Here is a 72,089-nt window from a genome sequence, read left to right as displayed (position 1 = left end):
TGGGTGAAGTTTGGAAAAGTACAGTTTAAAGCTTTTTACAGGACAATTTTTGAAATCTGGCTGTGAATACATTCATATATTGGGACTGTCTTTAACCTTTTGAGCAGTGAGCTCTAAAATGCACTGCTGATCCCACGGGAGTGAGTTTTTTTTTCTGTCTTCTTCATGCGCTTGATTATTACGAGTACAGCGTACAAACAAACTATATGAGAGAGAGAGAGAAAGAGAGATATATACAGAGACATGAATAAATCATATCCTGGTATACAGTTTCTACAGATCTGTTCTTTAAATCGCCTTTTTCTGATTAAATAATTAAGCCACGACAAGCTGCATATTTTTATTTTTTTTGTTGTATCACCCTCTAGTAAGCTAATGTCCTCAGGTTTTAATGTTGGAAAGTGACTACTACTTTGCTCCATAGATGGTTCGGATTTGATGAGTTGCTTTTCTATTTTGGCAATTTGTCATATTTTTTTTTTTTTTTCGGAAAAGCTACTGTCCAGTTTATCCAAATTAAAACAAAGGTTGAAGTTAATAACAGGATTTTCCATTTTACTATGTTTTTATTTGGAGCATTATATTTTTTAAATACCGACAATTCTATGCACAGGTTAACATTTTTACACAACATAAGACGTATAGGAATGTTTGGAAATGCTGCTGTGTGAGTGGTTGATTTCTCATATGTGATTTATAATTTGTTAAACAAGGTGTGACCCAAAGTGCGTTCAACATAGGTGAACTTTCGCAACTGTTAGCTTTGAACAAGGCTAGTTGAATGGTTTATTGAACATTCCACAAACATTTCAAATATGCAATACATCCTAAAATCCGAAAGCAAAATGGCAGGATTAGCTATTTTAACCCTTTGCGGTTTCTAGTCATTTTTTTCTCTGGAAAAAGCCGAGAAAACCTTTCAATGCCCGAGTGAGACGAATGGAGCCAAGAGAAGCCGAAAAAAAAGAGGTCGGATCTGAGCAGTGCACATAGTCCCTTCACCACAGACATAACACAGACATAAACAAACAATATAGCTGCTAACCTGTCCAGCGCTCAAAGAATTGCCAAGCTTTTTGAGATGTTATAGTAATAAAATAATGACTTGGATAGCAATATTGAGGAGTTTGGTGATAAAACAAGTGATCAGGAGATGATTTATCAGTATGCACTACCATGAAGAGATATGTGATAAATACAACGAACAAGGAGTGGGGCAGGGCTGGAGATGCAGTGCTGAGTGTCCTGTTGATATACAGTGCCTGTTTTACTATGAATAAAATTACTTTTAAACAGCATGTGTAAAATAAACAGCGCATGTGAAAATAAATTGGACCTGATGAGCCTAATAGGAAATGGACCACAAACAGTTAAAATATGACCTTTATCATGGTATGCCTGACTTATGTTGAAATGTACTGAAGGATGATATTGAAAGTATTAAAAAAGACCTAGATGGATTGCCTTGCACATATTCCAGTGTCAACCTCATAAAGAGCATTTAAGAAGTAAATGTTTTGTGTATCTGCTGTTATCGATATTTAAATGGTTTAGGCTGTTGGATTGTCCTGATTCACAAGATACTGTGCCGTACAATGTTGTTTGTTGTTTTTGACAGTGTACTTTTTGTTCTTGTCTGTGAAGGATTAGGGTTAACTATATGACATGAGATAGTGAGGATATCAGGACAGTAATAGGAAACTAATGTTGGAACATTTACATCCCTTACAATCAATGGTATGCCCTTGTTACGGGTCTCAGATAGAGATTCTATAGAACAGAAGTTAAGACAGTTAAAGCAGTACAAATGAAACACAGGACAGAGTTAGCTGTGACTTGCAGTCTTCCATTTTACTTCAGAAAGCAGAACAGTCTATTACTTCATTCTAAAAGTAGAGAGGATGATAATAATAATAAGAAGAAGAAGAAGAAGAAGAAGAAGAAGAAGAAGAAGAAGAAGAAGAAGAAGAAGAAAATAACAAATGTCAAGCCTTCAATAACTTGACATTCAATAACTAGCTTGACTTTTATACAATAAAATATAAATCAATAAAATTATAAATCAAAGATGTATTAAAAAATAAACATAAACTTGTCACCTTATAGCTATGCATTCTTTATATACATATTATATACCTAACATTACTATTAACACACTTTTAGACTATTTTTCATGGCAATGTTACCATATTATTAATCAACTCAACTGCAAATATTATTCAGCCTAAACATTCATGTTAAAACTTCATGCTGATTTGAACTCTGCTCTCGCCAAGGTAAGCACCAGCTAAGATGTAGCGTTACAGTAAACTAATGTGATCCATCTGCATCTCCATCTATTTATGTTTCTTTCCATCTGATGATGTAGATATCCTTCTGATTCTGATATTGATGGCTGAAGTGTAATGCTGGCTCCAGGGATCAGCTTATTTTGTCTCCCCAGCACATCAGCACACACAATGGCTGCAATGCTGGCTCCGGGGATCAACCACAGTGTTGTGCGGTCTCGCTAGTGCATTAGCATGACAACTGTTTGGATGGAGCTAAGTAGTTTACATTTCTGGGGTCTTCAAGTGGGCACCTTCCATCCTCGGGATCCCCAGCCAGAATCTTTCTGTCTTAACCACAGCTAGTTGCTGCTCAGATAAGTTCTTCACTGTGTGACGCAACTCTTGGCCACTGAACCCGACATCTCTGAGAAACCGAGTTGTAGAGTGTGCCACAAATCCTCGACAACCAACCTCCACTGGGTAAACCCGGACTCTCCATCCTCACTGTTCCACTTCAGCAGCTAGTTGAGCATACTGAAGTTTCTTCCTCTCATACGCCTCATCCACAACATCCTCCCATGGCACTATGAACTCTACCATATGAACAAGGCATGCTGATCCAGACCACAAGACAATGTCTGGTCGAAGGTTAGTGGTGGCAATCTCAGGTGGAAAAATAAGCCGTTTACCAACACCTGCCAGCATTCTCTAGTCTCTAGCAGCTTCCAGTTGTCCTGGGCAAGGCTTGGTTTTAACACCTTTTCTTGGTGGTTGCTCTCCTGGATGGAGGGATGTTGTCTTTTGTGTGTAATGCTTTGATCGAACTGGCGGCAGCTTATTGGTCAGGTTACAATTGTCTTCTAATGCTACGGCCAAACATTGCAACACCTGGTCATGGTGCCAAGTAAACATCCTGTCAATGTGCCTTAATGTTGCAGGTGATGAACACAAAGGACATGAGGGATCCTCACCCACCCAGAGGTTTAGGTTCTGAGGAGGAATGTCCATAGGTCTTGCCAGCCAATCTTGCGTTGTTCCACACTCTCCCATCTCATCCATTCTTCCTGCTTGGCCTGGGAAACAGCCTTTACACACCTGATCCTCTTTTCATGCTTTTGCATCTCACTGATTACCAGCTTCCTCCATTGAGCCGGGGTTACTTTGTGCCATGTAGGGGGAGCTGAACTGAGACCAAAAATCTCCTTTTTCATGCTGAATTTGCCCCATAATATCTCTGATTCGAAGAGCAGCCTTAGCATCTTCCACAGCTTTCTTTGCCATCCATTTTCTTCCAGTTTTCAAAACAGGTGCTGCCTGCCTTACGCATTTGTCATGTAACTCTACTAATGTAATTTCCAGTTGGACTTTGGCGCACTTAAACTCCTGGGTTAGAGAAGAGATTGGTAGCTGCAGTATTCCTTTACCATAAAGTCCCACTCTGCTGAGGCAGCATGGAACTCCCAACCATTTCCTGATGTATGAACTGATTAAAGCTTCCAGCTTCTCAACTGTTGTCAAGGAAACCTTGTACACAGTCAGTGGCCACAGCAGTCTTGGCAGTAGACCAAACTGAAAGCACCAGAGTTTCAGTTTGCCTGGTAAAGCACTGCTGTCTATGCTCTTCAACCCTTCAACTGCTTGCTTCCACTGCTTCTCCCACACAAAATGTGTCCTTTAGATCACCATTGTACCATCTCCCTAGACTTTTCACTGGCTTCTCAGACACTGTTGGTATTGCCTCACCCTTAATGTAGAACCTTTTATCTACTTCTTTACCTTTAATTATAGATATTCTCCTTGATTTAATGGGCTTCAATTGCATTTGTGCCCATTCAGTGTTATTGGTTAATTTGCCCAATAACCGATTAGTGCAAGTTACTGTTGCAGTCATTGTTGTCATGTCATCCATGTATGCTTGAATTGGTGGTAGTCGCATTCCAGAAGTCAAATGCTCTCCTCCCACTACCCATTTTGATGCCCTAATAATTACTTCCATAGCCATGGTAAAAGCCAGAGGAGAAATTGTACATCCTGTCATTATGGTACATCCTGTCATTATTCCAACTTCTAGTGTTGAATTCTGAAGTTGAAAAACTAAAATACAAATCTCCAAAGTAGGCTTTCACTAAATTTGTTATTTTCATCGGTACGCTGAAAAAATCAAATGCTGCCCAAAGAAGTTCATGTGGCACTGAACCATATGCATTAGCCAAATCCAGGAATGTCAAATGGAGCTCCTTCCTCTCCTTTTTAGCTGATTGAATTTGTTGCCAGATTACGCTGATGTGTTCTAAAAAACCTGGGAAACCTGGAATGTCCGCTTTTTATACTGAAGTGTCAATGAAGGTAGGTTGACAATCTCTGAGCAATAATGCTAAAGAAAATCTTGCCTTCTACGTTTAATATGGCAATAGGGTGAAACTGATTGATGCTTGTAGAATCTTTTTCTTTTGATATAAACTCCACCTGCTCGGCGCCATGCTCTTGGTAGAACCTGTTTTTCCCATGCCACTTTCATCAATTTCCACAGGATTTGTAGAACTCCAGAAGCACTCTTGTACACTCTGCATGGAACTCCATTAGGCCTTGGAGATGATGACGCCCTTGCTTTTTCACAGTTTGCTCTACTTTTTTCCACTTAGGTGCACAGTCCTCCATTTGGTATTCTGGTGGATTGATAGGTTGGATGTCTGAAGGAATTGACATGCTTTTAGTGTGCCATTTTTCTCACTGATGAATATCTTCTTTAGAAATTTGAATGGATCTTTATAAAAGTTAGTTCTCGCATGCTCCTTCTTTTTGTAGCGTTTCCGTAGGCGCTCAGCTCTGCACAATGTTGTTAGCTTATCTTTTATGAACCTTTGTAACAGATTGAGTCCTCCTTGTGACTTTGTTCTGCTTTTCTCCATTGCTTCCTCAGCTGTCTCCTTTCTCTAACTAAGCGTTCAATCTCCTGCTGCTGTCTAGACTTTCCAGGAATAGTTTGTACTTTTTCCTTCCTTTTTCTTAACTCCAAACCTCTCGCTTACATATGCGTAGATGATATCCCCAAATTTATCTAGATTCTTTTCAACTGTTCCACTTAACCATACCAATGTAAAACAGAGATCTGTATTTACTGTTTCCCATGCAGCTTTCTCACAAGCTCTTGACCAAAACTCGGGGCTTGTGCCCGTTGAAGTTCTTTTCTCTCTTATGCTGGTTTGTTTGCCTGGGTTATATGAAAGGAAAAATTTGGTAATTCTGATGTAAAACAGCTGTCTCCCAAAATCATAAAATTATAAAATTCCTGTAGCTCAGAGTGTCATAAGGGCCTCAGCAGAGAAGGGGTTAAATAACAATTCTAAGGAAGTAGAAGACTCATCAAGCTGTAATTTATTTTTTCTAATTTAACTTAATTCCTTAATGCTACAAGATTGAATAATACTGATGGGTGATAATATTCTCATTTATACCTACCAACTGGGATGATGTTGGCTGTAAACATTAAGTATAACATAGTTTGTTGGAGTTTTCCCTAGTTGCAGAGTCTGAAGTGATAATTCTGTAGGTGCATAGGGTGGCTTGACCATTCTGTCCACAGAGGCCTGTGTGAGTCAACTAAACATGTATTATTGTATTTGAGTGGTCTGTGCTAAATGTAATTCCTACATTTCTTTTTTTGGTTATTGTTTTGCTTTGGGTTTTTGTTAGCGGTAATAAAACGGCTTGATGGAGGAACATGGTGCAAATGCACCCTACAAACATAAATAGTTTAATATAAACCACTAAACAATTATTTATTATATAAACTTTGTTTTGATGTGCTAAACAGCAAAAATGCTATCAACAGTAAAGTAGGGGCACCACGTCCTGTAATCTGGCTCTGCTTCCAGTAGACTTTTGCAATATCATTTTGTAGTTTCTTTGATTACATGATGTTAAATAAAATATCAAAATTATATTCATAAAGTTTTTAAAAAATATATATCTTAATCCTAACATTGTATAATTAATATCACTCCTGTTAATTCCACACCCCACTTATCATCAAATTGAAATGCACTGACCACAATATAATGGGAGTCAATAGAAACAAACTTCTGATAAGATCACGTTGGTTAAGTCTTATTCCTCTTAAGGAAATGTAACAGTCATGCAATTGATTTCCACCCCACTTAATATCACTTCAAAATGCCTGCATCAACTGTACTGTATTTTGACACATTCTGTATACACCGTAATTGACAGCCTTGTAGTCACATGATCGCCTGGCTTGACTCATGGAGATCAGAAAATAAATTTGTGTTCAGTGTCTTTATGACCATTGCTTATTTAAATGAAAAAGTCTCAGAAACTAAAATATTTAAACTTAGCCATGAAGGCTGAAATAATTGCTCTATCCGAGAAAGGAGATAAAAAAAACCCTCTTGCTTACAAATTTTCTTCGCACCCATCAACAATCCCAAAGAACATTAGAAATAAGAATGGAATTTTGAGAGCCTATCACATCTCTCAAGTGGCTTCTACTGCAAAAAGAAGGTGTACGACGACTTAGAAGAGAACTGGGTTTAAACGTGCACGTGGCTGTAAAGTTTCTTAGGTTATTGGTGAACTCCTGATAATGTCACTCTGCTTATTGTCACATTTGATGCTCAGTTCCTTTGAAGGGATATTAAGCAAGTTTGACTTTGCTTTATGTAAGAATGTAAAACTGTTATTTCACCAGATGGCTTAACAGAGTTTCCTTATTGAAAAGTTATTTTTAATTCAGTGTTGATGACTGAGTTGGGCTTTGGGGTTCACTGGCAAAGACCAACAAGTGGTGGATTTTTGTTTTTTATGTAGTGTGTAGGATTGGGATTCGGAAGTAGATGGGTTGAGGCCAGTGTTAAATAACCTACAGCTGTTCAGAGTTGTGCCAACTCAGCCTCAGCTGCTTTCCTACAGAAAACGATACAAAAAATAGTTAAAAATGACATTCCCTTTAAAAGTATAACTGCCACAATGGTTTAGTGGGATTTTGTTAAATAAAGTGGTTTGAAAACAAATAAGTATAGTTCTATAATTTTGCATTACTTTGACAATTTAACAAATTTTGCCAATTTAAAGGAATATGCAGAACACTGACATTGGACAGAAGTAAAGTTTTTTTATCTGCTTAATTTTGATTGAATGTATTGTATTTTAAAATACAGGGTAATAAACCTTGCAAATTGGATGAGGCTAGCAGGGTGATGATCATGGATTGTTATTTTATTATGTATTTATCTGTTTTTATTATTATTTACCAGAGAAGAATGAGTTTGTCTTGCAAGATCTCATTTCAAAGCGAGTCCTGGGATCTCCAAACATATACTTTGGTGGAAAAGGTCTCCCCAGTAGAGAAGAAATACCAATAAATCCAGGATAGTCAATGCAATTTGCATATCTCTATATGTAAAGCATATTATTGATGCGATACATACAATACTATATGTGAATTAATATTGCAATGCTGGCTTAAAAGCTGGTTTCATGCAAGCACGATCAGTCAGAGATGATGCATATTAATATGTTCATGTTAGTTTAGTAAAATATTTAATTTCTAAAACATACAAGGTTTCAAGAATTATTTATGTGATAATCCCATTATATTTCCATGGTAAGGCAATACATGTCTTGTGTAGCATAATAAACACAAGGCCATCAACAAAGGAGTGATTTTTCCCCATGAACTCTCCTATTGATTTTACTTCCTATTATAACTCAAAATATGATATGTTTTTTAATTAATCGAAAATATCAGATACTGTATTTTTTTTTATTTTTATTTTTTAACAGTTTTACATTTACTATTTTTTTAAACCAAGATGCAAACATGGAAATACATTTCTTCATTTCAGGCCCAGGGTATCACTTATGAGAAGATAATTGCAAAATTACTGTGAAGCAGAAAACAGCTTGGAAACTTTTTTAATTTAAATATATGTACCCATACATTTGAAAAGCTGTTTGAATTTGTGCCAGCTTTTCTTGATTGCTTCTTCAATCCAGAGTAACTTTACCTGATGACAAGTAATATGAAGAAGTAAAAAGGAATGAAAGAACTAAATCGCGTCACACTCGATTACCTTGATAATGGTGGTGGTCGGCTGGTGAGGCATCACATGAACTTGAGCTCTATCTTCCTACTATTGATTTTCATGCCAGAGAGGAGCTGATGTTTAGAAAGCTAAGTAGCAGACTTATCCTATCTGAAATATTTATTAAAGGGGAGTAGCAGAATTAAATTACATTGTAACCTATTTACTGTGCGTTGTTGAAAGAAAATAACATGTTGCTTTTCCATTGTGAATATGCTTACTATCTATATAGCAAATGACCAATGACCAAGTCAAAGCAGGTAAATGACTCTTCTGAGTAGTTCTGCGCTATTTTTATATGATTACTTCCAGGGTGTGACTGTTTAAAAAAATAAATCCATCCACCTCTCTAAATCCCCATTCCTGATATTTCTTTCTATGTAGAATACTCCTGCTGTACTCCATTGGTTTCAGGAGTTGAGGCAATTAGCCATGTATTGAAACTGTATGCATGATGTAGGGAAGTTAATGCATAACAGGAATGGAGATATTGAATAAAAAACTGATTTAAACAACATGACCAAATTGTACCTTATCCCAGCTGTGTTACATTAGTTGGTCAGTTTTCTTGCACCAGGGTAAAATGGGTAATGTTATTAAAGATTTTATGAACTAAATAAACAAATTAAATTAAACAATGACTTGGTTTCCTTTTTTTTCTGCTGAAAATTAATACAATGATGACATCTACAGGTTAAGACAGGTTAAGGCATGACTGTCAAATGCCTTTGAAACTGATTACAATTTGAGATGGACAAATACATTTTTTTAAATATCTAAAAAAAAACAATAACACAATTTACTGTTGTAACTAATCTGCATAGAATATTTTATTTCAAAACTATACTACAATGTATATGTTTTTTAAATGTTGTAGCAATTGTTTGTGATTTGAACATATTTTAAATGAGTACTTACTGCTGGATTTAAATATATTAAACATTAAAAGTATATTGCTTCAAAATCCATTATGAATTTCCCAGCATTGACTCCCACAGGCTTTTCTTATTTTACGGCATCACTGATGAATATATACTATATTTTACCACACTTAACAATGAAATACAGTAAATTGTTGGTGCCATTTTATAATTATCACAGTATGAAATGCCATAACTTAATTGTTTGTTAATGATCCACATTCATCACAAAGGGAATCTTCATCAGACCTGATTATACTCATTTTGCTACGTTGGCTTATCCTGTTAGTTTATTATCATTTTATGCATAGGTGGCATCTGGTGCAGCAGCCAATTTGTACCGTAAGGTCTAGAAAGGTGGATTTCCCATAACAGCTTTTATTTTGAAAGATTAAACATACTTTTACAGCATATATTCACTATGGACGATCCCCTTTATTTAGATCTGGGCAGATTTAACAGCACAATTAGCTGACACCACGAGTGGCCCCTTTAGCAGGAACGACTGTATAAATAAGAACCATTTAAACACGATCTGTTTTTTTGTTGTTGTTATAATGAATAGAATATAAAGTAGATAAGATATGTCAAATATAACAATAAAAAAAACATTACTGTAGTGACAGACCATACACTGTAGTTTTTTTATGGTTTCGCATTTACTATTTTTTTATTTTATTTTATTTTATTTATTTTTTTTACAATACCAAGATGCAAACTTGTTACAGTACATAGAAATATGGTTGTTACATTTCAGGCCCAGAGTATTACTCATGAGATGATATTTGTGAAAACAGCTTGGAAACATTTCCATAAATGTACCCATACATTTGAAAAGTGTATTTCAATGTGTGCCTGATTTTTTTTTTATTACTTCTTTAATCCAGAGTGATTTTCCCTGGCGACAAGTAATATGAAGACATAGATGCAGGCTCTTTGTATTTTTAAAGAGTAAGTGAATTTGGTGAGTCTGCTTACATTTTACATTTGTGCAAAAAATCTTCTTCTCTGTGCCACTGGTGCCAATAGGGGCTGGGATGGTTTGTAATCTGAAAGACAAAGTACATTATTGACCCTGTACAAACATGCAGATTTTGACCTAACATGATTAGATAGGGTTTGTGGCAGACAATTTTGTATAGCTAAGGGAAGTTGTAATTTGCTTGCAAGGTAAAAAAAGAAAAGACAATTGTGATGCCTTTTTTAGGATTGTGTGACTACTGGTCTCTAATAAGCTAAACTAATTTTGGACAGAGTTTTGGCCAAAGGGAACAGAGAAAGTACCCACTACTGAGCTACAAACACGACTACATACCCATGTTTCAAGAACTGACCAGGTCCCTTTTTTATTAGAAGACTAACCAGATCATAACCAACAAACATAATGAGGAAATAACATCTTCGACACATCTCAAGTCTGTCTCAGATGCAGAGATACTTTGTCATGCGTTTGTCTCCTCTCGACTCGACTACTGCAACTCTCTATATGGTGGTCTCCCGGCACGCACCACAAGCCGACTGCAGCTAGTCCAGAATGCCACTTCCAGGATCCTTACCAGATGTAAAAAACGTGCTCACATCACCCCCCATCTTGCCCAGCTGCACTGGCTACCTGTAAAATTCAGGATTATTTTCAAAACTCTCCTGCTCACCTACAATGCCCTTTATCACATAGGTCCTGAGTACCTCCTCAACCTGTTGACCCGTTATGTCCCTGCCCGCAAGCTGAGGTCCTCCGACTATGGCCTGCTTGTTATCCCCAAGCAAAAGTGCAACACACTTAGAGAACATTCATTTAGCTTCATGGCTCTGACTCTTTGGATCTCTCTGCCAGCTTTGGTGCGTGATGATCCCATCGTCGCTTGCTTTAAATCAGCTTTCAAGACCCGCCTGTTCTCTTTTGCTTTCCATGCTCTTTAAGCCTGATATCAGCTATTAGTTGCTGCTACTATTTCACGTATTACATTACTATCATGTATTATGCACTTTCCATTGTATTTAATGTATTATTTCATGTATTTTGCTACTATCATGTATTATGCACTTTCCATTGTATTTAATGTATTATGCATTGTTTTTTTGTTTTGTTTTTTTTAACTGTATATCATGTATTATGCATTTCTCTGTATTTAAAGTATTATGGACTTTCTTGTTACTGCATCTTGTAAAGCGCTTTGTGATGGTGGTCCACAATGAAAGGCACTATATAAAATAAAGATTGATTGGTTGATTGATTGATACATTGGATAATGTATTCTCAACAATAACAGCAAGCATGTTCAAATACCAGAAACCGGTATATAAAATGGCAAATGTGTAGCAAATGTAATATTTATTAATGTTCTGCATTGTTGATAACCTTCAAAACCCAAAGCTACAAACAAGCTTAGCAAGGATACTGCTGCGGCCCTTTCATTTGATCTCAATACTGTAGCATTTTCTTCCAGAACCTCACTCAATTAATTTACCAAAGAAAGGCAAACAATGGTTGTGTCCTTGGGGGCTACATAACAATTAGCACTTGATTTAAGCTGTTTCCTCTTCAACCTCTGGAATCCAGTAGCTGTTAGTTGAGATAAAAAGGCTATAGTTGTGTAAAAATGTTTGTCTGAATGACAAAGAGATTTACATTTATCACGCACTAATCCATCTGAATGTGACTAATTGTCAGAATAAGCAACAAAAAGGTATTTATTTAGTGGTAAAATAAGCATTAAAACAAAAGCATTTATTAGAACAAATACAGTATGCCTTTATTCCTGCAGCACTAAAACATAATATTTTACATTCATTTAGAAATAGTGCACACATACAGAGGTTCATGTTATTATCATATGCTAATCTGTTGATACATTGCCACGACAAGAGGGTGTTGACACTTGTGTAAACATTTACCACATCAAAAATGGAGCCTGATGGTTTTTTTGTTTGTTTTTTGTTTGTTATTTGACGTCAGGTTGAATTTAATTTAAATTTGAATGAACACTTGTATGTTGGCAGATGCCCCTTTCTGTTGTTTTTCTTATTTGCCTTTGATATACATACTGTTTTTCTTCTTTTTCTTTTGTTTATCTTCCTTTTTTCTTTATCTCCGGATATCCTTGGTAACAGTTGGTGTCATTCTTAAGGTCAAGGTCCATGATGAGTGCATTCTGGGATGCCAGTGCTTCGAGGACTTCCTCCACCTGTCCTGTGCTTGACCTTTCTTTATCCAAAACAATGCTGTTGTTGCTATTCAACAATGACAGACATTTGCTGTCCTTCATTGTTATTGTACTATCAAAATTGGAAAAGGCAAGATATTCACTCAATGAATCTGTTTCTTAATGAAGTTTTGAAACTGACGTTTGAGAAGAGGGACAACCCCAACAAACGTCACTTCCCTAATTAGCCGGATATTATAAATCTGTGAACTGCATCCCTCAACCACCCCGATCTCTGCCCTTGCAGTTATTCCTTGTCTAACCTAATTGTGGGTTCCGACAGCCTAGTCCACATGGCCAGGCAAAAATTGTTATTTGTTGTTCAAAGCAAAATCTTCTAACAATGTATATCGCAATCTATTGAAATGTGGGGTGTTGTCTTAATCTCCTGAGCTATATTAAACAAGGTAAATCAGGCACAAAGACACCAGATAAGACGTATCAGTACTCATTAAGATATACAGCATATAGAATACAATGTCATGACAAAGATACATGTTATGTATGGTCATCTGTGTATGACAGAATATCATCTTGAAAAGAAATGAACCCTCTGTTTAAGTGCTATGAGTGTAGATATTGATGCTAACTATTACATAATGTTTTATTATTAATACTCAAGTTATAAAATACAGCTATATTTGTTTTCTAATCATTACCAACAATAAAAAGAGGGAACAGGTTGATGAAGAGAATACTATTGAGTGGCTGAGGTCTGTGGTCGATTGTGATATCACATATTGAATTGACTTTGCAGTTGAATAAAATTCAGAGCAGTGCCTCAGGTATGATTTTGTAAAGCAGATGATGTCAACTGATTGGCAGAATGATCCTGTCTATAATTAAGGTTAATACTGCAGATCAGTCTATCATGTGTAATAGCATCTCCAAACAAAATACCAATTGATATTTATGTAACCATGGTATTAGAATGGTGTGTCATAAGCAGTATTCCAAAGTAAAAAAAAATAAATAATAATAATTGTATAGGCTGAGCAATTAGACCAATTAGGTTTGCTTTACAGTTCCTTTGCCACAAATTGTACATGATAACATATCTTATAGAATAATAATTTTAAAAAAAAACTACTAACATACAGCTTATTAACTTGATTTAGATCAAGCTTGAAAAGGAAGCACATAAAGGATAAACAGTGTAAAGTACATATTTTCTAAACAATGAAAAACATATCCAAAGTTTATATTTTAGGATAAGAATAATTCCACTCATAGAAAACTGATTCATTGGCATCATTGTTATGGTTTCTGTGGAAAAATAAAAATAGGTCTCACCTTTTTCTCGTGCTACTTTGTAGCACCTTGTGGGTAATTTAGGTTTCCATTTACTTTTCTTTTAGACAGAGAAATTATCTTTCCAAATGCAAATTACTATTACAAAAGGGAGGATATATTTAAATAGCTTTGGCAACCAAATATATATATATATAATAAAAAAGCAAGGGAAACAAAACATAAACCCAGACATTCCTTATAAGAAAATGCTGTGTACTATCCATTTATTACTTGCTAAACATTTTTGTCTGCATATCTAATTATTATAAACCTATTATACACATACACGTTTTGCTACAGAACCATAGCTTCAGCAAGTCTGATCCTTATGGACCAGTCTTGGAACTGAGCTAAAATGCAGCACTTCAGGTTAAAGTTATAAAAATGATTCAGTCAAAATGTTTAGTACAGTACATTTTCAAAATACTGGTAGTAAATATACAATAGGCTGCCCACATTTCCCACTACATAAAATATGAACAACAACAACAACAACAACAACAACCACCTCCTGGCAGTTTTACGGCTTCCAAGCTCAGTATTAGTTGGATATTTTGGCAAGCTGTAGCATTGCAGCACAAGTGCCAGCAACAGATCAGTTTTGTGGAGCAGTTCCAATTCAAAATACTGCATTAGTTCATTATCTCACAATCCTTTATAACTTTAAGCACCATAGTGACCAAGACCCTATATACACACTGTAAAGAGTTATAAGCTAATTTTACATGTAACTTTTTTTAGTAATTTTACATGTTATTTTTTAATATAGCATATATGGGTTCCTAAATGTGTTGAATAGTAACCATAACCCTATGTGCACTGTAAGGAGTTATATGCTAGTTTTACATTTTGCCTTCACTACAGACCTCCCAACACAATATACAGAAAGTTCCAAACTCACCTACACACCAAAAGTCAAAAGGTCACAGGCAAGGTGATTTTTGACTAGAGCATATATGGGTTCCTATCTTTGTTCTACAGTAATCAATAACCTATATACACTCTGTAAGGAGTTAAAAGCTAGTTTTACATTTTAACATAAAGAGAGGCCAAATCCCACCTATTTTGGGCCTTGTACCTGTTTATTTATTTATTTTGTTTTGTGTATTAAAAGTGCGCAACAGCACTTAAACTTCAGCTATGGCTGACTCTGAGTCTCATTCCTGATGGAATTCTGCTGCAGATATATACATTTTGATCAGTATATAAAGCAACCGGCATGTGGAAAAATAGTTTTTTGTATCACAGTGAACTTTACAACAAAATTTGCAGATGACATTCAAAATCAGCGGTTAGTTTGAATGACATTTTTATATCTGCAGCTTAATTTATTGAAATGTACCCAAACTGGAATGGCAATATTGTTTTACAGTGCCGATAGGAAGTATTCAGGTGGTGAATACTTATCTAACCAAGACATTTCAATTTTTTTTTTACTTTTCATTAACTGTTGTTTCACAATAAAAATTCTCTTGCCTCTTCAAGTGGAGGCTCGCCCCTCAGTGGCACATTCGGGGCTGGTCTCGGGGGTCTCCTGTGCTTATGGGAGGGCTTCAGTCTTAGTGGGCAGGTTATCTGCGCCTTCCTCTTCCTAGAGACGTTCACCTGCCATGTCAAGGTGGTGAGGATTCCGTCCCTAGTAGCGCAGTACTCCTGCCCCTTGGGGTGATTAGTTTTGCGGGCCGCTTTGCCGGCCTGCTCAGAGGGGGTTCCGGTGAGGGAGTCTCCTTCTCAGGGACTCCCCCTGACCCACCGCCAGACGGTGTGGCGGTGGGCTTTATCACCCCTGCTTGGTCTCCCCGGTGGGCTTGGCCGTCTTCTTTTTCCTTTTCCGAGGGGTGGTCCACTCAACGGCCTTCTCCCCCCGCACGCTTTCGGGTGGCACAGGGGGTTTGGCAACCTCTGGGAGCTCCTCTTCCTTCCCCCCTTGGATGTTATTGGGAGGGGGGGTGGGTGTTATTTTACCCTCCTCTGTGGTCCTCTTTGAGGGGCCCAGAGGTGAGGTGGGCACAGAGGGGCTCAATATTTGTGCAAATGTTGTGGTACCCTATTTGAGCTTGGGGCACCATTTTTTCTGCCCCAGCTCCTTGCAGTGGTAGCACTGCATCTCCTCCAAAGAGAATAATATGACGTAATTAGTCCCCTCAAAGGGGACCACAAAGCTGCCCTCCACCGATTCCTGACCCTTCAGGTGGATGGTCACCTGGCGGCGGAAGGACAGCACCTGAGGCGGAGGCACCTGACCCTGTGCCTCCTGGTAATATTTTTAAAGGGGGCTGCAGCTCTGCACTTTTTGGGGATCTGTGGAGCCTGTCCACTCATGAATGTATTTATTTTTTGTTTTATTTCATTATCATTATTTATAGGTATGTATTGTTGTTTTGATGTTTATTTATGTTGTTTGTTTATTGTTGATGTTTGTCTATTCATTAATTTATTCATTTATTTATTTAATAAATAAATAAAACAAAAACAGACACATCAAAAACAATTTGATTTATTTTTATTAAACAAACAAAATACACACGCACACCCCTGAACTTTTTTTTTTTTTTTTTTTTTAATAAATTTAAAACCTTGAAATAAAAATAGAAAAACCAGGGCAGACAATGACAGTGTGACAAAGCAAACAAAGGCAAAATGGTCGCCCTCCTACACTTCCAAACAAATGCAAGTGTAGGGAGAATGAAGGAAAAAGAAACAAAAAAGGTGCAATACTACTTTAGAAAAAAGAAAATGTAAAAAGAAAAAAGATACATGTAGAAATTAAAAATAAAAAGTTTAAAAAACTGTTTCTGTTTTTAATTTTAACTGCAGGAGCTCTAAAAGTGTTACCTGACGGTAGTATTATTTTTTTTTTAAACCAGTAAATTGTTTTTAATGCGTTTACAAGTTTGAAACATCAATTATTTCTTCCTGTAAAGAAAAAAAAAAAGTATAAATCAATTAAAGTATATCTGAATACAAAACTATTTACATTTAAGTACAAGGAAAAACAAAAACGTAATATATACAGTGCCTTGCAAAATAATTCAGACCCCTGACCAATTCTCTCATATTAATGAATTACAAATGGTACATTGAAATTTCGTTCTGTTTGATATTTTATTTTTAAACACTGAAACTCAAAATCAATTATTGTAAGGTGACGTTGGTTTTATGTTGGGAAATATTTTTAAGAAAAATAAAAAAACTGAAATATCTTGCTTGCATAAGTATTCAACCCCTGTGCTGTGGAAGCTCCCAGTTTGCACCGATGAAAGAAATTGCCCTAACGAGAAAACAATTACCTTACCATTGGCCTCCACCTGTGAATCATTAAAGTTGCTGTCACATTTTCTGGATAAAAACCCCACTGTTGAAGGATCATTGGTAAGGCTGTGAATCTGAAGGAAAATGAAGACCAAAGAGCATTCTACAGTTAGAGATAAAGTAATACAAATGCATAGATTAGGGAAAGGGTACAAAATAATATCCAAGTGTTTGGATATCCCAGTGAGCACAGTTGGATCAATAATCAGGAAGTGGAAGCTGCATCACACCACCCAGGCACTGCCAAGAAAAGGTCGTCCCTCAAAACTCAGCGCTCAAACAAGAAGGACGGAAGCCACAGAGAGGCCAACAATCACTTTGAAGGAGCTACAGAGTTCAATGGCTGGGAGTGGAGTAATGGTGCACCAGTCAACCATATCAAGAGCTCTGCATAACACTGGCCTGTATGGGAGGGTGGCAAGAAAGAAGCCGTTACTCAAAAAGTACCATCTGAAAGCACATCTGGAGTTTGCCAGAAAGCATGAGAGTGACCCAGCTGCGATGTGGGAAAAGGTTTTGTGGTCAGATGAGACCAAGATAGAACTTTTTGGCCAAAACTCAAAGCGCTATGTGTGGCGCAAATCTAACACTGCCCATGCCTCAAGACACACCATCCCTACAGTGAAGTATGGTGGTGGCAGCATCATGCTGTGGGGATGCTTCTCATCAGCAGGGACTGGGCATCTTGTTACAATTGAAGGAAGAATGGATGGAGCAAAATACAGGAAAATACTGCAAGAGAATCTGCTTCAGTCCGCTAAAAAACTGAAGCTTGGGAGGAAATTTACCTTTCAGCAGGACAATGATCCCAAGCACAAGGCCAAAGCAACATTGGAGAGGCTCAAGAACAAAAAGGTGAATGTCCTACAGTGGCCCAGTCAAAGTCCTGATCTCAATCCCATTGAGAATCTGTGGCACTATTTGAAAATTGCGGTCCACAAGCGTCGTCCAACCAACCTGAACAACCTGCAGCAAATCTGCCAAGAAGAATGGGCCAAAATCACTCCGACACTGTGTGCAAAGCTGGTACATACTTACCCCAAAAGACTTAAAGCTTTTATTGCAGCGAAAGGTGGCTCTACCAAATAAAATGTGTGGGGGTTGAATACTTATGCAAGCAAGATATTTCAGTTTTTTTTTTATTTTTCTTAAAAATATTTCCCAACATAAAACTTATGTCACCTTACAATAATTGATTTTGAGTTTAACTGTTTTAAAATAAAATATCGAACAGAACGAAATTTCAATGTACCATTTGTAATTCAGTAATATGAGAGAATTGGTCAGGGGTCTGAATACTTTTGCAATGCACTGTATATATATATATATATATATATGTGTGTGTGTGTGTGTGTGTGTACACAGACTCACACACACAGATATACATATTTGTTTCTATTACTTAACCTTCAGCTATTAGCTGAAGTAAATGAAAACCTCCATGTCTATCAGCTCTCTACAGATGGGACATAATTTGTTGTGCTTCTTGAGCTTCTCGGCACACGTTAAGCATGCAATGAGGTGGCCCGTCCTGCCGTGGACAATGCAGCCGTTCCTGGGCCGGTTCTGGCAGATGACGCAGGGCTCCACACTCCCTTCCCACTCCAGCTCAGGGGTCTCACCCTGGGTGTTATTGGTACAGCTGCCCAAGGTGGACGGCTGTGAGGATGAGCTCTATGCTTCCATTATTTCTGGGTCCTCATCGGAAGAGTCAGCATCGTCTTCAGCCCCTGGGCTGGCTCCAGCTCCTCATCGTTCTGACTGGAAGTGTCTGAGTAAACGGATCCCACCTCAAACTCCATGCTGAAGCAGTCCGAGTCGGGATCTCGGCTCAATCAAGCTTCATCCGACTTGTCGTTGATGGAAATAACCTCATCGTCAGGATTAGCGCGTCGGAGGAGTCAGATTCGCTCCTCTTCCTCCGCCGTGCACTCGCCACTTCATCATCATAAGTATTATCTGAAAATGTGTCTCATGAGTTGCTCCTCTGACGTCTGTTTTTTTTTTGCCGATCATCGCATACAATGCCCAATAGTCTTTGACAGAAAATCTGTGCACTCCAAACATGTCACCCAGCGGGTCACTAGAACAATGGATTGTATACTGCTGCTTTTAGTCATAGAGCTGTTTATCCTGGATGTACCGGCACAGGTACAGTACCACCTCTTTCATGGTGAAAATGTCTTCCTCTGCACCTGTACAGTGGAGCAATGTCAGCATTTGGGTTGAACAGTTTCTCATCATCTTATGTACTTGCATTGTTCAAGCAGCTTCCTGCAGACGCTGCCATTGTGCAATACCTGCTGTTACACACTCTTAAGTCTGGTGTTTCGAGTCTGTAGTAGTACTGTGCAGTCGTAGTCGTAGTGTATAGTTGTAGTTATAGTAGCTGCAGTGGCAGTAGTTATCAATTTGAAGTGTTTTCTCAAGTGTTTGTTTTTCATGTGACACCAATGCCCCCTAGTGTTACCTTAATATATTGGGACAGCAAAAGTATGATAAATATATAGAATACAGGAGAGAGTGTGCACTGTATTCCCTTGAATCATAGCTTTTACTTTTATTTCTGGAATAACATTATGGATGCACACATTTTAGATAAGGTCACCACATGGACTGGGTAAATGGCTTTTACAAAAGGACACAGGTCTAAAACAATATTTTATTTTGTTCATGGAAAAACAGCGCACATGATAAATCTTCAAATGTTTTTAATGAATATGTAATCAGGGCTAGATTAAGTTTGATGGGGGCCCAGGGCTGAAATAGTTTTGGGGACCCTTCTTTGCAGATTCAATTCCTTCCTTTTTTTTAGATTCAATTCCTTCCTGTTTTACCGCCACCCATGCCCGAAGTCAAACACCTTGTTGTTAATTTACCTTGGTTATTTCAGTTCCGGTTTTTAAATGTCATATACCAATTGTAAAGCTGAATCAAAGTTAAAATGATCAAAAGGTCAATTCCTATGATGAGGCTGTCTGAATACAACTTGGTAAAAGAGCCATGTTGTTCCAATCCATAGTCACACACTAACTATATATTCTAAATTATATTTATTTTTGGGTGCCCCTCAAAATCTGAGGTCCCGGGCTGCAACCCTAAGCCCCTGCATAAACCAATCCCTGGGCATGGTGGAAAAATACTTGAGTAATAACAAAATAATAAATACAAAGAAAAACTCTACACTCTCAGGATAGCTCTAAGTACCTCATTATTACCAGTTAACCTAGTTTGACTGAAATACTTCAAACGCTTCCCTTAGGATAACTGAGATCTGTTTAAAGTATGTTTGCCTGAGAATGTTCAATGTAGGACCTGATTGAAACAAAGTTGTGGACTGAATATAGATATTGAGGGCCATTATTGTGGCTCACTGCTGTAGACACTTATTATATTAGTGTATAATTACAAAAAATGAAGTTTTCCGACTCAACCAAATACATGGGTCAAGTGGTGAAAGAAAAATAATAAAAGTGCACAAAAGATATAAACAAATAATTTGAACACAGATAGTGCATTCTTTTCAATAGGCCCTTATGAACCCACAAACTTACAACTGAGGGCAGTGATGGCTGTCCGTCCATTAGCTATGCAACAAGGTAATCATGTATATATGCCAGCCACTGTAGGTTGTGTGGGTAATAATTAATGATATTATTGTATGTACTTGTGATGGTAAACTTAACGCTATACTAATTTGCATTTGCTTGCTATTGTTAGGCCTCTTAAAGGCTTTGAGCAGGTCGTGCAGCAGAACCGTACTCACTGGTGTATTACTTCTGATCTCACTCACCTTTCAAACAACATAGAAAATGTTCCACCAATATCTCATACTGCATAGGTCCTAAAACCATATATGCTTTACTACGCTTATATGTGGACTCTGACCGATCATTCAGCCCTCCTCCAAATGATACAGAAGATGAAAACTGCTTTGGACAATGCTCAACACAAAGCAATAATGGCTGAGGTACACACTGATCACATGCCTCTTCCTCAGGATGGGATTTTGGACCAGGGACAAAGATCCAGTTGCCTTCTTGGGGTCCCTTGTTACCCTTGTTCCGGTGTTCTTTCTCTACTGTCGAATGCGTCGACCCTCTGTCAATATCAACGCACTCAGTGGACGATCAGGGCTGTGAAAAATGCACTGCTCTAAACTGAGTGTGTGGAAAGACGCTCACTGTCATATCCTGGTAACCTCTGACAGGTGCCGTAGAAGACAGTCTCATGTTGGCCTCGTGGGCTGTATTCGCCATGGGCCAAAAGTGGGGGGGTGACGGGTTAAAATAAATATTAGTTAAACAAGTAGTATGAAAATGCTTGAGTATAAGTGTAAGCTGTGTTGAAATATGGCTAGGTAGGTCTGCACTTTACAAGGACATCACACTTTGGCTGTGTGTTGAGAACATCTTGTATGTACAGAGAACATATTGTGATACTTTGTTTCCTTTTAAGATGAATATATTTTCTGCTGCAAGGACACACTATTTTGTCTTGTTTGTGCATTACTATAAAAGATGTACCTTGTAACTACATGTCAGAGAACCATTACAGACTGCCTGCAACTTGTTGTCTCTCCAGATATCTGCTTGAATAAAACTACCTTCTTTGACTCTTGGGAGATTTAATTCATTTTTTGTCCCTACATATGCATTTTATATAAAGGTAATGTTTTGAGGTTTGGTGGTGATGTACGATTCGCTGTGATCCTTGATGGCATATTGCAGAGAAGATATCACAAACTTGTAGGAAAATCCAGGCTGGTCAAGATACATTCAGATTGGCTAATTTTATCTCTCTATCCTATGAGTTGATTTTGAACAAAAGTTAGAGCTGTCTAGATGCACTGCTGAATATCAGTTTAATTATACAGTACTTTCTGGCATTTAATACTGGCCCTACTTTTTTATGGGAGGAGATTGTTTGTCTCATGTACTGTAGTTACAATGATAAAAGACTGAGTCCCATCTCAACAGATAAAGTTGTCATGAGGGGGTGCTATAGCCTAACCTAACCTGATGTTTATTACTAGCTCCAATTTAACAGGCAGTAAATTGAATGAAGAGTAGTTTATGTCATTGAAATCATAATTTGATGAAAAATTACATTTTTCCATGTTTCCCCATCCTTGAGGCAGCTGAAGTTTCTCAGCAAGAGAGAGAATGTAGGGGCTGGCACAGTTGAAGGACTTTTCATATGATTTGAGTGAAACGAGAAAGGCTGTTCAGTGCAGTTACATAGGATTTCCATAATTTAATGTTGGAGTAACAGAAACCAGGACTATTCTGAATGATTGCAAACATCATAACATATATACAAATATATTACATCAGTCCTTATCTGCCATCTCCGATAATGCGACAAACTGTTAAAATGGAGTCCGATTGTAGACGTGTACAAATATGGCTGATGTCCTCCATGATCGGATGAGCAGTAAGGTTCTAATAAGACAAGAAAGTATAGACTAGTACAAACTTTTAGCTGCTTGTATGCTCCGGTACAAAGGTTGATAACTAGTCTGTGTGCACACGTGTTCTTCAAATAGTTTTACAATGCTAACCTTATCAATAAAAGTTTTTTTTTTTTCTCTTTACTATCACTATGACAAAATTAACATATAATGCATGAAGCTTTTCTAACATAAACAGAAAGCATATATAGCAACCACATTTACATTCTGATTTTCATGTAATACAATTATACAAAAATTCAACTTTCATATTTATATACGCCATATGAATTAACATTTTTAGAATACTTTGTACACAATGTTGTTAAATATAATTTCTTACCTAATAACGAAAGAAAGAACACGTACACATTTTGCATACTCCAGTGCAAAGGTTGAGGACTGTGTGCACGTGTTCTTAAAGGGCAGACACATAATTAAAGGCGCACTAAAAGCATATGTAATAAATGCCTGGCAAATAATATTCAGTCCCCACTTATAATGAAGTAGAATAGGTTCTACCTTTTGTAACACAGAATCCATCTTTAAAATATTCGCTTGATGTAGTAATATTTTAATAAGGGGTTACATGTGGTTACTGTTAGTTCTCTTTCAACAATTTGAACATGGTCTGTTCCACACTGGTTCAGATAAGTTAGAATATATTGTATAATTTAAACAGCAATATCTGTAAAATAAATATGGCTCTATTTTCAAATTTCTGTGAAAATGAAACACATAAACAGTTGACTATGCAAGGGTTGAAAAAGAAAAAGTAGGTACTATTAAGAGATAAAAGCATACAGTACATGATCACTGAGAAGAAGAGGGGGAAACATACCCACAATTACTTCAAAAAGTTTTAAATTTCAATAATATATATATATATATATAATATATATATGAATATTATATATATATATATATATATATATATATATATATATATATATATATATATATATATGAATCGACCAACTTATAAATATTCAAGAAGTCAGCCAATTCTCTGTGCATCTCAATAATTTAGATTAGGCAGTAGAGAAACCGATAGTATTAGGTTACAATTTTGCTGTCACCAGGGTATATGATCTTGATTGTACTTGATGAAGATGGCAATATTGTACTGTTGCAGACCTTACTAACACACTTCATACCAAAACTTTTTCTTTACTGAAACTTTGCTTTACATATAATTAATTGGTTGCCTAACTATTTGAATTGCAAGTGTCAGAGACATGGTCCTGCAAAGTCCCATTTAAAGTTTTTTTTTTTTTTTTTTTTGTATGCAAAGGACAGTACTGTGAAAATACTTATTTTAATGAACACTACTGGTAACAATAGTGATAGTCTCAGAAAATGTTTATTATACTTCCTTTAAAAAAAATTCTTGATGATATGCAGGAAAGGATTATGCAGACAATTTTGGATTATCATCAGATTTTGGAATGAGCTAAACATTATGATAAACTTTCATGTGGCAGAACTACAAAAGGTGCTGAACCCTCCTCTATGCTGAAATTAACTTGAATGATAAGGGTACTTGCTGCTGTTTTCTGCCATGACAGCAGAGTACTTATTTTATTATGTGATCTTTAACATGGAACATGATTTTGTGATGAAATATCGTTAAGAACATGCTATGGAATGTTCCCTGAAATAGAAATGCAACCATTGCCGAATGGGATGTAATCTCTTATAGCCCAAATTATCTGAGCACTTATATCAAAGCTGCTTTTTTAAGAGCCTTGCTTGTGTCAGACGTCACCAGGAGATAAATACAAGTGACGCATAAGGCTCAGTGACATTTTCTTTCAGGCCTGCTGCGTTAGAGTAATGGTTACATTTCTATTTCAGGGAACCAGGGTTATTATAATAACTTAACGTTCCCTTTCAAGTACGAAATGTGACCATTACCGAATGGGATACAATACCCAAGCCATTACAAGTGAAGGACTTGCAGCACTGGAAGATGTGCTAAAAGGAAGATAAACTGCCTTTAGCATTCTGACTAAATAAGGGTCTATGGCATATAGTCCACAATACAGTAATGGAAAGCCCCCATGCAGTGTATATGTTGCAAGGTTACACTGAGTAACCTCAGCATTTAGCAGCAAGAGTCCAAAGAGGTGTGTGGCTAACTACCCTAGGACTTAAAGTGGAACACAATAAAAATGTGTTAAGAAGCAGAATGAGTGGCTGACGTTAACACTCTTGTCCCGAAACCATGAGTGCGTTCAATGAGCAGAGTCCCAGGGCGTTACGTGGATCGAGGCACACACCACGAGCTGCCTCGCTGGAGGTTCCAAATGGCTATCTTACTTTCTCAATGCAGTGGCTACAAATTGATTTTTTCAAATATGGATTTGTATGACCAAAACATGTGTGATAAGTAATATTTTTTTGTCTAAAACTGATTATGATTTTTTTTTAAAGTGACGATCGTATGAGAAAAGGAAACATGGTCTTTTATAACTTGTAAAAATGACACTTATAAAAATGGAAACACCAATGTAACGTGCGGCCAGTACAGCCTGTATGCACTGTAGGATAGAGTCTATCAGCCTCTAGAATTCTGCAGGAGGGATGCGGCACCATTCTTCCACGAGAAAGTTAATCAACTCACGCCTGGTTGATGGAGGTGGAAAACGTTGTCTCAAGCATCGTTCTAGAATATATCCCATGAATCCTCGATTGGGTTCAGATCTGGTGACTGAAAAGGCCATGACATATGGATAACATCAGTGTCATAAACATCTAACTACTGAGCAACCACATGTGCTGTGTGGATGGGGGCATTGTCATCCTGGAAGATCCCCCCCTCCCCGCATGAGAGAAATGCTGCAACATGGGTAAAGATGATCACTCAGTACCATTAAGTAGCAATTAGCATTGACCTTGGCTTCTAAGGGAATGAGTGCATCCAAACCATACCAGGAAAATGCACCCCACAACATTACGGAACCACCAGAACCCTTCACTGTTGGAACCAAGCATTGAACTGGTACTGTAATTTGCTGGTACTGTAATTTCACCTCTTAAACAGTTGCAGTTCAAGTTACTTATCAAATGTTATAGCTACCTTGAAATATGCAAATGTTCTATAGCTGAAAACAAGTAAAACGATTTAATTAAGCAAATTATTAGTTCAATTAAGGGTCTAGTTAAGTAATTGAGAGTTGAGTTGGAATGAAAACCAGCAGCCACAGGGAGTCCCCAGGACCGATTTTGAGAAGCCCTGCTATAGATAAACATTTTTCTATAAACTGAACTTGTAAAACATATTAGTTGGCAAAAATTAGGTTTTACATTTTATTTCAGATATTTACATTGATTACAGTGTACAATGCACAGATTAAAAGTTTACTGTAAAACTTTCAAGTCGCATTTCAATATTTTTTATTTCAAGAAAAAATTAAACAAAGATTAGTTTGGCAACACTCACCTAGAAATAAAATGTTGAAAACCAAAAATAATATCAGCCATCTCTGCTAACTTCAGATCTACTATAAAGGATTTTATCCTAATCTCACAGATACACACGCTAACAGCATGGCAGCACCCATTTTGATTCTCCTCATTTACTGGAGAGCACACTGTCTTAAGGGATCTTAAAGGTACGTTGCCTATTAAAAGTCTGCCGACATAAAATCAATAACATATTATTTTGATTGATTAAACTTCTAACCGTAATAAACCAACTGTCTAATAAGTATTTATTATTTTTTTAACCCATTATTGGTAATGTAACACCATGAAATAAGTTATTATTTTATAGAGGATTACACATAAGAGCCCTAAGGAGAGGATCTGGGATGGTGCTGCCATCAGGCCCAGAAGTCTCTGGAAGGTCAGTACCCTCACTGCTGCATTGGGCTGAAACTGCTCCAAGCAGACAGTTAGCCTCTGGATTCTGTTGTCCGACAGATTGGCAATCATATTACCAGAATTGAGGCTTACACTGAGATAGATAACCCTTTGAAACGGTGTGAGCTGTCTTTTCGACTGGTTCACCGTGAGGCCTAGCCCTTGGAGATGGCTGGTGACCAGTCCCAAGTGCAACACTGCCTGTGCTGGTGACACAGCACCAATCAGTCAGTCATCCAAGTAATTGAACACTCTAATGCCTTTCCGTCTTAGGGGGGGCCAATTGTAGCATCTATGCACTTCGCTAGAGGTACAGAGAGGCCGAACTGGTGAAGACATGAAAAACCCACTGGCAACTGCAAGCAAGCATACCGACGGGGGCTACAGTCACCTGCTAGTTAGAATAAATCTAGTATATTCTCCGGCCCATGTGTCCATAGCGCAAAAAACTGATTGGAATAACCAAATAGCTAGCACAGGATACTGTCTGTGTACAGAGGCGAGCCTAGTAAAAACAGACAATCTAGGTGCACTGGGTTTCTGAAAGAAAAACAGAAAATAATAAAAAATTGTATCTATATAATATACAATATAAATAGAAGTCTTCTCCAGTGAGAAATCCCGTAGAAAGAGAAATGTAGACAGCATCTCCAGTTTCAACTAAGTCCAAAGCCCCAAGGTGGTCTCAATAAAAGCAATAGTCTTTATTTAAATATATTTAAAACCACAGTAAACATAATAATGAGAAAGACCTATGGGTCAAAACGGATAAGCCATTATGATGTTTACTGTTTATTGTTGTGTTTATTATTATATAATAACAGTGTGATTGCCGGTGCTACAAAAGTGTTCAAAAAAACTTTTCAACCACTTGGGACAACTGCATACAAAAATCTCCTCCAGTGGACAATCACAGCGAAGAGGAAACAAAGACCGCAACTCCTGTTAAAATCAGATCCATATCCACAGAGTTCTCCATAAAAGCAGTGAGCAGTGCCTCAGAGTTTAATGCATTTAAATGAGGATTTTTTTTCCACTTATCTGCACACCATTCTTCACACTGTTAAGAGGGGAAAAAAATTAATGAGAAAAAAATTATATATTAAAAATACAAAACTGAAAGATCATAATTGGATAAGTCTCCACCCCCCCTGAGTTAATACTTGGTGGAAGCACCTTTGGCAGTAATTAGTCTGTTGGGATAGGTCTCTACCAACTTTGCACATCTAGATTTGGCAATATTTGACCACTCTTCTTTACAAAACTGTTCAAGCTCTGTCAAGTTCTTTGGGGAGTGTTGCTGGACAGCAATCTTCAAGTCATGCAATAAATTTTCGATTGAATTTAGGTCGGCTCTGACTGGGCCACTCAAGAACATTTACCTTTTTGTTCCTTAGCCACTCCAGTGTAGCTTTGGCTGTGTGCTTTGGGTTGTTGTCATGCTGAAAGGTGAACTTCCGTCCCAGTTTCAGCTTTCTTGCAGAGTGCAGCAGGTTTACCTCAAGGACTTCTCTGTTCTTTGCTCCATTCATTTTCTCTTCTATCCTGACAAGTACCCCAGTCCCTGCTGATGAGAAACACCCCCATAACATGATGCTGCCACCACCATGCTTCACAGTAGGGATGGTGTTCTTTGGGTAATGAACTGTGTTGGTTTGCACCAAACATAACGCTTCGCATTTAGGCCAAAAAGTTCAATTTTAGTTTTGTAAGACCACAAAACTTTTTGCCACATGGCTAGAGAGTGTTTTTTTGCATACTTCAAATGGGATTCAAGGTGGGCTTTCTTGAGAAATGGCTTCCTTCTTGCCACTCTACCATACAGGCCAGATTTGTGTAGTACTTGAGACATTGTTGTCAAGTGCACAATTTGACCAGTCTTGGCCATAAACGCCTGTAGCTCTTACAAAGTTACCATTGGCCTCTTGGTAGCATCTTTGGTCAGTCTCCTTCTTGCTCGGTCATCCAGTTTGGATGACCAAACAAATTCTGTGTGATAGGAACATTTCTTGTGGTACATGTATTCACTATATATCTTTTTTTTTCAAGTCTTGTAGTTATTGTTATTTTATTGTTCTATGAAGAAATAACCCATGCTCTGAAACACTTTGCACCAAATGAGGAGGAACTAATGGAGTTTGATACAAATTTTCACAATAAGTACTCACTTGCTGAGCTTTAAAAAAAAAGCATTAGGAATTTAACATCAAAAGAAACAACATTTTCATTTGTCCAGGCATAGAATATGTATGTAGTTTACATAGTCTTTCTTTCTTTGTTTTCTCATTTAGGGAATAATAGAGTTTTGTGAGGATCTGATTAAAATAGATGTAATATTTTCTCCAAGCCACCGGCACAAAGTTCCAATGTACAAATGGATTGCAATTTTTTCAGTCTATATTTAGCAGTACCGTACATCTACATAATTAAGTCAAAAGTAGCTGAAGCGCTATTCATAGAGTTTGCTATAAATGCACGCAGTGTCCAAAATGACTGGCATATGCTGTTTGCTGTTTGCTTCTGGGGTGTGGGTAAGGTGTATCTCTAAACACTGTGGTTTGTAACAGTAACTCTTTGTTTGCGCCAGAGTGGTGTTCAATACAATCATTCTACCATGAAGTAATGATTTTTTTGAAGAGGACATCAGACCAAAAAAACAATTTTTTTAGGGGTAAAAGTCTGTGCCTTTGAATGTGTTTCTATGGATTAATTGTCATCTTAAATTTTTGTCAGTAGGATTTGGTAAAAATACAATTGTGTGATTTGTTTAAGGTGAATGGTAAATGTACTTAAATTATATATATTTTTTAAATGTAGGGTTTTTGGTTATGCTTATTAAATGTTCATTTATTAAAATAAATGGCATTATTCGGCTAACTTTACCTGGCTTATAACCGGTTATTTTACCGTCCAAAATGAAGTGTTACCCCTAAGAAATATAACGAACAACTACGGAATGCGTGTGGCCGGTGATGGAGAAGTGGGGGGGTCATATATATATATATATATATATATATATATATATATATATATATATATATATATATATATATATATATAAAAAAAAAATGATATAATTTGTATAATAAACACATTTAGACATTTAGCCATGTAGTCCATTACACAGGAGGGCATTGAGACAATGTATATTCTTAAAAGTCTATACAGCATATATAAGACTCTTCTTAGTCTTCTCAGTATTATTTTTCTACAACTTGGTGGAAGAGATATGTAAACAGCCAGCATGCCTATATCAGCAGGAAAAATCTGCAATTACAACTCTCTATCCAGTCATTAAGGTTTAATTTAATTGTGTATCCTGGTGTTTGATTTCCTTTTGTTCGGTACATTGCACCTTCCAGCTTGGGCATTTAATAATAGGTACCCAAGGTAACTGTTGGTAATGGTTTACATGACAGAGCATTATAGGTTACTGCATTACAGAATCTTGCTTCCTTTGAGAAACTATGACCATCTGTAACGTTGTCTCCTTCAATACCCGGTTCACAAAGAACACAGGACCTTTTGTGCTGTACAGAGAATAGTGTATCACATATCTTGTGGTGTGGACTACAAGCACAGCTTTGTTATTCTTTTTTTTCTGGAATATTAAAGGTTCTGATCCAAAACCCATAAAAAAAGAAACAGTTCATCTATAGTCACTGTGCCAAAAGAAGTTATGGAGAAACTGAGGAATGCCTTAGATTGTAAACAGTCAGTGATTAACATATTATCTCTGGGCTACACTGTAATCTGTAACAAGTCAGCCAGCAGAAAGCAAATTGGCACAACTGTAAAACTGATGGGGGCCAAGGTTGCCCCAGTTGTTTCTTCTAACTTATCTTGTGTTTTTCAGACTACTCTAGATAATTCAATATTTGAAGTTATGAAAGTATTTTAGCCTTTTCTATACTTGTGGCTAAGAATGAGATTTATTCAGTTGTTTTAACCATTTGTAACCTTACAGAATGTTTGTTGTATTGCTAAAATGATATACCATTATTTGCACCCATTGTAATGTTACTACCAATAAATTATCAATATAACTGTTGCCTATCTGAAATCTGGATATGTACATTATATGACAAGTGACCTCTACTGTAGATTTTATTTGAATTATACAAATACAAACCTAAGAGTAAATCATGAAATTCTGGTATAAAAAACAGCATAATATTACAAGAAAGTTTACTTACAGATGATTGTGGATTTGCAATGCATCCTTGTTAGGGAGTTCTATTGTAATTTTAAAAGCTTAATAAATATACTGTAGACTAAATGTTCCATGCATGGTATACATTTAATAACTAATCACTACCAATGACACTTCAAATGTATTTATTTATAGCCTACAATTGTACACACTAACATACAAAAGTAAATGTCAAAATAAAAAATATCAATATATATATATATATATATATATATATATATATATATATATATATATATATATATATATATATAAAACAAGATTGCGCAACTCTCACAGGTTCATTGCCCCTTTAAGACCAGACCCAGGACATTGCACAAATTGAACATTATGAGCCATATTTATAAAGCATTTTCTGTTGAGTTCACTGGACTGTTTTAAAAGGAAAAACTAAATAAAAGTAAATAATAATAATACAAGTGGTGACCTACGCATCACAATAATAATAATAATAATAATAATAATAATAATTTACACTTTACTTCAAAGTTAAAACAAAAAGGATCAAAGCAGGAATTTGTAAAGAAACACAATTGAGATTACAGTAAATTGTAAATGAATGGTAACCTTTTTTTTTTTTTTTTAAATTTTGTCATTGCCAATTATTTTTTTATTTTCTCCCAATTTTGAAATGGCCAATTATTATTTAGGCTCAGCTCACCACTATCACCCCTGCTCTGACTTGGGAGTGGCGAAGACAAACACACGCTGTCCTCTGAAATGTGTGTCTTCAGCTGACTGCTTCTTTACACACTGTGGATTCACCATGCAGCCACCCAGGAGCTACAGCATTGGAGGACAATGCAGCTCCCAGGCAGCTAACAGGCAAGCCAGCAGGCGCCCAGCCAAACCACAGGGGTCGCTGGTGCGTGGTGAGCAGAGGACACCATGGCTGACCTAGACCCTCCCCTCTCCTGGCAACGCTCAGCCAATTGAGCGCCGCCTCCTGGGAACTCCTGCCCACGGCTGTGGAATAGCCCAGACTCGAACTGGCGACGTCCAGGCTATAGGGCGCACCCTTCACTCACGCAGAGCGCCTTTATTGGATGCACCACTCAGGAGCCCCTTGAATGGTAACCTTTTATCAAAACAAGACCTGCGCTGTAATTTGACAACCCACCTCTATTACGTCCAATAGGAATGCATGTGTGGAGTCATGTATTTATTTCCTGTATTTTGGATCGTTTGTATGTCGTGTACTGTGTGGAATGACATTAGGTGACTTTGCTCGCGCCGCTCTTTTCCAGTGTGGATGCTGTCTAAGCTTTTTGACAAGAAATGTGTTCATTAACGACTCAATTTCAAAGCATTATCAGCTTAATAAATTCAGTTTGAAAATCATTTGCTACTAAAGCTGTTGTTAATATACTGCGAGTTTGATACAATAAATCTGACGTTTGAAAACCCCCACCCCTCCAATGTGTCATAGGACAGAATAAAAGCAGATTAATTCAGCAATAATGCAAACAAAATATGTAATGTTTATTGTTGTTTTATTACACTTCATATTTACAATATTGACAAATATCAACAAATGCCAAGTAGACAAAATCTTTAAGATCTTTAAGACCAGCACACATAAAAATCACCATGACTTGTATGCTAGTGAAAACCTTAATCACCCTCACCGCAGCACTCATTATACAGGTATCCTTGTGGAGCTTAAAGACTGCTCAGTGGGGCAATGTAGAAAAAACAGTGCACCAATAGGTCATTTACCTCAAACAGAGTTAACCTCTTTGGACAACCATGTCATATGCAGCTCATGCTGACATACAGTAAAGAGTGGCAATTCTCCCTGTAGGATGCATGTGTATGAACAAATCACACATCCACAAAAGAAAAGACCAAGACCATTTAAAAATAATTCTACTTGCTATTTAGTTTTATTATTTGTTTTAGTTATTGCTATTTATTCATATGTATTAGTATTATTCACAGTAACTTAACTGCTAAGTTTAGATGTTCACACTACTGGAATGTTCCCTCTCTCTGGATACAGACTTATTATTTTTTTAAAAAAGCACCTCAGAACACATTCACACACTAACATTTTGTTATCATCCCACTATTCATAGCCTTAAGTAAATACAACTGTAACTTTGTTGCTACTGTTTTAACAGTGTTAAAATTTGTGAATGTATTATTTACATTCCACTTATGTTCAAGTATTAAAACCAAGTCATCTTTGTGTAGACTTTTACTAGTACAGCATATTGCACAATCAGTTGTGGCTCATAGCGGGATGGTCAGTACAAATCCAGAACATTTTCTGTATTCTCAGATGACCTGAAAGATGTTTGGTCTATTTAAATTAGACAGGATTTATAATGCCACGTTAATAAATACAGATCATTAGTGCAGCAACTAAGTAAACAGTGTTTCACATCACAAAGGCATGTGTAAAACAAGTCATCAGCTGAATTAAAAAAATAATGAGAGACTAGAAATTTGTATCCCAGGCTGGATTATATAAAATTATGGAAAGCACTGGTAAGAGTAACAAAACCTGAATAAGTATGCTGATTACAGTTAAACTAGAATTTCTACTTGATTTTATCCAGTGCATTATACATAGGTCCAGAAAGTAAATCATTATTAGCCATCATTTTCATTGGCAAATGACTAGTAAGCAATAACATATAAAACTGTACATTGCAGAAGCATATTTGATACAGTAGTCTCTTGCACATCTGAAATGACCAATAATCCAAACCATTATCTCATAATAAAAGGTATGATAGCAGCTGTAGAAACTACATTTCCACATAGGTGATTTTAAATATTATTGCAAACCTTGATCTGCACATGTATAGTACAGTACATGTCATCAATTAAATGTAACTGAAAAAAAAAAAAATTTGAGTAAATATGTTGAAAGAGTATCAAAAACATAAAACGGCTTGGTAGTATGGTACAGGTCATTATTTATATGTACCACTGACCTGAACAGGATCGGTCCAAGATGGCTTTGTGAGATTTTGCTATTAGAAATCTTCTGCAAGTATCTGAAATTTATACGACACGCCTAGTTTGTTTATGTTCAAAAGCAATCATGACGCCACTGACATTCACAGGATTTCTACAAGGATTACCGACACATTAGATTAATCCAGTGAAATCAGCCGATAAAAATCTATCAAGTGTTTTCTCATTGTTGGAATTTTCGTGCAATATGTACAGTACCCATCACGATTGCCTGGAATGGAAATGCAAGTTCTGTCTTTCAATTTTCAAGAAAGAACACAGCTAGTTACTTCTTAGAATGTCTAGCAATAAAATGAGCTCAGGAATTCTGATGTCAGAGACCAATGTGTCTATATAAAAGTCACTTTCTGGTCTTTTACGGTCTAAAGGCCTATTCACACCAGACGCGATGCGATTTGTCCTGCGATAAAGTGATACTTTCACTGCAACACTACCTTTCACACCAGTGACGACAAGCATGCTCGATGCGTTAGACGACTCTTCTCCGATTGGTCCTTGGTCAGTTCCCTAGCTGCCGTATGACAATTGCAAAAATAGACATCAATCTTATTTTTTGTGCACCGCTTCAGTGTCGCCCAGTCGCATCGCAGTTAGTGTGAATGGTTCAAATCAAAACTACATGTTCTGTGTCACCTCACGTCCGCTGCGAAGAGGCCTTAACACTCAATATGTTTGTATGTTAAATGTTGTACTAAAGTCACTGCTGATATGCTACATCTTCACAGTGCAATCTGATCATTCAGCATTATTAAAAAAAAAAAAAAAAAGAAAGATACCTAAACTCATATTGATCACCTGGGCCTTCACTTTCGATGACAAAACAATCTATTGAGAAATAATGAACTGCGTATTTGTGCTTCTTGAAAGAAAGAAAGAAAGAAAGAAAGAAAGAAAGAAAGAAAGAAAGAAAGAAAGAAAGAAAGAAAGGAGTGTTGTGTAGGAAAATTAGTAAAATACTAAACAAATGAAAGAGATTTGTTTGTTTAAAATTACCTGAAGTTCAACAGTATTTTGAATGATACTAGCTTACTAAAGAACCATCAGTTTGCTCATTTTACTTTCTTGTCATGTTTAATGTGGCCGTTTCTTCTGTGTTTGCCATTTGGTATTCCATTATGGTAGTATCCATTGGCCTTGCTTTGTACTGAGCTAGACCACACACTTGCAGCAATCAATTTTACAATCCGGGACAGTGTATACAGAATTATAAGTGTCCCTACTAACATAACTAGAGCTACATCTAGAAGGAAGTATTGATAGCAAGGGATGCTGTGCACAGCAGAGCGAAGATGCTTGGCTCCATTGTGGCGGAGGATATAATTGATCCAGTAAACTGTGCGGCTTACAGGGTGATCAGGCTGGTCTTTGTGGATCTGGGATAGCAACTGAGCATCTTGTCTGTACCTAAAGAATAAATAACACAGCACATATATAAAATGAGTAAATGTAATATAAACATTTGTAGATGATATATTCAGTCAAACCTGTATTCAGAGATCACTCAAGGGACAGTCTAATAGTGCCATCTTAACACAGGGCACATAAGTTTTCTATTTGTTTCTGACTTGCTTTCCTGTAATTATGTAGGTCTTACATACACTGTAAAAGTCAGAAGATGGAATATATACAAAACAAAGTATATCATTTAATCAAACTCATTTAGATAATGCATTACAAAATGCATTCTTTTGGGAAAGTAATGAATGCTGGCCTGTCTCAGGTCACATAAAATTCATTTTAAATTATTTGCAAATTTCAATGCCTGTGTCTGCCTTTCAGGTACATGTTGATTCATTGCATCCTGAAACCAACGCCAGCATAAGCAGAATATATTTTTCCGATTACCGCTCACATTGTTTTCATACAAGTATGGCTTGAATTTTTCGGTATTTATTGTCCTTTAACGATTTGCTTTTAAGTCTTAAGCCACTACATTCTAATTATGAGAACAGTCTGTTAAATTAGCAGGAAAGAACAACACAACACGAAACAGACACAATGGGAGCTACCTAGTTCCCAGGCAAGTATGAGAATTAAATGCAAGTTAAAGTAGCATCTGGGGGAAGTGACTAATGTCATTGCTTACTCTTTTGTTCGAATAATGAAGGTGAAACAGAACCAGCAAGTCAATCAGGACATCAAGGTAAAAAGAAGCGACTTTGTTTAGTAACTAATAGTTTAATTAAGATACTGAATCGACGAGAACAAAAATAAAAACCTAAAACTTCAAGCCCGAGTTTCCGTTTCAAAATGCTGTATCTGCGTCTTTCTAGCGCTGTATTTCAGCAGTTTTACTGTCTTACAAGTTTAATAACTTTAATTCTGTCATCTAGGGTGGACCTTGTGTTTCTCCACATTTTCTCTTCCTTTACAAGAGAGCGCTGTTGTTTTATTCATTACAGATAAAAGACTGTTAATGGTTATCGTATCTCTTTGAATTTAGGATGTACCATCTAAAACCATATTTTTCTTATAACATTAGCTCTGTGTAAGGGTGCTTTATACAGGTTTGAGTCCATTGCTGGGTAAGAGAATTGTGGTCGATTAATACAGTTAAATAAAAGTACAAATATCATTGGGAAGAATTTAAAGTCACTTAGACCAGGTGGTCAGTAAACAAAGGTGGTCACATGAGCAGGGTTGACTGTATATAGACACACACACACACACACTACCACTGTGAATGTCATTACAAATGAATGTGCTTAAGCCAGAACCATGATTTGTACATTCATTTAGAGTATTAATCTAAATTCCAATAATACCTCTTAACGAACAGACCAACCTTAAAATTGATTATGGTAACACTTCAATTTGGTCTGATTTCTAATTTTACACAATATTAACTGAATCAGGTATTGACAGTCTTTTTTTGATGAGTTATCAGTGCTTCATGTCTATTTGCATTCAAACCTACATCTGTCTGAAACATCGTAGGTCTCTGCATGGTCTAGTGTTTCTGCTGTTGAGAGTCAGCACCACTTCCAATGGCCTAATAATTTTTTCATCTAACAAAGTAGTACCAGTAGAGCATTTAATATTGTAAATGATGGACAACATCAAATCCTTCAAGTTTTCCAAGTTACAACTTACAGGAAATACATTATGGTCTTCTAATGCAGTACGATACAAAATAGTTTTGTCTTTAAAAGCTCAAATGTTTCCATGCCAAAATTGAGCTCCAAGCCCTATGTACACCACTGAGTATGGAAAAAACATACATTAGGATACAATTTGTTTTTTTACCTGGAATCCTGTATGACTTTAATCATTGACTGATATAGCTCTTCTTCTGTCATCTTCTTCCATTCCAGAAGGATCCCCATTCCTTTAGCTTGCACTCGTGTCATTGTGTCATAGTGGTCTCCAAACAAAGGGATTCCCACTACAGGCACACCATGGTACATTGCTTCATAAATACTATTCAGACCTCCATGACTAAGGAATGCTTTAATGTTCGAGTGACCTTAAAGCAAGCAAATAGTTCAGTAAGTTAAACAGACATCAAAAAGAGAAAAAGGCAATTGTTGACTGCAGAATGTGATACCCAAAAGAGAATATTTTAATCCCCCCATTTGACATAGAGTATACTGCATGGTTACAGCCTTTATTGATGCTTTTAACCACCACACTAGCAAAAACTGCACAAGGAATTTCACCCTAAAAAGTGAGTATTTTTCCCCCAGTTATTAGATGCTAAAGGCAGGCAGCCTTAATAATACATACAACCAACACTCTGAGGTAGTTAATAAAGAAGCAGATATAACCACTAGCAAATATATAAATATATAAACACTACGTTAATAGTTGGTAGAATTGGAGTTTACTAGACCTAATATTTCTATGTGCTGTATCATTAGACATGAACAGTGTAACCAGTTAATTAATGAAAATCAAGATAATGTTAGACCACCCCACCCTTTTGATGTATGATAGGATGTAATGTTGCAATATAATGGGCATATATAAAGTTCCACAACAACCACACATTAATTTATTAGTGAAGCTATAGATTGGGCAACTAAGGAGAGATAATTAATATGTGGGTTGGCATGTTTTTGAATTAACAGAGGTTTGAATGTTAAGTGTTATGTGACCTCCCTGTACAGTATACTGTACACTGATAAAATTACTTCTGTAGGCACCTGGTGTTGCAATAGATATTAGCAGCAATTCAGAACCACACAACAGTTCACAAACTGCCAATTTTTCCCGATAAATAAATAATTTAATAAATACATAAATAAAAATAGGAAACAATTAGTAGAGCATATTTTTTATCCAAGATTGTCTGGCTATATATGCTGTACTGTAGAAGGAGTGTCATGTTTTAACCACTTCTTACCAAGAAGATCATTTTGTGGCATCCATTCCACAAGTTTAGTATTATTTCCTAAATTGCTTGGTTTTGTACCTGAAAACCTAAAAGAAAAATAAGACTTAATGAACATAAATTAATGACATAAGATTGAATTAACAAACAAATAATTACATGTTAACGTCTAACCCATGCGCACTGTCATATCAACAATTTAACAAGTTTGTTGTACCGCTACACAAACCCAGTTGCTATGAGTATTAAAACAGCTAAAATCATGAATGGGCAACACAGGTTACTTGAGTCGATTGCTTGAACAAAGAACACTGACCTACTCTGTCCATCTAGAAATAGACACTGCAATTGCTTGGAAATGTGCACTACAAGAGTTTGTTTCTAGAAATAAGTTGTGCTTTCATTAATTCAGTCATTATTTACAGGGATTTTTCTGATTAGTGGATGAAAGATCAGGAGGTATGCAATAGGTTTCCTATTCGTTTTGTGAAAACTCTTAAATCAGAGGTGCACTGCAATTTTGATAGTCTTTTTTGCTCTTTCCTTGTGGGTTTTATTGTAGTTTTCTCAAACTCAGCAGTGTTACTATGCATGATATACTTATGCCGTTAAAGAATGGTACAAAACATCATAAAAAGTTTATGAGAACTAACTATCAAATTACGATAAATTAATTTATATAATACAGTAGATGCATGCAATATATAGATTTTGGTTATGTATTATACATACAAATGTACATCTAGAAACAAATTTAAAAGGTACACAACATGGAAAAGTACTGTTGATCAATGAAAATTAAAGTGTGCAAACTAACTATGACATAATGGAAATGACAGCGGTTTGGACAAAATTATAGCTGAGCAGCGATATCAGCCAAAGGTTGAAATGGAATGATGGATTGTAACAGAATAAAGTTAATTAAAAATGTGTTCTGTCAATAATATTGAGATGATATTTACTGTATTTTATTAGACAGAGATTTCAAATCCAATCAATTAATGTGTTATATTTGTTTTGTTTTGCTTTTAAAGTGATATCATAGAGAGCATACAAGTCATCATAGCAACTAATCTCCAATTAAAAATAAATAAATGAATAAAAATGCATTGCCTGCGGTTTATGGTTTTCATTTCTTCTTAAGGTAGAAAGGAGAATGGTAAGGGTTTATTGCATTATACATTTCTCCCCTTCTGTCCAACACATATTAATTTCTTTATTAAAACTTAAATTCTGTTTATACTTCTTGGATTACAAGGGCTTTATGTGGAAGTAGCAGGCAAAACAATATACATACATTCTCACAAAAAGCTGTCAGCATCCTAAATATAAAAACATAAGCACATTGTCTCATACATTTGCTTACAAACAGTAAAAAAGTAGGGCTGTGTCCGAAGGTTCCTTCGCTAGCCAGGGATTCAATGACTATAAACCTTCGAAGGTTCATCAGACAGGTTCACACACTTTTTTTTCTTCCCATTAACAGAAACTGTTTGACAATGTGTGAATACTATAAATCACACATTAAATGTCACTCACATACAAAATTTGACTTTCTGACTTGCATAATGCATATAAATCTGCTACCAAATCGTTATACATTACATACAACTCTGCATGGAGCCGCTGCCGTGTATGGAGCAGGGTATAGTATCCAAAGCAGTGGCCTGTACCTCTAGTGACTGTATTGCTTCAGTAAAATATGTACTGATTACCTAGTGTACAAGACAGTGTAAGAAAAGTGCTACGGTAGAATATGTTTGAAACATACACAAAAAATATACGCTAACACTGATAATTGTAATTTCGAAAACTGAGTACCGTCTGCCCCTCCTCGCTCCAGCTCATGTTATCCAGAAGCAAACCTTTCATTTCTTCATTCGCTATCCTCCACAGCCATGCGTTGTATACTGTAAGCTGTACTGAAAGAAATGTCTGGAAACCCCTGTGCTGTTTGGGATTTTTTTGTTAAATGCCCAGACGGCCAAAAAAAAAAGTTGAATGCAAGCGACTCGTATTATGGAGTCAAAACCAATCTCTGGGGTCACTTGACAAGCGTAAGTTCATATTATTATTAATATTTTTAGTAGTAGTAAAATGTGCCTGATAACCTGCTTGGAATGGTGACTGTTAAATAAAGCTTTTTCCACTGCAGTTGGTGCTGCAATGCAAGCTTCAGTATAGATTGCAAGCAGGCTCAATTACATGTAAATAAACACTGTGTATTTATATTTTTATTAAAATTATAAAAACATGATTATTGTTCTATATAACTTATTTTTAAACTATGTGTGAATGTTTTATTCCATTAATATGGATTACTTGTAAAATAATAGGATTTTCAATCAAATATAAACAAGCAGCTATGGTACAGTCACCAATAAATTATGCAAATGAGTATCATCAAAGGTTCGAACCTTCCTTCGGTAATGTGTTCCGAACCTTCAAAGGTCAAAATGTACCCTTTGTTGCAGTCCTAAAAAAAAAGCAGCTGGAAGTCAATCAAAAAATACCCCAATACCAAGGCGTCAAATAGAATAGGAGTGACAGATGAATACCAAGTAATGTAATACCAAAACCTGCTTTTAGGCCGTCATGCTGAAGACACTACTATAGCTGTCTCTTATTCAAAACTCCCCTTCCTGTTTCAGTGAACAAGGGTTTTTTGTTGGTATAAACTGAGCAATAAATACCCTCACATAAGTTGTTTAAATAAAATCTAATGCAAGTATTTTTTAATTGGGATTTCAGAGTTAATTGTGTTTTGCTCAAATTAAAAGTTTGAGGTTTTAGCTAGTATAATCCTCCACACCAGGACACAGACTCTTGCTCTATGTAACTTTGGTTGGTTTTTACTCTGGGCCTGGGCCTGGGAATGTCCTTAGAATGTTTAAATCACAAAATTATGAGCGCAAATTGTGACATGCATACTCTGTGGGTATCTGGGTTATGTGTAATCCTCTCAGGGAACAAAAAAAAAATGGTGCACTAACCTCCAAATCACCTTCTGAGGAAGCCGACCCAGAGCTCCGGCCAACATATGCGCAATATCATCTGATAAGTACTTAACTCCAGCTCCAAAGGACACCAATACAAAGCCATGTTCTTCTGTTGTACCAGCCCATGTTAGGAACTCCTAAAATTAGAGATACCGCATACAGTAAAATAGAAAAGGGAGTTTTTGTAAACAAAAAGCAAACAATCCCCAGGGAAATAATCTAAGGGGAATGATACAGCAGACCTAACAGTTTGTAAATAAGAAGTAAAATGGACATCTAACCTGTATAATTGATTTCAATGGGACACCACATGTAATTTAACTTTATTGAGAGAATCACAGAATATAGCTGTGTACCAACTATAAAAGCCACTATGGTAAAGCATGTGTTATGTATTAAGAATACGGGCAGAGGTAAAAGGGGTATTTGTATGGAAGCAAGGGAAGTGCACAAAGTAGTTCACGTGCAGATGTACTTACTGAGATTACAATTGAATGATTTATTAGCAATTCAATCTCGGTACAACTGTATAAAAGGGTGACTGTTACACTCATTCAGGGCTGGGTGTTCGCAGTGGAGAATGTGAGTTGGGAGAGATAATTATCACTATTATAACAATTGCTAATACATGCTGAAGGGCCACACGATAGTTTGTCCAACGTTTGTTTGTCTGTTCGTTTGGCCAACGTGCCGTTTGTTTTTTCGTCAGTGTTTTTGTTTTGTTCAAACCTTTTATTTTATGTGCGTTAATAAAACACTGAGCAGCACAGCGTCTGGGTTTTGCCCGCAGTTGCTGTGTGTTTTGGTTTCATTTCCTGGCCCGACATCACCCCTATAGCCAGCCTGTTCACAGGCAGTGAATAAAACATCAAAACAGTAAATCAAAGTGTCCTGTCTATACAGCAGAAACAGAATCACATGACCTAAATATTGCAGCCATATCAGGTCAGAGGTTAATGCCTTGGTGAATGCAAAAAGCATTGAGCGTTTATAACACTATTTTTTTCTTGCATGACCTGACCGAGAGAATGGGTTTTTCCACTCATGCCATCATGTGGTCCAGAGGTTAAAGTCCAGGGCTTGTAACCAGGTGGTCACTGGCTCAAATCCCACCTCTGTCACTGACTGAGCAAGTCACTTAACCTCCTTGTGCTCCATCCTATGGATGAGATGTTAAATCAATGTCCTATTGTAAGTGACTGCATATAATGCACAGTTCACAGCCTACCTCTGTAAAACACTTTGTCACGGTGGTCCACTATGAAAAGTGCTATATAAAGATATTATTATTACATAATTTTGGTACTGAGGAATACAATAACACAATAAAACAAGTTGCCAGTATGGGGACTCTCCTGAAGCCTTTATCATATGGTTAAATAACTAGGAGTGTAAATGTGACATCTTATTTGGGGTCAGCAAACAGTAGCTTTTTGACAACAAGCAGGCTAAATATACTTCTTTGTGTGTCCATTCTCGTAAAAAAAGCATTTTCTTTACTATAAAATCACTAGTGCTTTTCAGAACGAGGCTTTAAGTAAGTGCATATAGACTTTTACAGATTTATCAGCATTTAATAGGAAACTGCAGACAGTCAGAAATTCCACTTTTGCTCACTATCAGGGTTAAACAACACTTTAATGACTTGTTTACGTTTACACTGATCTGTACTGTTCACCTGACAGTAGGCTAGTTGATTGTTAAAAAAAGAATACAAAAAAGGAAGCTGTAATTTTCCAGCATACTACTGCATAATTGTGATCTGGGCAAGAATCAACATGAACGCAGGGATCGGTCTCAAGAGATTAAAAAAGATACATTTCAAATTAAAGACATGAAGCACCCATTTTTAGTTAACTCTATTCAGTATAAATAATACACATTTCCTTACGGACTATTTTTTTCTAGAAACAAGAGTTTACTTTCACCAGACACTAAGGAGAATATATTTGTATTTCCAGGTACAATTTTAAACAGTAGGCCTTACAAATTAATCATTAGGTTTTGAAAAATACATTTTATATTGTATATTGTAGAATAGTGTATACCCAGGTTGTGCTACAGGAGAAAGGCTTGTAAAAGTAATCACTGGACAGATGATCTGTCTTCCAGTCTACCTCCTAGCTAATTCTAAAAAGGAATTTCCTGGTCCTTGGTCTGACTAAGTAAGTAGATCTAATATATTAGTATTTTGGAGTCACCATCAGTATCACGAAATAGTTAATCTCCATGACCTACAACTACAATATGGAAATGTAAAACTGTGTCACATATGCAAGTATAGGTCCTTCCATACATCCTCAGAATTTGATACTCTTCATAACTTGTTGAGAAAGGTGGCCAAGAGTTATCAAAATTTAACAAATGGTTCTCTACATCAGTGGTCCTCAAAGTGGTGCATGCTGGCAAATTTGCGCCTGCGAAGCCAGGCCATCGTGTCCGTGGTAGCTGTTCTTAAATTATGGGTCGTGAACACATTTCTGGCGGGTTGTAGCATGGGAAAATAAATAAAGCTTTAAACACATTTTCCAACAAAAGCATCAAAGCAGTCTGTTGACAGTCCTGCTCGCTTATGCTGTGCTTGTACATACTCTACTTTTTTTTTCCCTGAAGTGCCTCTGCGATGTGATCAACCAATTGAATATCTGCATTTTCTCTGCGGTAGCCCAATCATAATATAGCTGGGTAGGACATAAACTGTGTCTGTTTCAGTTGCAGGTATGAACAATAAGTTTAACCAATAGGAGAGTCAAATATCTGCCAAGTTTTACGCAGCTGTCCAATCATAAGCAAGCAGAGGCCGTTCACAGTATTCTGCCTGAAAATTGAAGGCGAGTGAGTAGTCAATGGGAAAGTGAAAGATCTCACAGCTGTTCAATCATTCGTGAGCAGAGGTGGAGTGTTAATGTGTCGGGGAAGCACTGAATTTGAGAAAAAATAATACATTTCAGTATTTAGAGTTTAAATTTCTCTCTATATATTTTCTTTAATTTCACCAGACAAGGAAAACACCGTAGTAGATTTAGTTAGGAATCCACTTTCTCTGAATAATTGTACTGGAGATGAGCGATCTTTAAAACACAGTAGTGTTGACAAATTTGCCAAATTGAAACAAAGCGAGACGCTATCTCTTTTTTGTTTTGTTTATTCATGGTTATCTGTGTAAACATGCTATTTAAAAATATTTGCATTGCTTATTTTATATAAATTACTTAAAAAGAATAAGCGCAGCACGCACAATTACTGCTGAGACGTGGCCTTATCAGTGTGAGCCAAGAATAACTCCCACTAAAACTCTAAGATTCTGAACACCAAAAAAGTTTTTGAAGTTTATATATAATTTGCTTGTTATTATCCCGATGATATTTTGGAGGCAGTTGTATAATACATAAAGCACAGTTGTATCTATGTACAGCAGAGAATATCTGAGACTGTCATTAGATTCAATTTATGATATATACATATGTCTCAAGAAAAACCTTAACAGTAAAACAAACACTAACTCAGTTTGAAACGATACCCTATGGCCCTTATTTGCTAGTCTGCACTGACTGTAATAGTTGAATCATTATTCAAGGCCTGTGTAACTCAACTCCCTTGTTGTAAAAAACGCCCCATTTCAGCAAATGTTAATGAATACACAGCTGTGACAGTAAAACAGGGCCTAGGCTGGCACAGACAAGCAACAGTGGACACTAGTCCTTGTTTCTGATAAACAAAGTACACAATGACTACATTTAAAAGAAAACTGCTCAATGTCAAAAGGTTTTACAATACCCCCTTTGGACTTTGGCATCCAAAATTGTAGTCGATACAGGCTTCATCACAAACCACTTGTGTTTACCACGATGGTATTTTGGTCATCTGAACTGATAATAGAAGAATGAAAGGCTTTGTGACAATGCAAACATAAGACTTTTGAAATCTAAAAAGAGCGTGGTATTTCTGAAATCGTCACATTTGACTAAATATACAAAAATAATCTTTGTCTTTTAACATTAAATGGTAGTTTGTAATTTACTCAAACATGAACAGCTTGCTCTTTTAACAAAGCTCAGATTTCAGCATCGTAGTGTCAAGTTACATGTTTATATATACTACTAATATATACTAATATTAATATATTAATATATATTATATATATATATATACTATATAATAATATTATATATACACCACATGTATTATTATTAGTACATAATATATCACATGTATTTGTACTTGTAAACACATATATACATATTATATATATATAATATATATATATATATATATATATATATATATATATATATATATATATATATATATATATATATATATGTAATATGGCAGGGAGGGGGTTAATAGCTTCGCTGCCTAAAAACATGTGAGAATGCACATTTGTTTTTTAAAAGGTTTAATGAGAGATATTTGTGTTAATTGTTTGATTATTAGTTATCCCCTGCACCTGCTGTTCATTGTAAACAACAGCCAGGTGCAGGGTATTTAAAGGAAGCTGCCAGTGTGCTCAGGGCTGCTACTGTGTGGAGGGTCCAGTTGATAGTGCGTTCAACCGTGAGGTTCCACTTGTGGTTAGTTAGTGCTCAAAACAGAGCTAGGTTTGTTTTGTTTTTATTTAGTTTTGTGTCTTTTTGAATCCTGTTTGTGGAGTGGTGTTTTAAGAAGGGAAAAGAACCCCAGCGAACCTGTGTGGTGATTCTCTGGTTTACGTACGGTGTCAGAAGTACCCTTCTGACTCAAAACACAAAAAGGGCTTTTACATAGTACCTTTTTTCTAACACTTGAAAGCACCATCAACACGGCCTTCCACACAACAGCAGCCCTAAACACACTGGCTGCTTCCTTTAAATACCCTGCACCTGGCTCTAATTTATAATGAACAGCAGGTGCAGGGGACAACTAATAATCAAATAATTAGCACAAATATCACTCATTATGCACATTCAACAAACAAATGTGCATTCTCACTTGTTTTTATACAGGTGTGTGTGTGTGTATATATGTGTGTGTATTATATATAATATAAGGATGCACCGATTCCAAGTTTTGGGGATGCGGCCAAATCCATCTCAAAAGATCTGTCCAAATACCGAATCTACAAAAACTGTTGAACAAAAACAGACTGACTGCTTTCTTTTTAACTTCAATAGTTGTATCAAGTCTGCAAGTTCTTGCGCGCTAAAGAGGGACAGTCCGCTGCCATGTTTGTAGCCTAATTTAAATTACCTTACGATTTCAGCTTGAGTGCTAAGTTTAAGTAAGATGACACTGGCTGCAACTCCATTGTCATTTTTTATACACAGATAAGCTTACTTGATTTGAAAAACATCATGAACGATACAAGCATTTTCTTACACTACTTGGTTTGATTAAATGAGTAGTAAACAACAAAATATGAAAGCCGATCAATTTCTACAAACTTTTTAATGAAAAAAAAAAATTGTAGCCTACTTCAATCGGAACATTAGCCCACTACATTATATTAAACCAACACAAAAAAATAAAAAAAATAAAAATCTGGTTCTCTCTTGGCTTTTTCAATGAACATAATTTAATAAAGAATAAAAACATACTAAGATAACAACTACCTAGCCTAAGTTCAAGTCATCTTTTTTGTAATCTACCAGCGGCTTCTGTTGCATACACATTGCTGGTATAATAGTGCAGACCATGGGTCAAACCATGTCCTTAAAATGCCTTTTAATTTGTTTGTTTTTTAAACCATTTAAATGCAAGACCATAACAAAACATGTATACAGGCTTTATTAAAAAAAAAATGTATTATTTGTCCTGCGGTTGCCTTAAATTTTTTCTGCACGTACTACTACTTAGTTTACCGCTAGCCCTCTCCCCCCACAACAAAAACATCAAAATAACCGTTTACCTTTACAAGAAATGAGAGCTGCATCTTTGCCATAATAACCCACTATTTCCTTTAATGACATTTTAACCTGTGTCACCTGATCTGAGAGCTAAGAGGAAAAATTACCGTAAAGAGTGACCTGAATCTCCCTGCAAAATAAAACCCACGTTGATTTAAATGCACTGTGTGTGTAACACATATCAATATAGGCTACGAAAATTATTTTAATGAAACACAGCAGTTCCCAAATGGTTCAGCTTGTATTGGCACGTTACAATCACGTAAAATTGAATTTACTAAAGCATATTGTTCAGCAACGTCTTGCACATCTGACAGTTGTAAAGTTACAAAAAACATATTTCTGAGCATTATTTTTTATTTTTATTTTTTACAACACGTTGACAGACAAAGCACAAATGTCTACAACAGTTTGCTGTTACTATATATTACAGATTTACTGCATAACTTTACTCCATGACAAGTGTGTATGTTTGCATTCAGCAGTTGCGTGGTGTGTTTAGTGCATTCGCCACCAATAATTCAGGGAGTTGAGAACCGCGACAGAGTTCAAACATGTTCTTGTTATTAAATACAAAAGTTACGTTCAAAATCAGATTTGTGTTCTTTATTTAAAGAACTGCACAGACTGGAAGGATTTATTAAAAATAATATGAGTCTGGGCGGATATAGGATTCGGATTCAGTTCACAGAATCCAAAGTTTTCGGTCGTATATATGAATTACATTTCAACTGTAGGACTGTAATCTGTGTATAATTGCACAACCAAAACGTATCTCATGTAAACATGAGACCTGCTTGTCTAATTATTTGTCATATTCTTTAGGGGAAATAAACCTCACCAATGCAGTGTAATATTTATCCTAGAATACATTCAATAAAAAGGATTTTTGCACATAAAAATAGTGGTTGCAAAATAAGACTTTTTCAGTGATCCGCCCGGACCACTGCACCCATCCTGCTGTCCTTTGGTACTCTTGATACTTTAGCAAATCCAATTTAAGTCTAAACAAATTTGCCATATTAGCCAAGAGCTGCTGGATACAATACATAATTTCTAAAAGTGACCTAGCTAAATAAAAAAGTATTTCTTCAATGCAGTATTTCAGGCCTCCCCTGTCTGATTTCCAAAGCATCTAAAGATTTTTTCAATTATTTGTGCATTATCTAACAAATGTCAAATATATTTCACTTTATCTAAAGGCCATACCCTTACATTCGGGGAACCATGGTAACATGGTATAACAATCATCAGTTTTGTTGTATGACCATTTTTTAAAACTATTAAACAATATATGGCCATATTGAACTTTGATTACACGGATTACTTATGGTCATGGTTCATAAGAAAATTCTAGAGCCCTTGTTTAGGTGGCTTTGGGATGAGTTCGTTTATTCCAGGTGGCATAGCATAACAGTATCCATTGTGTTAGAATGGTGTTACAATCTACTGATTGGCCTTACTGTATGCATAACGTTAAAATGGTGTAACACTATTGCTTGGCCTACCTGTACCAAAAGTATGAAAATAGTATGACACCCACCCACGTCAGTGAAAGAACCCACACTTGTATGCTCAGTTCCCCTCTTCATAAAAGGCTCAGAAGTGCTACATAGTATGAACATGTACATAATAGTGTGGTTGCTAAGAATTATCACTCTAAATGACCCAGTTCCTGAACACAATATTGTTTGGCATAACTGTATCCGTGATTCGATAGGTATGACTTCAGTTTGGCATAACTGGAGACATCGTGTTAGAATGGTGCAACATGATAAATGGAATCAGAAAGTGCAATTCCAAAGCAGCTTTGGTATAACATGAGAATATATTTAGAATTCATTATTTGTTTGGTGTTAGGTGTCTATAACACACAAGGGGGTCTATTTATAAAGGGTTAACGTCTGTTGAAATGAGAAAACAGAAGTACATGATCGGATTCCGTCCATAGCTGCCTATTTAACGGCAGTTGCTATTCACAAGTGAGAATTCAGATGCATCATTAAGCCCCAGCGATTTTCGTCTACGAAGGCATGCTTTTAACGAAAGAAAGAAAGGTTAATGATTACCTCATTAGCATAAAGTTTTCATCGGTCCGGAACGTCAACCTGCTATTCATAACATAACGACAGCAAAATGCTGTTGATAACTAGGAGTTATGGAATGCTTTCTACAGTCTAAAGTCTAAACTAACGGCAGCCTCGGCAGACTATTTTTATTTTTTTTAAGACCTATTTTATTACTACACTTGCTCTGTATACAGTTTGACATACACGTGATTTGCACTGCCTATTTTGGCAAAAAAAATAAACAATAATAATAATAATCTGTAGCTTTATATGAATGAACATGTTTAATATACTTAGCGCTGCTGCCTTACAGCTACAGGGTCCTGGGTTCGATTCCGGCCTCAGGGGTCGGTTGGTGTGGAGGTTGCATGTTCTCCCCATGTTTGTGTGGGTTTCCTCCGGGTGTTCCGGTTTCCTCCCACAGTCCAACGACATGCTGGCTAGGTGGATTTGCCTTTCTAAATTGCCCCTTAGTTGCCCTGCAATGGACTGGCGTCCCGTCCAGGGTGTAGTCCCGCCTTGAGCCCTGTGTCTGCCTGGTTAGAATCCGGCTCACCACGACCCTCTATAGGATTAAGCGGTTACAGATAATGTATGGATGGATGTTTAATATAAATATATACTCACACAAAAATGTATTCTCTGGCATAACCATTTTGAAACAGTGCTGTGAAGCGGAGAGCAAGTGAGATACTAAGAACAGACAGTTTTAGCATTGTTTTTATTATTACTATTATTATTTGATGTGATCTACGGCTTTTGGCTTGCTTGGTATTGCAAGAAACACTGATTGAGCCTCAGTGTTTGTGAAATGACGCCCCTGATTAGGAAAATATACACAGCCAAGGTTGTAGTGCTGGGGGGGGGGGGAAGTGGGCAGGGAGAGCACCACTTCCGTACTTCACATGTAGAATATTGAACTGTTCTGCTCCTATTAATATATGGAGATATCCATGTGTATGACCCATACAAATAAACAAAGAATACAATAACCGTAAGAAACCCTTGAGAGATAAATAATGAAAAAGTTTGAATACAGCGTGCCTGGTCTAGAATAAGGAGTAATAGGTGAAGGAACCTACAATACTGTGCTATGTGTCAGCGTTTTACAATTAGATGTAATAATTGAAACACTTTTTATTTTTAGACCCATATCAGAAATCAAGTAAATAAAAGAAGTTAAACATTTATTTTAAAAAGATAAACTCAATCATGACAAACAAATAAAGGGCTCCTGTGGCCTTACACCTCTTTTTTTGCAAACAGATGCACTTGTGTTTCAAAACCTCAGTCTCATTCGCTCTTAAGCAGCTGCAAAAGGACAGTGAGACAAGACGATTCTGGACCAAACCATTCAATATGAGAAGGGGGAGTGTTACGCATAGGATAAATAATAACAATGACAGCATTTTAATCATATGTGTGTTAGTCTATGAAACTGGTTGTGAAAATATGTAACATGTAATATAAATAGCTGTAAGTCTAGTTGCTTTACAATAATACCTCAATACCTGATTGTCTGAATTTGTAATCAGTTGGTACAGTTGTTAGCCCTTTCAAATACCGTAACTACTAGTGATAAACTGTGATTCTGTGTATGGGGAAATAGGGATTGCAGGTGGCAAGGTAGGGTTGAGAGAGCAGGGGTAGATAACAGGAACCCCTCACTTATAAATATAGCACTGCACCACTGTATACAGCACTGTTTTTTAAATGCTGTTACCAAACAGTAAATTTATGGATTGAATTACCTCCAATTCTTCTAGCCTATGGCCTCGCAGCCATCACACAAAAATACAAGACAAGTACAAAAAACGAACAACTATTATAAATTGTTATACGGAGGAAGGCATTGCCATTGCGCAAGAAAAACAATAACTTTTGGTTATTGATCAGTCTCTATGAATTTCCTTATTCCCACCTTCCCAAGCTATTGATTTGTCAAACTGAACCTGCCTCTGGGATCCGTACCAAACAGCTATTGGTGCAGGTGACTCTGAGACTGGATAAAGTAGGACAGTAAGGAAAAAAATAAAATGCTACTCAAGTTTGAAATTGCACGTTGTTGAACTTGGCAAAATACATGTTAATCGCAATGCTGAAAAAACGACAAAACAAAGACAAACTAAGAATGGCCAAAGAAAAATGAGCCGATAGTAAGAAAGTGTTTATGGCCCGATGTAGGAAACATTTTGTTTGAATGGAATACTTTGAATGACTAATACATACTGTAACTTGTCCTACATGTCAGTGCAACGCAGTGGTACACTTGCAAAGTATGTGTGTGGTTCTGATTAACAAAATAAAATAAATGTATTTGTTCAGATGGAAATTTAATGCAATTGCACTGCACCGTATGCAACACTGATGTTTTGTTTACTGGTTATTAGATGGTGCACTGTTGAGTTTAGTTTATTTATTTATTTGCTTTTTTAATTGATGCAAGCAGCACTGTTTAATACTATTCTTTTAAATTTGAATTAATACAACAAATTTATAAAAGCCAGTGCAGCGGGAACTATTGGCTAAGTATGGTTTTGGAAGGAAATGTTCAGTAAAGAAAGATGATGTTCTTGAACTTGTGTGGGTACTTGATAAGATAAAATAAAATAACAGAAGTTTAATACAGATGTGATGTGGGATGTATAACTTGATTTTACGCTCTGTTAATTATTACTTTTTACATTTTGAAAAACAAACGATTTTTGATATTTTGAAAAAGCACTGTAAAATTATTAATGGTATAAAATGTTGCAAACAAGGATTATTTCAAAACTAAACCTGCATGTCTTTATTTATTGGTGTTGAGCATGTAGGGAAAAACATTAAAATTGTAAATAAAGTATTTTCGTAAACTTGAAGTCTCACACGACTCTTACACCAGTGCTTTTTTACGGTACATATCTGTGTTTAAAATCATGGATTAAACAATAATACTGTAGATAAAAACATATTCCTGAATAGCACAGTTCACAATGTGTTAATTATTTAAATTGTTGCATTTTAAGTGAAGTTATTAAGCCTTACTTCTGGTAGAGGGCTGGCAGGTTTAGTGAGGATGCCCCCCACATACACCACATGAGGTAAAGTAGGTCGTGGAAACTCCAGGGCCGTGTCTGTAGACAGCATCCAGAGGCTGCTTCCTTGAACCAAGTCATACGTTGACACCTCTGGCTGTATACTGTACTTCTTCATGATTCGGTCATACCTAGGCAGTACTAGAAACTGCACCCCAAAGCGCGAGACCAAGTAGATGGCCGTGTTTGTAATCCTTTGGAAAAGGTTCATGTTGTCTGTGAGAAGTGAGTTAAATTCAGGAACATATGATAAGGGAGCTGGAGCCCCTACTTCTGCTGGGTACCACAGACCTGTGCTAAAGACTGCATACCTCACCCCTAGGAGATGAGCAATGACAAAGCCACACATCTCGTTGGGGTCAACCAGGAGCAGGTCAAACTCTTCTTCCCTGAGGCGAGAAATGAGATTCTGGTTTCCAACCATTAGGTCGCAGTTCTGGGAGTAGTGCTCCAAGATATCAAAGAGTTCTAGCGCAGTCAGACGTCCTGAGAAGATGTTCTTCATCTTGGACTGTAGAAAATCATCCGCTGTGGTGCTGTTAAAGATGCCTGGGTATCGCTGAAAGCGGTAGTGATGAGATGGGGGCACCTCACGGCCCTCGGAAACAAGGAAGACAGTATCATGCCCTTCTTGGTGTAAGGCAGACGCCAGAGTCTTGAAGATGTACAGGTGGCTCTCAAACATGATAGGAGGCACAACAACAATTTTGGCAGCCCACGTCAGGCTAGCAGCAACACACCACAGTAAGGCAAAAATGGCAGGAAGCAACTTCATGGCTGAAAAATAAATACATAAACAAATATTAATGTATTTACACAAATTCCCTCTTTTAGCAATGTCACATTTTCCCCACTTCAGAATTTTTTTTTTTTTTTTTTTTTTTTTTTTTTTTTTAAATGGCATTTCACTTCCCATTCAAAAATGTAATTATGGTTAATACAGTGGTACCCATTCAAAAGTTACAAGATACCGCAACTACCCCTTCATACAGAGCCATGTAAATCTTTAACCTGCAGTCACATTCCACTAAAGGTGCACTAGAACACTTTATGTAAGGGGTGTTCTCTCGAATGGAGAACTGCTTATCAGTTGTCATGAAACTTGGTGTTAAAAATATTTATCTTAAGTTTGAGAATATCAGATTCAGGGGATAAACAGTATGGAGGGTCTGTCTGTAGAGACATACGTTTGTACATTTGTACATTGTGTACTGTATGTAGCCCTCTTGCGAATAGGTTCATACTTTGAAACCATAATTGTAATAAATTCCTCATAGGTCTAAGATCCCTAAATATATATATATGACACATGACACTATATATATATATATATATATATATATATATATATATATATATATATTATTAGATATATATATATATTATATATATATAATATATATATAGAGTCAGTGGTACAGACCTTGTAACCGTTAACACACTGTGCTTAAAGAGCAAATTTCATCTGCATAGGACAAGGGGTTCTCTAAGTATATTTAAAAAGTGTGACAGTGAAGACAGGTAATCAGACAAACCTCAAATCTCTTATTTTCTAAGTATCTTGATATTCCTGAATAGATAATAGTCCCCTCTGTAAAAATAGGTAACATATTTTAAAGACGACACAATGGTTGAGTGGGGTATTTGGGCTGAAAGGCTGAATTACACTGTCAGCTGTCACTTACCACTGCAGAAACCCATCAGAGGTAAATCAAAGAACAGATAAACATTCGGGCTCCACTCCATTTTGTTTAGGATGTCTTGCTATTTCTGAATAGGGGATGATTACCTTTTCAGGAATGTAAAGCTATTTAGTAAACAAATCTGCATTGAGTAAAACAAACAACAACTCCCACTGCGACCCCCAAGCACCACAAACCAGCAAAGGTGATCACTTTCTCCAGGGCACTATAAATAGTTGTTACATCCAATACAGTGTAAAATGTTTTAAATACTGTACATACCTTAAAATATTCAACTAGTGACATATTAGATAAGAGGATTAGATATTAACATGTAGACAAATGTAGGATGTTTTTTTAAAGGGTGGGGTGTATTGTTCACATGAGTGATTTGTTTGGCAAACATGCAAGATTGTCTTTGTTTTAAAGTTCAAATGTCAATAGCAGAGGGAACCGTTATAAAATAAAGTCTGTTTAAAACCAAATACTTAATTACTATCCTTTACAAGCCTCAAGTTGTGTGTTGTAACATTGGCTTAAATGTCAAATGTCATATTTTTAAAATTATAATATGACCCTCCCAGTCACTGCCACTAAAGCAGGAGATATCAGGTGTACCGAGAAACAGGGACTGTCACTTTTTTTGACTGTGAAATCAAGGACATGTGGTGTCCTAAACAAACTGGTCGCTTCTGTAAGTCAAGAAAGTGTGGGAATTGTTACTTATGAACCTGGATATTTTTGCTACACTGATGAGAAGATTTCTATTAAAGCAACAAAAAGTACCAACGGATTTCATGCGGTCTGGATTAGCCCCGAGACAGGTGTGGAATGTCACAGGAACCAAATGATTAAGGCAATATGGGCAGGACAGCCAGCAAGTCCTGTTCGACTACTACTACCACCCAGATGCTGGCTTGTGTCTCCAACTGAAACAGTATCCAGTGAGATTAAGTCTTGGATATCATCATTAAATAATTTTTTTGATACAAAGTAGCATATTATGACAGTGTTGTATTATACTTCAGTTAGTGTCCAGTGATTGATAATGTATAGACAATTCAGAAAAGCTTAACCTAATAGATGGCACATAAATACAAGAACAGGACAGGATCCCCAGAGTATAATTATTTGCTATCTCAAATGTGTGATTACACAATTCACATAATTGGAAAAATGGTGACTTTAAATGAAGTTCTTCAAATGTGCTGTGCATTTGGTGAACTTAAAAAGGGTCACAATCTAGATGTAAATTGGCTAGTTATGATAAAGCACTTACTCTGTGTGAGGCTAATGATTTTTTATGTACATAGATTTTCAGGTAAATGAAGAACAAGTGTTAAGGAAGATATTAACACAGATTGTTTTTGCAGTAAATGGCCTTTTTAGAGTTAAATATACTCAGTTTCTTGAAATGTTACAGTTACAGCATTAAACATAATCCGTAGTGCTAAAACAAAAATGGGGACTAGTAATAGCAGAAAGAAACAATGTTTCAACGAGAGGTCTCATCTACAGTACATCTAATGAGCACAAGTGCTTAATTAAGTGTGTTTTCTCAATACGAGCAAGCATTAATATAGCACACATTCGAGGGTCGTTTCTTAATATTTCACTTGATGTAGTTCTGCAGTTATATACAACCTTCTTGCGGTTGTACTTTTTCTGCAGACCTCTTTTTCCTAAGGCAGCCACTACAGAATTCCCAGCATCAGACTACATACACCTCTAAAATACATTAGGTTACACAAAGTCTGATTTTCTGTATTCTACTGTGGAAGGCTGCTTAAAATGCAGATCCTTTACTGTTCGGGATGTTTGCAGAGTGACACAACCCAGCGCTTTTTCATTTGTAAACAGTCATGCTTTAGGTAACACTACAAAAGTAAAAATTAGTTGTCTGCACTGCAACTTGTTTGGAAAAACAAGTCACTCCGGTTCTGCAGCAACATAATTATTGACTATGACAGTGTTGCGTTTCATGTTTTCAAATCACATAAAACAAATCACCTGTTTATTAACACATGATTAAGACTTAACATGGCACTTATTTTAAGCATATTTTTGTTTAAAAAGTCTTTATTATCCCTTTTACTTTCTTCACAATAGAGTCTGCTTCACTTCCCTCCTCCCAGCGCTATTGCAGTATTTCTTACACTCACTTGCTACGCCTGTAGCATTCCATTAAGACTGGTTATATAGCACACAAAGGTCTGAGAGAAGACTCCCTGGTGGTTTAAATGTACAACACTGATGGGGGACAGGAGCAGGAACACACATTATTACAAAGACAGGCATTTAATAGGACAAACCCATGTAAAATTAGAATCATATCCAAGAACATTATGCATAAGAGTGTTTCTCACACAGAAACCTAGTTAGATGAAGATAAAACATAGAACACTGTACTAAACAGACTGTTTAGGATAAAAGGTATCTGCCAAGTTAAAAGTTCAAATTTGCTACAAGCCTATATTACAGGTAACATTACAGGTTTGGGTAGCTATTTACCAAATCTATACTGTCTCAATAAAACAAGACCAAACAAAACAGAAAAGGTACTTATTAAGGCATGTGCTGTACAATGAATATACAGATACAGGCACAGACAGCATTATTATTGGTAGTCTAAGTAGTATAATTTTACAATAAGGATTTTATGATGCAGTCTACCCCATTTTGCAAAACTAATTTTTAGTTAGTGGCAGTATAATGTCATGATTGTACATGATTGCTGGATGAGGTATAGTCATTTTACTATTTATCTTTATATGTTGTAAAATAGCAATAGGATCTACTCTATTAGGGTTATTCAGCTAATAATAAAGAGAATACAAAGTCGCAAATGTGACACTTAGGGTTCATATTTCACAATCTGCATTTAGCAGAGCACCCACAACCACCAGTTAGTGTATACAAGTGTCATTCTGGGAAATCCAAGTGGTTATAGGGCTGTGCACAATTACCCATACTGGATTAAAGTATTACTCCCCAGATTAACTGGTTGCAAACGCTGGACAGCTAAATCTATTTCCCTTTGATCTGTTAAGTGTCCCCAGTTTATCTGTTAAGTGTAATCTAAAAACAGGATACAGATGCTGAATGTTACAGAAACACATACATGTACATACTGGAACACCCCCAGTCTTGACTCTGTAGATGGGGGAGTAGCTATCCTTATGTAAATTTACTAGTCCTAATGTGAAGTTCCTGGGTTGGAATGAACAACAGATGTTGTGGTCCCCAAAATAATAGGCTTAGATTTTATTTGTCTAGAAAATGAACACTTATAAATTTAAATTGTTTATTGTATTAAAAAACAACCCCCCCCCCCCCCCCACATTCCGAACACCAATAAAGTCTTTGACAGCATACTTCATGTAGCACATCACTGCCTCAGTAATGGAACTATCTGTAGAACTGTCCAAGATAACTGACAAATATTTAGCAGTTGCAATTCTGGTTAAGTGGGTTGGACGCTGGGTCCTCGCAATAGCGTGTATACACTCTTGGGCCTGTTTAGAATTTCTGTAGGTTTGTTTTCTCCAGTATTTTTTTTTAATACTTTTGCCTCATTCAGGTCACAACTCCATTCAAAATCATAATACGGTCATGCATGCTTTGCAAGGGCATGAGCTTTTCTAAAAAGATCTTAAAAAAATCACATGGTGTATAGTAATTTGACTTGTTTGGCAGTCTTTGCCTTCATTAGTTACACACAGTTATAACAATTATTTGAGCTTTCATGATCTTTCTACTCTATCTTAACCCTTTGCAGTCCATTTATTCTGTGGCTGTCAGGCTGGTCAGGTTCAATTAATTTTTGTGAACAAAATAAAATTTCAGGCCATGTGCTGTTTAAATTGAAATAAAGTGACTTTATTTGCTTAGAACAAGTAACAAAGCATTGCAAGTCCAAAGGGTATCCTATACAAAAACATGTTTTTTGGCTATATATATCAGACAGAAAAAATTTTGGAAAAAAAGTAACAGAATGTCACAAAAGAGTTTTTGCTTGATTATATTACCTTTAGAATAATCACACAGGTACAAAACTTTTTACAAATCAATTACACACTACTACAAACAAATAACAAATGAACTAAAAACTATTTTTCATCAATGTTATAACTATTTACACCAGGCAAGGTTTGCAAACAAAAAAGCCATTTACTGACAGAAATTATCTGTATATGTCAATACTACGGTACCTTTCAAAACAGTCACCTGGGTGTAACCCTGGCTGCCTTGAGCAGGTTTTGCAGAACCATACAGTTTCTCTCCTCCCCCCTTTTGTCTTTCTGTCACTGCAGTCTTTGGTAATTTTGGAAATGAAATGTGGCTTTCCATTCAGCCTTTATTCTCTGTCTGCTGATGAAGGAAGACCCTGTTTTCTTGAGCTAGGGTTTTGCACATCTCCCAAAAGCTGTATCAGTAAGGCTTTTCTGAAGGTTTTATGGCAAACAGGTAGCTGTCCTGATTCCACCTTTATCAAACTGAACAGGATAGCACTGTTCACAATTGCTACTTCCAGCAGCCAAAAGCACATCTTCCTCCTCCACTTCAGAGACTTTCTTGTGAAAGCACAGCTGGCACAGTAGTGATCCGCCCTGTCCACTGCACCCATCCTGCTGGTGCAATCACAGATAACTGAAGGCTTGTCCAGCTCTTCAATTGCTCCTCTCTTGATGGTGTGCTGTACCTTCTCACAGTCACTGCCATGGAAGGTGCTCAACATGAGCACTAGTCTTTTGTCCTTCCATCCTAGCACCATGACCTTCTTGTCCTTGCTGAATGAGACTGTCACGTTTTTTTTTTAGTCTGAGCCCTTGCTTCACTGGTACTGGCAATCCTCTTCTGTTGGCCATTACTGTTCCAGTAAGGTGGATATTTGTTTTTAATAGCTCCATGGCCAGGTCGTAACCTGTGTAAAATCTGTCTATAAACAAATGAAAGCCATGTCCATTTGTTGTCTGCAGCAATGTTTCACACAGATGAAGAACAATTCTTGACGAAAATGGCATGCCAGGTCTCAGCAGGGAGTCTGTTGCTGGGCTACCAAAGTAAAGAACATTACCAATTTTACAGTCAGCTAAAACAAACACACGCATCCCCCCACTTGGTAGGCTTCTGAGGATTGCAGCACATCCTTTGAAGCCAACGGTGCTCTCATCAATGCAAATGTCTCTACCTAGGATAAGCAGCTCACAGAATTTTGTGTCTATGTATACGACCACATTTCTGACCTTTTGTCCTCTGCCAAAAAAAGCAGCCTGAGGCACCTGTGTGGGGGGAGGGCAAAGGTGTAGCATCCAAAAGATTTGCAAGAAACGTGATCTCTTGAATACATCTTTGAAAAACTGCATTCTGTCGGCCCATTCCTCTGAGAAATATTCTTATGTCCATTTTTACATTCAGTCCCATATTCAGCAGAACACCAAAAAATGGCTGGTAACGTAACAGGTTTGCAGGAGTTCCACACAGAATTCCTGTTAGTTTTACACTTGCATGTCTATTGGTTTCATTTACAATTTCAGTAAACAAAGCGTTCGTAAAAAAAAAAAAAAAAAAGCTGAAAACACTCCAGTGCACCTCAAAGTAGTACTCCCTTGATATCCCTTATTTACCACAGTAAATGGGAGTTTTGTGAAAGCATCTGCACTTACCGATGCACTTCCCCATTTGCTCTCCGGCTCCATTTGCTCTTTCGACTTAAACGCAACACATGCTGTGTTAGAGCATGGTTTTCAGCAATGTCTGACACAGTCTAACATAAGACCGCAAAGGGTTAAAGGCAGATGAACCAGTCACAAATGTGCCACTCTGGCTTTTGTCATACTGGACACACACCTTGCAGTACATCTTATTTTCTGAAGGCGCAGACTTACTGCAACCATGTGTTTGCAAATCATTGTCTTTTGTTGCCTGTTTTTTTTTTTTTTTTTTTTTGGGGGGGGGGGGGGGGGTCTCAACCCTGTATAAAACTCTACATTTTGTAAAATTACTTCACACTTACTTCAAAAGATACAATACGTTATTAGTTGTATTCATCGCCGTGGGTTAAATGTAAACTTTCGGTATTATAAACTAAATCTACTTTTTAGACATCAAAACAGTATAAAAACGGCAACACAAATAGCTCTAGTGAATAGCCATTTCCTCAAATTACGTTTCTTTGAAACAGGACCATATGGAATTGTAGTTCTAATATGGTACACTAAATCTTGTAATATGAATACGTTAGTAATAAGACATAGTTAAGCAATAATTCCTTAAATTTACAGTTTTAAGTACTTTCATATTTTTACATAGATCACAGATCGAGCTACCAAATAAGCGTTCAAGCAATTGGACTTCAAAAAAAAAAAAAATACATAATTAAAAAATGAAAATGTAATTATGAGAAAATGGCAGTTTTTATACTGTTTACTGTTTCAAAAAAGTAAATTGTTTGTATTGAAGGTTTGCAGCTAAACCAAGGTGATGACTAAATTACTAGAGTAAGTACACAGACAAAATTCAGTGAAATACTGACACATACGTATATCTCAAAAGAATGCAAAATTAGGCATGACAAGGGGAAATGAAGGATAATTTCAGTTCCGAGTGACTGTTTAGTAAGCATTATGAATGTTTGTTCACCACTGCTACATCCCATTAGAAAATTTACTTTTCCTGCATTTTTTACAAAATTTCATTTAATTTTAATTTTTATTTATTTATTTTTTTAAACACAAGCCTGAGAATGTGAGAGTATATCTGTACACTTTTTTAAGCACTCGTACACAGGACTACTGAGACACAGACATCAACTAGTCCTCATCAGTTTTAATTCGCCTCAGGAGAACATTAGTTTCTAACCCCGGTATAATGCACTGTCTGTGTGATGTGGTACAAGGGTAGCCTGGATCCTTCTTTTTTTATCAGCGGTAGTGAATCCTGATTGTGTCTGTCTCAAAACAGAGGAAGGCCTCTAGGCCAAATAAAACCCCAATTCATTTTTGAACTGCTTGGTAAGTAACAAACTGGATTGAAAAAAAAAAAAAACGTCGAAATTTTTAATACCGAAGTTTTTCTTACCTTCGGTACGAAGTAAAAAATTTTGTCAATTTTGTCGATCAGCTGTACTACTATAGATATATATATATATATAGATATATATAATATATATATATATATATATATATATATATATATATATATATATATATATATATATATCGGATAAATGATCATTAATTTAAGATACCTTCATTTATCATCAACTCTCAGCTATTTGACGTTTAATCAGTTTTTAGTAAATCCAAAATGAAAAACCAAACTGCATTTGTGCAGCTAAGAAATGGGACACTCCATTATTACACACATCTTTTTAGGTGTTACTGCATCAATCGTACCAATGCATATACAATTAGAATGTAGAAAGTATAACATACTGTAAAATACTTTATTATTTTATTATATATTTTTATTTATTAATTCTCTGACTTACTATCTCTGCTGTGTTTTAGGTTCGACAAGATTCTAACCCTAGTTGACTTCAATGTACACATTGACTCGGAATCTGGCAGTGGAATTCTCAAATCTCAAATAGTAACATGACTTATTTTCTTATGTATTACATCAATTTTAGTATTACGTAAGCATTATTTTTAGCCAGTGGCACGTGATGTGAATCATAATAGTGTAATCGTTTAGTAAATGACGTGTATTCAGTTATTCAAATATATTAAAATGCCCCTCCCTAGTGCTAAGTAATGCTTATTGCAAAACTACGGAACAAATAACGTAGAGCGAATGAAACTATAAAAAACAACAAATAAACAAGATAAATCAGCTAAAGGACATACACCTACATCTGTGCTTCTCCACAGTATATTATTAGGGATTTCACAACATACTTCTCTGAATACTCAAAACAGGTTAATCTGTTTTTACTGCACACTCTTTAGAAATATATGTATTACAAATACATTATAATGTTGAAATATACACACTACATGACTGTCACTGATAAAACCACTGAAATGTCAGCACCAAGTGGAACTGTCTTTGCTTACTGATCATAGCATTGAATACCGTAGTTGGAAAGTATCATAATATAAAGGTACTTCTCTTAGTATAATTATAGTTGTGATAACCTCTCTTTGGAAATGGAATTGCTTCGGAGTTAAAACAAAATGTACAATTCTTAACTTGAAAAAGTTGTAAAAAAAAAGATTTTATTCATATTACAGGGATGAGCATTTTTTTTTATGAACAACCAGACAACAATAACTTCAAAAGCGAACTTATCTCCCACTAGATCATAACAAATTGGCTCAGATATTTTAAAATTGGGAAGGTAGGCCTAACTATAATATAATACAACTTGGGAGTGGCTCATACCTTGCAATCACACACCAAAGGTGTGAATCCTTTAACATATGGGCCAACAAAGAAAATCCATTAATGACTTTAAAATTCTTCTCCAGAAATTAAATAATAATAATTCAGTCAATACAGCTTAAATTTGCAAAGCAATGAATAATACTGAACCTGCTGTCATGCACTTTATCACAATTGTTTACTAACATTTTTTTTTTTTTTTTTTAATTAATCTTACATTTATTTTAGATTTATGATACTTTAGGTGGTATACAAACAGTATAGCCATGGGTACATTATCAAAATAATATCAACCCTGTCCTGTTAATATTTCATTTTTTGTTATTTATATACAACATTTCAGTAATATTATCAGAAATGTAGACTGATACCTCTTTGTGATCAGGTATCAGATATTCTGTGGTGCCCTTTTACAGTAACAGTTCAGCCTATTCTTCCAGATTACTACTATAATTCAAAACAAAACAGGAAAACAGGGTTACAGGGAAAGGGGTTAATTGCCGCCCCCATTTTAAAGTAGCCTAGCCGTATATGATTTTTAAGGTATTTCCTATAGTCACGGAACTGCACCACGGTGTTAGGGCACAATGCCCGTACGTAGTAAGATTCAACTGATTAGTACGCGTTATCCGAAACTTGTACAGGAAGGAGTTGTAAATTAAATGTGTATGTTCTGTACACGACTGTTGCTACTGTCTGTTGCTCGACTTACAAAGCCTGATGTATAATCAGTCAAGTTTCGCTTGCCACTTTAACATAGACTCATGCGTTAATAGTATTTTACCGTGCGACTTTATTAATTCAAATAACTATTCAAGCAGTATTTAGTATTTCAGAATAAATTTGTATGCAGACAATAATCCGTGACCAAACTTGTTTTTATTATTGCTTATTATGAGTAGCCACTCAGTGTTGTTTTTCGATGTCATTATACAACGATTGCCACGCTTTATGTTGTATTATTGGGTAATAAAATTCTGCTACAATTTTTAAACATATAACTTAGATTCTGTCAAGACAGTTTCTCTACTACCTGATGCCATTCACACGCCAGTTTACAAGCGTACAAATTCATAAAACTGGTGTATCGATTCTACTCCCGTACACAGATAAACAGACAGAGTAGTGTTTTTTTTTTTTTTTTTTTTTTTTTGTTGTTGTTTTAAGTCCACTTCAATTTCCTTACCTTGTGAGCTGACCTTATCTGGCGAATCCTGTTAACACTATTGAAATCAAGTCTCTGTAGTGTAGTGGTGAAGAAAACTCGCTGTTTTCAGCAGGCACAGCTCTCTAGAACTGCAGTTTGTGAACAAGCCAGCCTGCCTACCATGCGGAGGCGGGGCTGTGATAATAGGGAATGGCTGAGGATCGCTGTACTTGTTGCATAAACATTACCTGATTCACAGTAAACATTATGTGTCACCACTCTATTTGTGGTAATTAAGATATGAGCTGTATGCATGTCTGTTTCCTATTAAAAATAATTCAGGGTTTTATTAGGGGTGCAGTATGTGGCAAAAGTAACACAATATACGACATAAGTTAAACTAATATGTTAAATAAAATAATATCCTGCAAAGTGGCATACTGTCTTTATGACCTGCAGAGGATTGAACAATGTAAATTAGAAGGATGGCTCTGGGACATTGGTTTCCAACCGTTTTCAATGTAGGGACCACCTTTTGGATTTGCCACACAACCACATTTTGAAACACTTTTTTTTTTTTTATGCGTATATGTATAAGTACATATAGAAAGTTAATTATTTATATAACGCTCCTAACTATAATGAGATTTCTGGGCTTGAACATTTGATACAAGTTCATCAAGCAGTGGTGTCATTTTGCGCATTCAAAGGTTGCATTCACACTGGGTTTGTTTCAACAACACCCCCACTCGAATTTCTGTTGAACTGTTCTTGTGCAGCTCTTGTGTCCAGTTCTTGCCAGTTCATCCATCATAAATGATTGTGTGACCAAAGCGATTTAGCATAGTAACCACTTGTTTACATTAGGGTCATATTTTTTCCGGCCTTCAGTCGTCATCTGCAGGAATTTATAGAGCCTGTCTGGTGTCACTTTGGCTGCTTCATGTGAACTTATCAAATCTGCCTGAGGTGACCATATGTATAAGATTCTGCATGCGTGTATGTCTTGACACAGAATTTAAGCAGCTTGGAATAAGATGTAGCTTCTGAAACTGACATTTTGTTCAGTTTGCTCAATCACTGAAAACCAAGTATCTTCATCTACTTCGTGGCTAAGACTGTAGTATAACAGAAATGTTTTATTATTCTTGCAATGAAATGTTGCTGCTGTATACAAGTTCAGGTTTGTTTGCCTGAAACTGGCTTTGAAACACTGTTTCTAGAAGGCACTTCTTAAGTTTCGGTACATTTCTGGTGCAGGGACATTGTTTACAACATGAAGTTGTCTGTAAATGTTTAAAAGTGAAGACATGTCAAAAGCCTTACATTGTACAAAAAGCTGTGAATCAATGTTTTGCATAAGTGTGTTAAATGCTGTTTCATACACTGAGTCATTGTCCTCTGCTCTGTGTTCTTCCTTCTTCATGTTGTCTTTGCTTGTGTATGCACTGCAGCATGAATTGTGGTATTTTGCATCTGATGAAATTAGATCAGAATCTGTGATACGTATGCAAAAAGTCTTGTCATGATTACATATTGCTCCATTCCTCATTGTCTTCTCTGCACTGTGTCCTAATTTGAAAAAGTTTATTATCACCCTTGTGTTTGGTCTTCTGGTAAAATAGACACTTGTCTCAGTCAACTGCAGCTACGTGACAGCGTGTCTTTAACTTTCCCTGAAAGACACTCTAGGGGCATTCGGATTTGGTGCTTTCCATAGGACCTTTAACAAATCTTTTTAGATTAGTTTTACTGTACGTCTGAAAAAGAGGAGGCAAAACAGCTCCTCAACATCTACATGCTACATCATTCTCCACCATGAAATGTACTGTATCCACTGTATGATATTAATTTGTGACCAAAAGTGGGTGTAAATCAGTTTTAGAACATACAGATGCTTAGTATAAACAGATGGTATTGCTTGAAAATTAAGTGCCCATTAAGAATAAAAATGATCACAGTTCTAACCCTTAGTATGTAAGAAATAACCCATGACATTCCCTGGGTGCGTTGTCATACCACACACGCTGGAGTGGGTTATTTATAAAATGGCTACATTAAAAAAAAAAAAAAAAAAAAAAAAAAAATTAATTACACAAACTAGCTTTTTTAAGGAAAAAAAATACATGTATTATGTATCCTTCCACTTAGCAAAAAAAAAAAAAAGTCCCTGAATGTATATATTTTGTACTTTTTTATTTGCCATAAACATTATATTGAACAATGTCATTTACAATAAAATTTTTCAAGATAAAATGGCATTTGGGAATTAAAAGCAGACTGTTCCCTCATCTGAGGGAGGATTCATGGAACAGCTAAACACTGCACTGACACTTGACATTGAGGGAAGAGCTTCCAAGTGTTTTTTTGTGTAGGAAACCATCCTACTCAGGTTTGGCAGTCTTCTGGAGAAGCTGACCAATAATTTCAGAGACTGTTTTCACACCGGTAACCGGCATAATTTCCCTAGATTGCAAACCAGCATTATGTGGACTAAACGACTTCTGTGTCAGTTTGCACAGTCCTTCCTGTCCACAGCGAGCACAATAGAATTCTATGCCTAACCTGACCTTGTTTATAAGCCCAACGGTTGTGTCAGAAGAGAGCAGGAGAGATTTTAATTTTGTTTTAAATATATTTCTGAAATCAGAGGATAGTGGTGGGATGTATCTGTTATATCTAATTTAAACAATGCATACTCACTAGTCAGTTTTATAAGGCGACATTTAGTTTAATTGTACATATTACATGCTGAGAAACTGTTTTTTTTGGGTGGCTTTTAAATAACATGTTACTGCTACTGCTTACCTCAGAGTTTTCCTTGTTCTGTTCTCTGACTAATTACCACAGTATATTTGTTAATTTTTCTGTAATTCTTAGTGACAGAGATGAAAAAAAAACAAACAGATTGTTGAGTGATTTAAATGCTGTTTCAGTTGTATTTTGACATTTTTCCTACAGAAACACTGTTTAGATCATTGTTACTAGTAAGGCGTAGTAATATTAATAGATCAGGTAAGTAAGTTGTTCTATGATGTCATAGCTGTGCGGTAAGACAATTCTTCTTATTATTAATTCTTATGATGTCTTGACAAACGACCACTCGGAAATGTTTACACCCACCCTAGAATGAAAGTCAAGAACCTTATCTTTCCATACCGTTTTTTATAAATTTGTAGAGAGGGTGCAACGGGATTGAAAATAGAGCCCCATTTCGTGAACTGGCACCTGAACTATTAAAAATTAAACACTGGTTAAATTTATTGCAGATCACAACAACTCATTATGTTCTTTATATTGTCATCTAGTTAACACATGTTAAATGTACAAAAAGACAAGATTTAAAAAATAGGTCAGCTATTTAAACATATGGTAACCTGACTCAATTTACATATAAAAAGCCACAATACCAAGACGAGGTGGGTGGGTTTAGAAAAATACAAATAAAACAACACAAATACAACTTTAAAAACACAAATACAAATAATAATAATAATAATAATAATAATAATAATAATAATAATAATAATAATAATAATAATAATAATAAAAAACAGAAATACAAATACAAAAAATACAAATAGAAATTGAAAAACACAAATATAAATCCACTCCCCCAGATACCCCGGGCAGTCTTTACCTGTTTCTGGAGAATTTGAAGCTGTTTAGAAAGCGTTAGTTGTCTTTAGTAACCTAGTTTGCTGTGGTATATTTTTGTGTGTTATTGGTATCAAAACGGTAAGATGACAGTTAAATTTGGCCAGGGGTCCCCCCTTGACTTGCGGAGAACCTTCCTCGTGGAGGACAAAGCCAGTATCGGCTGGGATTTTAAGGCTGGGAAGTGAGCTTCATTTACCTCCAAGAGGGAAACCGTTGCAGAGGAGGACGCAGTTGCAGAGGTGGAATAGCTGAATAGAAGTGGAAAGTGTAGTGGGAGAGGAGTGGAGGAAAACAAAAAAAACGCAAGACAGAGCAAACTGAAAACTTTTCCAAAATTCAAATAGAGCTTTACAGCTGTGCTACAATGTGCAAAAACATTTAATAATTCACGTGAGATAAACTTGAAATATCTTAGTTGCCACAGAATTTTACTGCCAAAAATATTATTTTTCGCACATATCTACAAACGGTACCTGTGATCGTATTCGTATACGTATCGTTATGAAATGTTCGGTTTTGTGGTTACCAGTCTAATTAGAATTAACCTATTCAATCTTTTCAGTAAAGACGCTGGGAAGAATAAAGTCCTTTGGTTAAAAGTAATGTACCTGCACATACGCTTGTTTAATTGTATGCATCACAGAGATAACAATTATACAATTTGAAAAATAAAACCGCAACACTATTTTCATCCCCCTGATTTCTTTGAGGTGCTTCTCCAGGCAATTTACCTGGATTTGGCAAAACATATTTGTATGCCATTCTTGGTGGGCTTGTTAGACATATACTGCCTAAAGGTACAGCGTCCTTTGAAGGGAACAAGATGTTCATCCACTGTAACATTTGGTCCTGGGTTGTAAAGCAAAGGTAGAATGTTCTACCCGTTTATCCCACACGTCCCTAACAACAGCTAATTTGTCTCTTTCATCACAGTTGGCTCTGGAATTACGATTATCAAAGCAAATCACTGAACCAATGACGTGAAATGTTTTCAATGACATAGTGACTGGAAGTATAGTCTACAAGTCTCTGAATACCACACATTAGGAGTTGCTTCTCCTTTGGATCTGTACACTCCAGCTAACAAAAGTAACCCAATGTATGCATGCATATCAACAGGATCAAGCTCTTTCCACTTTGCACCAAGCACACGCCTGCCTTCCAAGTTGGTCATTCCCTGTATTATATTTTTTTATTGCTGGTAGAATGATAAGATCCTCATGCATGTAACAGCATACCTAGTCGGCACAATAACAATTTTGAATGACATTGGAATTTGACAGCCGACCTTGATTCATAAATGAAGATGCTCTCAATCTTTTATTTCCAACTTTTGACTGGAATGTTTCATCCACTTTAGAAGAAACTGACTGGTGGGGAAAGTTTGATTTCCCACCTCTTCCATTTGATGTTGAAGGAGAAACCATGGCAGATTCAGTGTGAGCATCTTCAGACTCATCAGGGGATGATTCATGGTAATCAGGATCATCATCATCATTGTCTTCAGTTTCTGACAGTTCCTCTTCCACTGTCTCTGTCCAGCCCTGCTAAAATGTCTTTGTCTGATAACCATTAGTAACTGCTCATTTTTAACCTCTATCAGAAAGATGATGTTACTTAAAGAAACAAACTGAGCCTCTATATAAACTCTATATAAACCTTGTTTATAAAAATCTCTCCACACAGGTACAGCACTACCATAATAATAATAATAATAATAATAATAATAATAATAATAATAATAATAATAATAATAATATTAAATAGAACTGCCAGGCAGTTTTACGGCTCCAAAGCCCCAGTATCAGTACATGTCTAAGCGTGTTTAGTTCTCAATGTGCCAAGTTTAAAATCAGCAACTTCAGCTGTTCCACAGAAGAAGATTTTGAAAGTTTTTTTTTAAATTTTTTTTCAAAAATGCATCAGGCAGCCATCTTGTTTAAGGCAAGTTTCTTAAAAGTCAGTGGTATTGCTACGGTGTCAAGGATGAAGTTTCAAGTTAATTCACTTGTCAACTAAGGCCGTTTTAAATTTCAGATGTAAACATAAACCTGGAGGCCATCTTGTTTTATAAAACATAACCATTTTGACATATTTGTGTTCCATTGTTACTGGGACATTAACTACCAAGTTTGGAGTTTTTTGGTCAAACTGTGTTCAAATATCAGCTGTTTGCTGTTAAAGGCGCGTTTCGCTAAAGTTTGTGGCAGTCATTTCGACATTAAAATTTATCGCAGAAACTTCTGCTTCGCCAACTTGGTGTGGATTTGGATGCTGATGATATATGTGTCAGATCAATGGCTTCACCGGTTCCCAAGAAGAAGATTTCGAAAGGTTTCTAATAAAATGCGTCAAATGGCCATTTTCATTTTGGTGAACACCATTTTTTTAAAAGTCAGTTGTATTGATACAGTATCTGGGAAGATGCTTGTGAAGTTTGGAGTTAGTCAATAAATCGTTTGTCAACTGACACAGGTTTAAATTTCAAATGTAAACGTATAACTGGCTGCCATCTTGTTTTATAAAACATCACCATGTTCACATATTTGTATCCCATCGTTACTGGCACGATTACTACCAAGTTTGGAGTTTGTTGGTTAAACGGTTTTCAAACAGCAGCAGTTTGTTGTTAGGGGCGGGTTTCGATAAGATTTGTGGCAGCCATTTTGACTTTAAAATTTATCACAGCAACTTCTGCTTCGCAAACTTGATGTGGGTTTTGATGCTATATATCTGCCAAGTGTCAGATCAATCGCTTCACCGGTTCCCAAGAAGATTTCAGAATGTTTTATTGAAAAATGCTTCATGGCATTAATTGCAGGGACTCAGCAGTACAATTTTTTCAGCATCCTACAGTCAATGCCAAGTCAAAACCTGATCAGTCACACAGCTTCGAAGCAGCAGCAGTTTAAAGTTTTGGGGAAAAAAAAAAAAAAAAAAAGCTTAACAATAACAATAGGCTTCGTAGCCTTGCTGGGAAGCTTAAAAATAATAATAGTAAAGAAGACGACTAGTGAAAGCTTTTTTATTTTCTTCAGGTATACAAAGCTATATACATTGACCCAAAGCATTTTTGTATACAAGATCATTTCTAAAAATTTTTTTTTTAAAAAAATCACAAAGTTGTTATTTTCTGTTTCTAGGTTTGTGATGCAAACCTAGGAAAAGTCATTAAATATACCTGAAACATAATAGGGGATGTGGCAAAGTGGCTGGTAAGGGGAACAAGTGTAGCGGTGATGCGATGCAGGAGTGACAGGCAGACAACGGTATTTCAGTGAGAAAAAGGGTGCTTTAATTATAATCCAGGTCTGGTGACCGTAAAATAATAAATCCCCGTCTATACACAACAATGTGTAAAGCGCGGGGATAACAAAAACAGGGCACAGTCCCGAACCAAAACACAAGACGCGGTCACCAGTCCTGGGTGCGTGCAGACGTGCAGGTGCTCGGTGCAGACACAGCTTGTGTGGTGTGTAGTTGTGCTCCGGATCATGCTGACCCTGGCGACAGCTCCGGAGGTGTGCTTAACTGTCTAGTGCTGAATACAAAAACAGACAGTTACACGGACAGACACAACAATACAAAACACGAACACAATCCACTCTGAGAGCTCCTCTCTCAGTCCTTCTCTCTCTCCAATCGTTTAACCCAAACGAAGGAGAAGATCAGCGTTACCCTGGCCCCTATATGTAATCCTGCATGATATCTATGTAAACGGCTGCAGCTGCCTTATTACTTGCAGCTGCTTCTCGTTTACCTTTCAAATCAATACGGTCTTACAACAGAGTCGCGCTTCTTTCCAGGCTGACCCACTTCCCTGACCTGGAAACGAACTGTCAGGCCAGCCCTTCCAGATACTTCTCCTCTCGTTCTTCCTTCCCTCACAGGTCGGGAGGAAGATTCATCACCAGACCTCATCTTTCCATCACAGGGGTTAAGAGAACCAAATACTGTATGCACCAAGTCCTTGGGTGTCCATAACCATCAACAATTTGTTGTTATATGAATACTTTGCTGTTTAAAAATGATCATATGTATTAAAATGAGTTAGAAAATAACATTGAGAGGTGAAATTCTGTTCGGCTGTTGGCAAGCTTTTCTATTAGCCTTCGTGATCTCCATGCTGTTGATGGTTTCATCATAAACACAAGGTAGGACATTCCAAATGTATTTTGCTTTGTAATTTAATTGTATAATAAATGGATTGATAAATGAATATATTACATTACTTGTTATATTAATTTATGACTATCTGGGTGTTTAATGTAAGAAAGTTTAAACAAAAAAAGTTTGTGGGCCACATAATGTAAATGATAATACACACTTAAAAAATGTTTAAAATTAGCACACTTACAAAAGCTGAGGAAGAACCGTTCTGGACTGTGCACAATTGTTTAGATTCAATAAATACTCTTTATTTAAAAAAAAAAAAAAAAAAAAAAAAAAAAAAGATATATTAAGTATATTATAAAAAAAATAGGATTGTTAAGCAGAAAAATATGTATAAAAAAATATATCAATCCAACCTGTCACACAACAAACTAACAATGTTTAAGGTTGGCCTAACCAACTGTCTGTACCCAAGTCCAAGAAATGGGTATTGATGCCCCAGATGGGTATTGCCTTACAACCTTCAAAGTATGAAGGAAGCATGTTTCAGAACCTGTAAGGGTTAGAAGCAGGAAATCTACATAGTACATGTGTGATGTCTTATGGAGTGTTTGTATATAAATAGCAATATATTTATATTTATTGACTACTCTTAACTACTCTGAGGCAAAATTATGTTGTGCAGAAGGCATGGCTGGCTGTAGACTTAAGCATGAATAGCAATTATATATGACTCTTGTATATTGTAATTCTGTGCCCCACCCTCAGCCTCGGATGGAACTATGTAAATATGGGAAACTTGCGTAATCGGGTGACTGTGTATTTCTCTCCACCCCCTATTTTGACTAAAACTGTCAAAACTGACCTGTTTAACCGGTTTTGATGGTTATAGGTGTATTTATACTGGATAATTTATATACTGAACTTCTGTTAACTACTTGTGTTTTCTACCAAATGATAATGAACCTAGCACACTGTTTGCAGCAAGCCTGAGCTACAGACCATTGTTCCCAATATAGAAACCTTGCATGGACTTTGTTTACATGCAACATGTGGATAATTAAAATAAAACATTGTTTTAACAAGGGTATTAATGCTCTGATATGCCTAACAT

The 72,089-nt window shown here is 36.4% G+C and overlaps 1 protein-coding gene across 1 annotated transcript; it reads right to left on the bottom strand.

Moving 5' to 3' along the window:
- Positions 1 to 33,458: 33,458 nt before the first annotated feature.
- On the bottom strand, positions 33,459 to 63,371 carry LOC121295410 (2-hydroxyacylsphingosine 1-beta-galactosyltransferase-like). The gene is made up of 6 exons (XM_041219986.1): positions 63,242 to 63,371; positions 51,936 to 52,762; positions 40,949 to 41,091; positions 37,968 to 38,044; positions 36,869 to 37,088; positions 33,459 to 35,026 (listed from the first exon to the last, which is right to left on the bottom strand). Exons 2-6 carry the CDS (start codon positions 52,758 to 52,760, stop codon positions 34,672 to 34,674), a joined length of 1,620 nt encoding a protein of 539 aa, XP_041075920.1. The 5' UTR covers positions 52,761 to 52,762; positions 63,242 to 63,371; the 3' UTR covers positions 33,459 to 34,671.
- Positions 63,372 to 72,089: the final 8,718 nt, after the last annotated feature.

The sequence above is a fragment of the Polyodon spathula genome, chromosome 2 (assembly GCF_017654505.1).
Source record: "Polyodon spathula isolate WHYD16114869_AA chromosome 2, ASM1765450v1, whole genome shotgun sequence".
NCBI classification, from domain to species: Eukaryota; Metazoa; Chordata; class Actinopteri; order Acipenseriformes; family Polyodontidae; genus Polyodon; species Polyodon spathula.
This window is presented reverse-complemented; position numbering and strand designations above follow the sequence as displayed.

Bases quoted from the DNA above. Each gene is read 5' to 3' on its own strand.
- LOC121295410 (XM_041219986.1), bottom strand. From the start codon at position 52,760: ATGAAGTTGCTTCCTGCCATTTTTGCCTTACTGTGGTGTGTTGCTGCT. The intron at 38,045-40,948 runs GTTAGTGCACCA...TTTTTCTTTTAG, and splicing joins CCTCAGAAGGTGATTTGGAG to GTTTTCAGGTACAAAACCAA. The intron at 35,027-36,868 runs GTAAAAAAACAA...TTTATTCTTTAG, and splicing joins AAAGTCATACAGGATTCCAG to GTACAGACAAGATGCTCAGT.